The sequence below is a fragment of the Dromiciops gliroides genome, chromosome 5 (genome assembly GCF_019393635.1).
Source record: "Dromiciops gliroides isolate mDroGli1 chromosome 5, mDroGli1.pri, whole genome shotgun sequence".
NCBI lineage: Eukaryota > Metazoa > Chordata > Mammalia > Microbiotheria > Microbiotheriidae > Dromiciops > Dromiciops gliroides.
Genome location: NC_057865.1, coordinates 219757929 through 219830017, shown reverse-complemented (window position 1 = coordinate 219830017; position 72089 = coordinate 219757929). Strand labels below are relative to the sequence as shown.

Sequence of the window (72089 nt, the reverse complement as noted above, 5' to 3'; positions counted from 1 at the left end):
TCCTTATCCCCTTCCCTTCCTACTTTCCTGGAGGGTAAGTTAGATTTCTATATCTAATTGAGTGTGGATGTTATTTTAAAAATATTTCCATTTATTTTATTTTTCCAGTTACATGTAAAGGTAGTTTTCAACATTCATTTTCAGATTTAGAGTTCCAAATTTTTCTTCCTCCCTCCCTTTCCTCTCCTCTCCACAAGACAGCAACCAATCTGACATAGGTTGTGTATGTACAATCTACAAGTGCCCTTTTTTTTTTTTTTTAGTCTGTGTTCAGTCAATATCAGTTCTTTCTCTGGGAGTGGATAGCATGCTTCATCATTAGTCCCTTGAGACTGTCTTGGATCATTGAATTGCTGAGAGTAGTCAAGTCATTCGCAATTGCTCATAGAACAATACTGCTGTCACTGTGCACATGTCCTCCCAGTTCTGCGCACTTCACTATATATCAGTTCATATGAGTCTCTACAGGTTTCTCTAAAATCATCCTGCCTGTCACTTCTCACAACACAATAACACTCCATTACAATCATATACCACAGCTTCTTCAGTCATTCCCCAATTGATGGACATTCCTTTGATTTCCAGTTCTTAGCCACCACAAAGAGTTGCTATAAATATTTTTTGTACAATTTTTCTCCCTTTTCTCTTTTTCACAACTATTATTGTTAACTGTTTCCCTCCATCCTATTTCCTTCCCCATGATATTTACTCTATTATCTTTTTCACCCCATCCCTCTTCAAAAGGGATTTGCTTCTGTCTGTCCCCTCCCCCAATCTGCCTTCCCTTCTTTTGACCCTCCCTCTTTATCCCCTCCCCCTCCTATTTTCCTTTAGGGTTAGATAGATTACGCCACCCAACTGAGTGTGTATGTTATAGTCTCTTTGAGCCAATTCTGATGGGAGTAAGGTTCACTCACTCCCCCCTCTTTCTCCCTCTTCCCCTCCATTATAAAAGCTTTTCCTTGCTTCTTTTATGTGAGACAATTTACCCCATTGCACCTCTCCCTTTCTTCCACTGTATCCTTCTCACTCCTTAATTTTATTATTTTTAGACATCATCCCTTCATAGTTAACCAAAACCTGTTCCCTCTGTCTATATTTGCTCCATCTAACTGTCAAAATAATGAGAATGTTCTTCTGAGTTACAAGTATCATCTTTTAATGTAAAAATGTAAACAGCTTAACCTTTTAAAATCCCTTATGATTTCCCCCCCTTGTTTGCCTTTTTATGTTTCTCTTGAGTCTTGTATTTGAAAGCCAAATTTTCTATTCAGCTCACGTCTTTTCATCAAGAATGCCTGAAGGTCTTCTCTTTCATTGAATGCTCATTTTCCTCCTGAAAGATTATATTCAGTTTTGCTGGGTAGGTGATTCCTGGTTGTAGTCCCAGTTCCTTTGCCCTCTGAAATATCATATTCTAAGCCCTCTGATCCTTTAAGGTAGAAGCTGCTAAATCTTGTGTTATCCTGATTGTGGCTCAACATTACTTGATTTTTTTTCCCTGGATGCTTGCAATATTTTCTCCTTGACCTGGGAGCTCTGAAGTTTGGCTATATTAATATTCCTGGGAGTTTTCATTTCTGGATCCCTTTCAGGAGGTGGATTCTTTCAATTTCTATTTTACCTTCTGGTTCTAGAATATCAGAATAGTTTTTCTTGATAATTTGATGGAAAATGATGTCTAGGCTCTTTTTCTGATCATGGCTTTTAGGTAGTCCAATAATTTTCAAATGATCTCTCCTGGATCTATTTTCCAGGTCAGTTGTTTTTCCAATGAGATATTTCACATTGTCTTCTATTTTTTTTTCATTCTTTTGGTTTTGTTTTATTGATTCTTCATTTCTCATATAAGAAAAGAGTTTTCTCAATGTGTGACAATGTATAAAAAAATCTAGATAGCCATTTGTATATGTGCTATTTTTTCTTATTTGGATGATAGCAGTGAGATTGAAAAACAAGTGTGACATTTAAAATCTAATGTGTGGTCACCACCTTTTTTTTCTGTCCCCAGTGTTGGGGGGGAAACTAGCTAGGTTTTACTTATAAGTTAGAAGCATCACCACCAATTTTTGGCATTAAACATTTATTAACAAGTAAAGAGAGAACATGTGGAAAGTTAAGAAAGAAACCTATCTACTCTAGGGTTCAGACTGGCCTTCTTCTTCTCCTCTTTTTGCCACCAACATGAGGTTCGGGAATGAAAGAGCAAGTGAAAGCCCGCCACACTTCCTACTTCCTGCCTCCCTGTGGGACAGGAAGAGGGGCGGTCCTCACACAGCTCCAAGCTAATTGGCTGGTAGCATTCAAGTCCATTGATTGACATAACTTAAAGGCTGTCTATACTGATTTGACCTCAGAAAGGTCACCTCATGCTTTCTCAGCAAGGGGCCCTGGTAATTATATTCTCATACAAGGGAGGATGAAGCTCAGAAAGAAACTGATTTAAAGGCTTAGGTTTTTTTTTTTGTTTGTTTTGTTGTTGTTGTTTGCAGGGCAACAGGGGTTACATGACTTGCCCAGGGTCACACAGCTAGTAAGTGTCAAGTGTCTGAGGCTGGATTTGAATTCAGGTCTTCCTGAATCCAGGGCCAGTGCATATCCACTGCACCACCTAGCTGCCTCTTAAAGACTTAGGGTTTTAGGAATATAGTTGTATTTTGTCAGTATATACTGGTTGAGAGGTTGAGCAGAATATTTAATTGAGAAAATAGTGAATTAGAAGAAGAAAGAGAAAATTATTTGGGAGTTAGAAGGAAAAAGAGAGACACGAATTGATAAAACGCTCCAGGTTGCAATTGGGCAAATTTTGTATTATATTTCTCTGAGTAAACAAAAATTAAAACAAAAAACAAAAGAAAACTAATGGTTGGGCCATTTTGGGAGACTCAAGCACAGGAAATTTAAAACAAAGCTTCATCTTTAAGGAAGAACTAGCTGAAAGAAAGTCATGCTCTACCAAAAATGGCAAGGGGAGTGAGTTCTCTATATATATACCCTCAGAAGCCCTCTGGCTCATTGCATGGTTGACAACTCAGTGTGCTTAGCTAGCTAGCACCAGCAGCTGCTTACATAGTTATTTATTCTGGGCCCCTGAGGACTTGAATGAACTCTTGTTGAAGTATGGACACTTACTAAAAGTAGTGTAGGACAAGACTTAATCAGAAGACACCTTATTGTGAAGCAAGGACCAACCTCCCAATATCTAAGTCCTAGAGACACTGTCCCTCTAATACTTTTGTCTCCTGAGTCTTGGTGTCTCTCATAGATGTCATTCTTATCTAGAGCAGACCTTCTACTGAATAACAACAATAAAGCAGCTCACCCTTTAAGGTTTACAAAATACTTTCTGCAATCATTCTGTTAGGTAGGTAAAGAGGGAAATAGAAGTTGGAATGGAACTAGAAGGAGTGGGCATTAACTTCCCCAAGAGAAGGCTATAGCAAGTTGGGGCATATTCAACATGTAGGGACCATGAAGAATAGGGACAAGGCAGTTTCTCAAGTTGCTTATTTGTCCTGAGGTGGCTGGATTGTAGCAAACCTTGGCAATGGAAACAACGTTTCCACTTTGGAGTAAGGGTAAGAATGAAAATACAAATGGAGTCCCAAGATGCCTTGGGCTAATATTGTGCCTGGAACTCTTGTGTATGCTACAGAGGATGAGAGGCTTCTTAGTTCTCCCTGGTCTCTCTGTTAATTCATTTCTGGAAAAAAAAAAAAAAGAGACTGTTTCCATCAACTTATGACTTGTGTTCAGTCCCCAGGGTGCTAGTCCCACCCCTTCTCTGGTGACTCCATCCATTTTCCAGTTTGTCAATAAACTTTCAATCTTCCCTACCTAGTGGAGCATGCCCTCTGCTGGTAGAGAACCTCCTCTACACTCATTAACTATATAACTATAATGAATAACTGTATGTCATCCATCTCCATGGGCTAGTATTATTTACTCACTATAAAGTAGAATGTAGCTCTCAAAAAGCTTTCATCTAAGGTAGGGGTTCTTAACATTTTCTTACCTCCTTGTATCCATTGGCTTTCAGTAAAACTTCCTATAGCCTTTTTCAGTATGAAAAAAAGTTCTAGAATTTACCATGTATATATACGTGAAAATAAAATTGATTACTTTTTCATAAAGAAAAGCCTTTATTAAAGAACCACATTTTTTGGTATCCTAAAGTTGTTTTCTCCAATCTACCACTTTCCCTCACTGACTATTTTTTGGGGGATATTTCAACAGAATTTTTAAAAATTTACCCATTATTCTCCATACTCTGAGAAATTTCTTGTACTCTCAGTAGTATTCATATCCTAGGGTGGGAAACCCCTGTTATAGGGACTTACACATTCTTACCACACATTTATTTATCTTCTTCATAGACTAATAAATGTGTAGAAAGGTTCAAATATTCAATCAACATTCAACAAACATGTATTAAGCTTCCACCATGTATAAAACACTGAGCTAGGGAACCCCAAGTTTAGATAAAATATAATAAGATATAATCCCTGTCCTCATGGAATTTATAGTAGGTGAATAAGAAGGAAAGGAATATAATATAGTGGAAAGAATGGTAGATTTGGCATCAGAGACCTCAGTGCAAATTGTGATTCTGCTGTCTATAAAAAGTGGTTCCATTTCCTCTCCTCTCATTCATTTCTCAACCTGCCCCTGGCAATCTGATTTCTGACTTTGTCACACAACTTAAATTGGTTTGTACAAAACTGCCAGTCTCTTAGTTGGCAAACCCAATGGCGTTTCCTTAGCCCTTCATACTTCCTGACTTTGTAGCATTTGATACTTGGCCTGGATCATCTCTCCTTTCTGGGTTTTCCCTACATTGATCTCTTACCATTCTCCTCCTAGACATTGACTAGACATTCTTTCTCAATCTCCTTTGTCAAATCATTCTTCTTTCTCATTATGGGTTATACCAGAAGAGGAGTATATAAATACAGAGATGGGGATGGGAGGAATGGACATATCATGAACCTCCTAGTTATCTGAACTGGACAAAAGAAGGTTGAACACATACACAAACTTTGCTGTAGAAATGTCATTTAAGTCTTTTCAGTCATGTCCCCTTCATGACCTCATTTGGGGTTTCCTTAGTAAAGATACTGTGGTATCTTTGTGGTTTGTCATTTTTCTTTTCTAGCTAACTTTTTAGATGAGGAAACTGAGGCAAACAGGGGTAAGTGACTTGGCCAGGGTCACAAAGTCTGAAGCTGGATTTGAACTTAGGTCTTTATGACTTCTGGCCTGGCATTATCTTCATTGTGTCACCTTGATGCTATAGAAATACATTAAAGTAATTAAGAAAAGAGCTAGTAACAGAAAAAGGAGAATAGAGAATTTACAAGCAAAACAAACTTCAACTATTTGAGATGCTGATCATAAAGATTGAATTAATTTTCTTTTAAAAATTTTACTATTTATTTATTTTTAAGCATTCTTTTCTTTTTAAAGGTTGAGTTCCAAATTCTCTCCCTCCCTCACATTCCTTTCCCCATTTATTGAGAAGGCAAACAAAATGATATCAATTATAGATGTGAAATCATGCAAAACATATTTCCATATTAGCCATATTTTTTAAAAGCAAGAAAAACAGAGAAAGTGAGAAAATATTACTTCAATTTGCATTTAGATCCTCTCTCCAGAGGTGGATAGCAATTTTTCATCATGAGGATTCATTGGAATTGTCTTGGGTCATTGTATTGATCAGAGTAGCCAATATTTTCACAGTTTATCATTATTACACAATTTCTATTACTCTGGTTCTTCTCACTTCACTTTGTATCAGTTCATATAGGTCTTGCTGCCATGTTTTTCTGAAACTATTCCCTTTGTTTGTTTTTTCTTACAGCACAATAGTACTTTTTCACAATCATATGCCACAATTTGTTCAGTCATTCTCCAGTTGATGAGCAACCCCTTGATTTCCAATTGTTTGCCACCACAAAAGAGCTGCTATAAATATTTTTGTTCATATAAGTCCTTCTCCTTCTCCTTTTTCTTTGATTTCTTAGGGATATAAAACCAGTAGTGGTATTATTGGATCAAAGGGTATACATAATTTTTAACCCTTTGGGCATAATTCCAAACTATTCGCCAGAATGGTTGGATCAGTTCACTATACTACCAGTTCATTAGTATATCTATTTTCTCCTCATCCCCTCTTGCATTTGTCATTTCTCATAAGTGTAAGGTGGTATCTCAGAATTGCTTTTAATTTGTATTTATCCAATCAATTGTGATTTAGAATATTTTTTCATAAGACTATAGATAGCTTTGATTTCTTTTTTCTTTGAAAACTGCCTATTCATATCTCTTGATTGTTTATCAATACGATAATAGTTCTTATTATTATAAGATCTGATAAGTCCTATGCTCAATATACATTTAAGAAATGAGGACTTTATCAGAGAAACTTGCAGCAAAATTTTTTTATATTGATTTAATTTCTATAGTACCTTTTAAGCATAATGTAGTTTCCCTGATTATATCTTTTAATTAGGTCAGTTTCTGCTTTTGCTTTTGCTTTGTCTGAGATCATGATTGCTACACCTGACTTTTTTACTTCAGCTGAAGCATGTTAGATTCTGTTCCAGTCTCTTATTTTAACTCTCTCTGTGTTTTTCTGTTTCAATTATGTTTTTTGTAAACAATGGATTATGGTTTCTAATCTATTCTGATATTGTTTTTGTTTCATGGGTAAGCTCATCCCATTCCCATTCACTGTTATAATTACTGTGTATTTCCCTCCAACCCATTTTATTCAGTTTCTTTTTCCCTCTTCTGTTTATTATGTCCCTTCTCAAAAGTTTATTTTGCTTCTTTAATCCTTTAATCCATTCTCCCTTTTATCACCCCCCTGCCCTTTTTCTTATCCCTTCCCTTCCTGTTTCTCTATTAGGTAAGATAGATTTCTATATACAACTGACCTTGTATATATATTCTTCACTCTTTGATCCAATTCCAATGAGAGTGAGATTCAAATATTGCTTGCCTCCCCTTCCTCCATTGTAAAAGTTTCCCCCTCCATTGTAAAAGTTTCTCTTTCTATTGTAAAAGTTCTTCCTTGTGCATCTTTTTTATGTGAGAAACTTTCCTCCATTTTACCTCTCCCTTCTTCTCCCCATGCGTCCCTCTTTCTCCTGACTTCATTTTTTTGAGATCATTCCAACATAATCAACTCATATGCATGCCCTTTGTCTATGTAAACTCCTTTTATTTGCCTCACTAATGATAAAGTTCTTGGGAATTATATGAATCATCTTCCCATATAGAAATGTAAAGTTTAATTTTATTCAGTTTCATAATTACTCTTTCATGTTTACCTTTTTAGGCTTCTCTTGAGTCTTGTGTTTGAATGTCAAATTTTCTATTCAGCCCTGGAATTCCATTCATGAGGCATGCTTGAAAGTCCCCTATTTCATTAAATATCCATTTCTACCCTGAAGGATTATAATCAGTTTTTCTGGGTAAGTGATTCTTGGTTGTAACCCTAGCTCCTTTGCCTTCTAGAACATCACATTCTAAGTCCTCTGCCTCTTTAATTTGGAAGCTGCTAAATCTTGTGTCATCCTGACCATGGTTCCACAATATTTTAGTTATTTTTTGTGGCTGCTTGCAATATTTTCTCCTTGACCTAGGAGTTCTGGAATTTGGCTATAATATTCCTGGAAGCTTTCATTTTGAGATGTCTCAGGAGGTGATGGGTGGATTCTTTCCATTTCTATTTTACCCTCTGGATACTGGGGCAGTTTTTCTTGATAATTTCTTGAAATATGATGCATAGGCTCTTTGTTGATCATGGCTTTCAGATAATCTGATAATTATTAAATTACTTCTCCTCAATCTATTTTCAATTGCTTTTCAAATGAGATATTTCATATTTTCTTCAATTTTTTTACTTTGGTTTTTTATTACTTTTTTTTTTACCATGCAATAGGGGTTAAGTGACTTGCCCAGGGTCACACAGCTAGTAAGTGTCAAGTGTCTGAGGCCAGATTTGAACTCAGATACTCCTGAATCCAGGGCCAGTGCCTTATCCACTGTGCCACCTAGCTGCCCTGACTTTGTTTTTTTTATAGTTTCTTGATGTCTAATAGAATCATTAGCTTCCATTTTTCCAATTCTTAAAAATTTTTTCCCTTCCTTCCTTCTCCCACCCCTTTGAGAAGGCCATGAATTCGATATAGGTCATACCAGGAGTTATTTTCTTTAGCTAATTTTTGTATCTCCTTTACCACCTGGCCATTCTGTTTTTTAAGGTGTTGAATTCTTTAGTATTTTTTTTTGCTTCTCCTATTTTTAACTAAGTTGTTAATTCTCTTTTCATATATTTTTTTTGCATTACTCTCATTTCTTTCTCTAATTTTCCCACTACCACTCATATCTTCCTTTATCTCTTCTATGAATTCTTATTGGGATTGGGTTCAGTTATCATTTTTCCCTTTGAGACTTTGCTTCTATCTGTTTTCTGATTGTTTTCTTCTGAGTTTGTGTCTTGGTCTTCCCTGCCAACATAGTAGCTTTTTATGGTCAAGTTCTCTTTTAGTTGTTTATTCATTTTTCTAGCCTATTTCTTAACTTTGAACTTTTTGTTAGAGTTGGACTCTGCTCACCTAGGAGTGAGGAAGCACCTTTCAAAACTTCTGGGTTTTTCATGCTGCTATTTTCAGAGACAGTTTGGGGAGTTTGCAAATTTTTGGTGCTTCCAAGGTGGTATGATCCTGGGATAGATGTTCTCCTGGTCTACACTCTGGCTGTTACTTAGAAAGGGCCCTAGTCTCCTGCAGCCACAGGTTCTACCACACCACTTTGCCCTGGAATTGTGACTATGTCTCTTGCTTCCTTGAAAAGTACTAGTGATGGGGCAGCTAGGTGGTGCAGTGGATAAAGCACCTGCCCTGGATTCAGGAGGACCTGAGTTCAAATTCAGCCTCAGACACTTGACACTTACTAGCTGTGTGACCCTGGGCAAGTCACTTAACCCCCATTGCCTGAACAAAAATAAATAAATAAAAGGGAAAGGGAGGAGTATTTAAAAAAAAAAAGAAAAGTACTAGTGTTCCTTTTTGCCTTGAAACTGTGACCAGGGCCCCTATTCCTTTGTGACAACTCCCCTAGAGTGAGCTCTAGGTATATGAGAGAAACATGTTGTTACTAGTTCTTACTATGCTATTACACTAAATGACTTTTCTTTTAACTAATTGTGTCAACTAGCTGACTATTAAAGATATGTGTACCGATGGAGGCTTTCAGTTATATTTTAGGAGTTTGTACCCATTAAGTACCCTGAACCTGGGGTAGTTGTCCTTTGTGGGGATCTAATCTCTATAAATTGGGGAGAGCACCTATTCCTAGAGGGAGCATTATACAGTTTGATATTATTCTCCTCTGTTTTTCTTTGTCTGTAGAAATATTTGTTATTTTAAATAATAAAAGAGAGAAATGATAGGTAGATAGATTATAGATAAATAGATTTATTTATTTATCCATCCATCCATTTATTTATTTGGTGAGGCAATTGGGGTTAAGTGACTTGCCCAGTGTCACACAGCTAGTTAAGTGTCAAGGGTCTGAGGTCAGATTTGAACTCAGGTTCTCCTGAATCCAGGGCCAGTGCTCTATCCACTGTGCCACCTAGCTGCCCTAAAAATAGATTTATTAAAAGAGTCAAACTTTAAAAAATTTCCATTCTGGATGTCTCTCATTCATTACATATAGCAAGTTTTGTGTTAGAAAGGGCTCTGGGTTTGTAATCAAAAGATCCTTGTTGGAGTCCCAGCTTACTAGTGGAGCCACAGTGTCCTCATCTGTTAAATGAGTATAACAAGAGTTATTGTGAGGGAAATGTTTTGTAAGTTTTTGAGTAGTATAGATACATGGGCCATTATTATTATTATCATTATTGCATTCAGTTTCTCCTGTTGTCAGCAAAGATTATTTCCTGGTCCCACCCCTGGTGAAGCTGGCTGAGCAGTTGGCAAGTTAGAGAAGATAATGAACATGTCATGGAAGTCAGGAAAGTAGGAAATAAATGGTGAGAAAGTAAGTCATCAGTTTCTTCAATTACTATTTGAGTGTCCCCATTCACACTGTGTTAATTGCCAGGGTGTGCTTGAGATGATAGAAACTCCTCTGGTTTCTTCCTGGGGGAGGGCCTCATTTTGGACTGAAATACTTTTCCCCTCCATTTGCCTGATGATGGATAGGAATGGTAACTATAGTAATGAGATCCAGCTCCCAGGGTAGGTGGTTTTGGCAGGCATTTAGGTGCTACCATGCTAGCACCTGCAAAGTGTCATGTGCCTCCTGAGAACTGAGGAGCCTTGCACGTGGCCTGGGGTGGGGGAAACAGAAGTCACCCAACGATGGAAAGTTAGCCAACTCTCAATTATCCAGAGATACATAAGTTCCTAGATTATCCAGTCTCAAAACTAGAGGGAAAGAATAAAACTGGATGATTTAAATGAAGTTTTTAGATTACCTGTCAGTTTCCATTATGCATGTCATGATCCATTTCCCATAATTTTAGCTAATGAAGTGTTGATGGCAGTATTTATTAAGCCAATAATTCATTATGATCAGAGGCCTTTGCCATGGCTAAAAATCTGTTTTCTATATAAGGCAAAATTTGAAGCCATGTTTCATTCATTTATTTGTTCAAACAATTGATCATCAAGCATTTAAAAATTATTATTTAAATTTTTTTCCTATTTATTTATTTAGACTTTTCCCACTTTACATGTAAAAACAAATTGTAACATCAGTTTTTAAAATCTTGTGTTCCAAATTCTCTTGATCATCAAGCATTTAACAACAACAACTAGCATTTTAAGGTTGGCAAATTACTATAAATATTATCCCACTTGCGGGCAGCTAGGTGGCACAGTAGATAGAGCACTGGCCCTAGATTCAGGAGGATCTGAGTTCAAATCTGACCTCAGACACTTGACACTTACTAGTTGTGTGACCCTGGGCAAACCACTTAACCCCCATTGCCCTGCCCCCCCCCCCCAATATCCCACTTGATCCTTGGAAAAAACTCTGCATGGCAGGTGCTATTATAATTCCCATTTTACAGTAGAGGAAAATGAGGCAGAGATTTAGTGACTTGATTAGGGTCACACAACTAGCTATTACAACTAGCTCATACAACTAAGCTGGTTTTGAACTTAGGTCTTTCTGACGCCAGGCCCAGCACTCTATACACTGTACTACCTGGCTGTAGCAGAAGCAGCAGTTGGTATGTGATTGTTCCCACAATTGGCTATGTTGAAAGCTACCCCTCACTGACCAGAGAGCTGGGTACATAAGAAAGATTTATGCTGAGATTGACAAAATGATGGTCATATTCACTGGCCTACCAAAAATATTGAGTGCAGATTATATTGGGCTATTCCAACTCTGCCAACTCTGTTTCACTTGTTCTTTAATGTTCACCTTATAGATGATAAAATATATCATTATTCCTTTAGATTTATGGTTGGTTGTGAAGCAGATATGTATAAAGTCAGATAATGCAACATAACTTTCTGACCAAGAGACAAATAAGAGTTTCATCCCAATTCTACTAGTCTACCCCGAGGCTTCATGATGCTTTGGAAGGACTCAGAGATGGACAAGCTGGTTATGCATCAGTTAAAGACTCCCACACCATGTGCTTCAGAGGTTCCTTTAAAAGATATATTTGATCCTACCCGTTGCCCCCTGATTGAGGATGCCCATATGATAATGGGACAGGAAGAGGGAAATCAAATGGTTCTAATCAGACAGTACAGACAACTATGTTGGGGGAAATTATATCTAATAGTAAATCATAGATCATAGATTTAGAGCTGAAAGGGACCCTTTAAGGTCATTGAGTCTAGCCATCATTTTACAAATGAAAAAACTGAAACTTAAATGACTTATCCAGGGTCACACAGCTAGTAAGTGTCTGAAGAAGGATTTTTATCCAGGTCTTCTTGACTGAGTTGAGTTCTATTCACTAAAACATGCTGCCTCACTTATATCAAAGACCCCACCTGCCATACCTGTAAAACCCTCTGACTAGACAAAATAAATTAACACTCTTTTGGGTCACATTATAAAATGGCTTGTCAAACATAGCTACATGGGGCAGTTGGGTGGCTCAGTGAATAGAGCACCGGCCCTGGAGTTGGGAGGACCTGAGTTTAAATCCGGACTCAGACACTTAACACTTACTAGCTGTGTGACCCTGGGCATGTCACTTAACCCCAACTGCCCAGCAAAAAAAAAAACAACACACCAAACCAAAACCCCCCCAACAAAACATGGCTACATGAAAGTCAAAATCTTTTATCTCAAAAAGGATGACAGGTAGAAAACTTTGCATCTGTTCTCAATTCATTCCCAGCTTTAACTCTGGATGAAAATCGAGAGTATTATAATTATGAGTTTATGAGGGTGAAAAAGATTGGATTCAATGAGGTTTATAATCATCTAGATGACAGTCATGGTTATGAACTTAAAAACAAGAGAACTGACATGCAACAAAATTTTCATCGAATCCAAACATTAAAGGGAACTTGACCTATCAGTTTTTTGGTGATTTTCTTTGGTGACTAAGGCTGTTTGTGCCTTTGATAATAAAAAAGTGTCCCCTATGGGCTCACTCTTCCAATTCTTATTCTTGGTGGTGGGTCAAGTCCCCAGAGGGCAGCTATCTACTTCTTCCCTCAGTGTCCTAGGTCTAGGTTACTACTCTGAAGAATTTGGATTTCTAGCAATGTTGCTCAAAAACCCCCACTGGTGTGTTCCCCAATGATTATCAGACATAGTATTTATTAAGCAATGATGGCAAAATAGTTATTATAAAAACATTCCCGCAAAAGCTTAGAGTGCACTCTTTTTTTGGACACAAGGGGTCCCAAACTTAAGCAAATATATGTGGCTAAGGGATAAATTCTCACCTCCTGGTGACTAAAAGTCCTTTTCTCTCTTCATAGAGTCCTTATAAAATTCTCCTTAGGTATAACTCCCTGATGGGATCCAAGAGTTTAGGACCTTGTAGACTCATAAAGTTGCCTTTACTTGAAGCTTTTTTCCATATTGTCACTTCCTCAACTAAGTTTAAGGGGGTTCTGCTTTGAATTGAGCTGCCTCCATTGGAGGCATGAACTTTTCTATAAATTTGGTGGGGGAGCTGAGGGGAAGAGTGAACACAAACTTTGCCTATGATGATTATCATGACCATAGCTTTCATTTCTGTAAGTGCTTTTCAGATTTTCAAAGTGTCTCAATAAAAACCTTGTGATGTAGGTTTTTTCTCTGATCTACAGATGAAGAAACTTAGGCTCAGAGAAATGATTTGCCCCAGTTCTCATCCAGCTTATGAGTAGTGGAGCTGGAATACAAACCCAGGTCTCTTGACTTTAAACCTGGCCCTAGTTCCATTTGGTTCTAGGTAGACAAATCACAACATTCAGGCCTAAGAATCTCAACAGTGTGAGCTCCAAAAAGCCTTTTGAGTCTAAAGTGAGCAGGATAAACTTGGTTCTGAATAATTCCCATAAGGGCCAGCTCTGGGTTTACTGGGAATAGGTACAGGGGAAGACACTGTGCTAATTAAGCATGCAAAAATGAAACTACCCAGATACAGTGCTGACTTTTTGAGGGGTTTCTCTCTAAAACAGGCACAGAGACACAGACATGTATGCTAAAGTACCCAGAGAAGAAGCTACAAGCATGCAAATGCCACGTGAATGAGGTATCTCTTTTATATCTAGGTCACCAGTAAGTGCAATTTGAGGAGATCGAGCAGAGAAGCCACTGTGGAATTCCCCTCCCAGATAGGGTGAGGCCAGGGAAAACTACTGCTTACCCACATTCCATCTGGGAAAGTGTTGTAGGATTTGGGGCTCTCTTGGAAAAATGCCTTAGTCTTAGGCAAGGGGGGTTGAAAGGAAAAATGAGCCAAGTGGGGAAAATGTCATACCAAGCACTGGGTTTTAAGCCTTTAGGAGAATCTGGTTTAGCTAGATATACTTGAGAGAGTATAGAGTTCTGGATCTGGAGCCAGAGGTCCTGGTTGAGAATCCTAACTCTGCTCCTAGCTGTGTGATCTTCGGCAAGACCACCAATGTCCCTGGGCCTCAGTTTTCTTATCTGTAAAATGAGAGGATTGAGTGAGTTGGCCAATGAGGTCGCTTGTTGCCTTTAGATCTAGGACCCTATGATACAAATGAGCAGATATGCAGTGACTCTTTTTAACTTTGGGTTATTCATTCATAAAATTGAAAGCAGAGCAGGTAAGTTCAAAGGCAAGTTGTATTTCTGAACTCTAAAGGCTGCATCAAGTATCAACTCTGGAATATGTGGGACTGAGGGATAGGGGGGATGGTGAGTTATGAAAAGTCACAGTTCTTCTAAATCTCCTGGGAAGACAAACTTTCCTAACTTTTAAAAGGGCTGATAATGAAAAGTGACAAAGGAGAGTTGATTTTCACTGCCCGTTTTGTGGAGGAGGAATGCATAATGAATAGGAAAAATTCAAAAACAAGGAGCAGTCAGTCAATCAGTCAGTAAGCCTTTATTAAGCACCGACTACATGCCAGGCACTGTGCTAAGTTCTAGGAGCTCTAAAAAGTGGGAAGGAAAGGCAGAACAGAGAGTTTAGATAATCCATAAATTGAACCTGCTCGCAGTAAATTCAGAGTTGCCCTTTATGGTTCATTCAGAATCAAGTCAAACCTATTTACCTCTTACTGGAAAGAAGAAGGAAACCCAAGAATCAATTCTACTTCGAAGAAACCAAGTTTTTGTCAATCTACCCGTCAGGCAGGGAGTATTGGTGGGTACTTTAAACATGATGTTTTAAAACACCAAAGGATACATATAGATGGTCCCTGTCCTTAGAGAACCTGTAGTTTGTTAGGAGAAACATGACAAAGATGCCTTCAATAAGCATAATCCAAAGACAGGTCATGCCTACTTTTCACTACAATGTCTTCTTGCCAACCACGGGGTGTATTTTCCTATAATTTTTTTTATGAGATATATGTCATTAAAACCAAGATATAGTAATGATAACCCTCTATAAATGTTTAGAATAGTAAAAATTGTGCCCCAAGTTATAGACTTTTAGACCTGGGAAGGACCTTAAGAAGTCATCTACTCTAAAAAGCCCTTAGTTCATAGAAGGAAATGGAAACTCAGAGAAGGGTGACTTTACTGAAGGAACACAGCCAATGAATGAAACAAAACTACAAAAGAGCCTTATTTCTGACTCCAAGTTCAGGGTTCTTTTTGCCACATTTTATGGAATTCCTTATATAAAAATAGTATGAATAAAATGGGCAAAAATGTACTGTTCCCTCTTAGCTTCTTAGCTCTGTGTGACCTCTGGAAAGTTGTCTTCCTCTCTGGGTCTCAGTGTCTTTATATGTAATATTTGAGGGTTGGCTTCCAAGATCTCTTCCAGATCTAAATCCTATGGGATGATTTCAAGGGTTGATTCTTGCTTTAATGCCTAGTAAGTCCTATGAAGTAAACAAAACAAGAAAGAAATCAGAAATGAGCTTAGTCTTCTATCACGGGAAGCTGTTCGAATGAGCTGTCATGATCCCCAACAAAATCAGATCTGGAATATAACTGCATCATATTTTTTCACCCCAGCTAGGATTGTAGATTACCTGTGACAGCCATGTACATCTGGAAGGTTCAATAGTTAATGAACTTAAGGGCACACTTCTCCTCTGATTTTTTGTATCTGAGGAATATGAGGTCCAGAGAAGGGAGTTGACTTGGCCAAGGTAAAGGTGATAAATCCTCTGAATGAACATTTTACATATAAGGTATTTTATTTTTTTCTGTTACATGTAAAGATAGTTCTCAACTTTTGTTTATACAAACTTTACAATTTCAAATTTTCCTCCCTTCCTCCCTTCCCTCCCCACTTCCCTAGACAGCAGGTAATCTGATATAGGTTGTATCTATATATCTATATACCTATACATATAGATATGGATATATCTATATACACACACACATATATATACACATAATAACATTAATCCTATTTCTGCATTAGTCCTGTTATAAGAGAAAAAATTGAATGAACATTTTAAGTCAAGTCAAGAAGCCTTTATAAAATACCTACTATATGACAGTAACTCTGCTAAGTGTTTGGAGATATAAAGAAAAGCAAAAAGAGTTCCCTCAAGGAACTCACATTCTAATGGGAGAGGCAAAGACAACATGCCAACAACTACATACAAACAAGATATATACAAGATCAATTGGAGATAATCAACAGAGGGAAGACACTAACGTTAAGGGGGGACCATGAAAAGTTTCTTAAAGAAAGTTTTGATCCAAAGATTGCTGTAACGCATCTCTTTGTAGACTGACTCCCTGTGCCTTAAACATTTATATTCTATTCAAATACCTTATTCTAAAGTTCAGTCATTTTCTGTTACATATTCTTTTTAAAACTACTTTGCCTAAGCTTTGCCTAAAATATGTGCCTGATACATGAAAGGTGTATGTGCCTTTCTGATGCAGAAGAATGTCTTTATTACTCGTTGATGACTTGAAGATGGCTTTCTTCATTCGCTGCATTAAAAACAAGTGATGTATTTAAGACTTCTATAGTACTTACAGGTTATGGTTTCAGGGATTATCAGGACATTGTGTTCAGAGGAAAAAAACCCTCTTATGGTGTTAATACCATATTAAATTATATGCTTTAAAAAATTAAATTTACTTTTTGAAATAAATTATTTTTCAGTTTTGCATGGGAAAAAAGCAGAAGAGGCTTGGAGTTGTGATTTAGAAATGAGTCAGGGACTTGGTTTAAATCCTGAGTAAGCCATTTAAAAAAAATAGCTAGAGGGAGTCATTGAGTAAGTGGTTCCTGCCCAGGAACCTGAAAGAGTCATGTTCTTATCTAACCCCACAAGGAGATGAAGTTGTCATTTAATACATTCCCAATCATGTTAATGTATTTTGATTAAATGGATCCAGGCTAATGGACAAGCTAATGGACGAGGAACAACAATTCAAGATGGCCCTGGTAACCTACACTGGAACTTGCTTTTAAACTCTTGTGGCAACTAGTGATAATTACGATATTTTAACTGGTAGTCAGGGATCTTAGGTGTGTAATAGATAGCACCACCAATCTGCTCTATGTAGTTATGAACTTTACTGGAGAAGAGAAACTTGTGCTCCTTTGTTGGGGGGCAGAGCAGGGAAGAAGGGGAAACAGGGAAACAGCGTATACTGTTGTGGATTCAACAAGGCCTCATGGCAAAGGATTACATGCAAAGAAGAGTTGGATAAAATCTAGTCTAGTCAACCAGGTGGTGTTTGCTTTACAGAGTATTTCCGTTACATTGGGATCAAATACTGGGCATATTCCCCAGGCCAGGGTGATACATGCAGTCTGTGAACAACATAAAAGCTTCTAGGCTGGGTGTACTTTCAATGCCCAGGGTCAATAGGCTCATAATCATTTTTGTAAACTGAACTTATTTCTGGACATAACTATCATTTCTCTTAATTCTTAATTCTGCCAGTAGCAGAAACTTAGAAGTGAAGGGCTTATACAACAAAATACTTAACTTTCATCTCAAGGAAGGAATAAATCAGATGTCCCTGAGAACAAGAGCAGTTTAACTTAGTCTAACAATATTTCAACAAAATCAACATTTCCTGAGTACCTCCTATATACAATAAATCAATTATGCCAGGTATTGAAGGAGATAGGAAAATAAATAAGAAATATTCTCTTGCCCTCAATAATGCTTATAATCTAATTGGAATAAATGAGATATTGCTCAAATAACTAAGATACAAAATAGTTTTTTTTGTTTGTTTTTGTTTTTTTGTTTTGTGGGGCAATGAGGGTTAAGTGATTTTCCCAGTGTCACACTGCTAGTAAGTGTCAAGTGTCTGAGGCCAAATTTGAACTCAGGTCCTCCTGAATCCAGGGCCGGTGCTTAATCCACTGAGCCGCCTAGCTGCCCCTAAGATACAAAATTGGAATATGAAAAGTACACAGATTGGTAGAAACAAAATTCTATAGAAGTTCAAAGGAGTATTTTAGGCAAATGGAGTTAAGGAAGGTTTCACAAACCTTTATAAGGGAATTAGGGAAGGCCTTGAAGGATAGGTAGGATTTCAACATGCAGAGATTGGGGACAGCTAGAGGACTTAAGAACTGGTGTAAGCAAAGTTAAAGAGGTAAAAAACCCCACAGGGTAAATTTGGGGAACAGTACAATCTGGCAGGATCACAATTGCATAAAAGGGAGAACTGTGAGAGAGAAAGGTAGATTGGACCTAAATTGTCTTGAATGCCAGGCTTAGTGTAAACTCTGCTTGGAAAGCAATGAGAGATCTTTGAATGTTTTTGAGTAGAGGAGTGACATGACTAGGGTTATGTGATCAAGATCACTCTAGTTTTGGTGTCCATTATGGATTGGAGCTGGAAGGGACCGGAGATTAGGAGACCAGTTAATAGGTTATTGCAATAGTCCTGGCAAAAGATAATAAAGGCCTGAAATAGGGTACTGGTGGTGGGAATGGAAAGGAGGTCAAGGATATGAGTGATATTTCAGAGACAAAATCAAGAGAACTTAGCAATTGATATGAAAGGTCAGGGGAAGGGGGTTGAGGGAAAAGGATAGACCAAAGAAGGTTTCAATGTTTTGAACCAGTACAACTGGGAGATGATGATGTCAATAATTTTTTTAAAGTGAGGCAATTGGGGTTAAGTGACTTGCCCAGGGTCACACAGCTAGTAAGGGTCAAGTATCTGAGGTCAGATTTGAACTCAGGTCCTCCTGATTCCAGGGCCAGTGCTCTATCCACTGCGCCACCTAGCTGCTTCCCCAATGATGTCAATAATTAAAAAAACAAAAACAAAGTAATCAGAAAGAAGAGTAGGTTTTGGAGATGATGAGTTCAGTTCTGCAGGTTTTTTGGAGAAATTATGAGTTCAGTTTTGCATATTTTGAGATTAAGGTGCTGGTGAGATATCTTGGTGGCACCCTGGGATATCTAGCCAGGGAGAGGCAATTGAACATATGGGGCTGGAGCTCAGGAGGGATGAAGGATGGAGAGGCTGATTTGATAGTCATTCATCTAGAAGTGATAGTTGATGCTGTTGGAGTGGATTGGATGAAATTGCCAGGGAGAGAATGTATGCAGAGAAAGAGGAGAAAGAAGGAAGCAGAACCTTGGGGACCAGTAGCTTTAAGGGGGTAGGAAAAAGCACATGAAAGGTTAGGCAGGGGGTATCTAGGTAGCATAGTGGATAAAGCACTGGCCTTGGATTCAGGAGGACCTGAGTTCAAATTCTGCCCCAGACACTTGACACTAGCTGTGTGACCCTGGGCAAGTCACTTAACCCTCATTGACCTGGAAAAAAAAAGAAAAAGAAAAGAAAAAGAAAAAGAAAGGTTAGGCAGATCTTTTCCATCCCAGAATGGCAAATAATGAATTGTCATGGTAGAAAACTTAGCTTCTGAGTGGGTCCTCCATGATTGATTGCAAATTCCCAGAACATCAGCTGTGCCCACTTTCAGAATATGGACTACCCACATGTCAGAACAAAAACACATGCCAAAGTCTAAAATGGTAAGATGGATTTCCCCCACCCTCATTGATTAAGGAATATTTATTGCACTGGTTCAGAGTTGAATTTATCTCTCATTTGGCCATTTTTAACCTTAGGGATGAGTAGCATAGTTACTTATGCCCTATAAATGATACCAGGTTATGAGTAATTGAAATGGGCACATGTTTAAGTGTGGAGGCAAGCCTTTAGGATCCTGGGCTTTCTGGAGGAAAGTTAGAGTTGGGAATTAGGGTGAGAAGCATTTTTTCACCTTTGGAGTCCTAGAGTCTGTGTTATTTTGTGCTTGAGCCTATGAAAGCATAAAGGACTTTCATATCTATGGTCTCTTCAATCCCTCTGTGTGCAGTCAGCTGATGCTCCCCATTTGATAGATGAAGAAGAAAATACCCAAAGAGAATGAACCATTTCCCCAAAGTCACATGGTAATCTAAGAGGCAGAGCCAAGACCAGAACCTACATCTACTGATTCCTTGTCATAGCATCATAGAATTTAGAACTGGAAAGAACCATAGAGACTAGTTCAATCCCTCCATTTTAGAGATGAGGAAATGAAGGCCCAGAGATATTGTGTTGGTTAGTAAGTAGTTGAGTCAGTACTTGGACCAGGGCTTCTGGCTCCAGGGTCAATGTCCTCTCCCTCTTGCTCACCCTCTCTTCTCCCTTTCTCTCCCCACCTCTCCTACCTCCCCTCCCTTGCCTTGATTTGCCTTGATTTGCCTTGTCTTCCCTTCACTCCCTTTCTCTTCCCTTTGATTCTCTTCTCTTCCTTTTCCTTTCTCCAATTTACTCCTTTTCACCTTCATTTGTCTTACTTCCTTAAGTGGATTTTACAGACTTAGAGAGATTGTGGTTTAATGAAAAGAATCCTGGGTTTAGAGTCCAAGGTTCTACTACCTAAGTAACCTTGTAACTTAGTAACTTGTAACTTATATCATGTAACCTCTCAGGCTTCTGTATTCTTACCTATAAAATGAAGGGTCTTGACTAGTTGATCTCTAAGATCCTTTCTGGCTATATTTCTAGAATATATGAATTCTTACCTTAGCTTCTGTTCTGATACATTAAAATCATTATAAAGAAGAGATTTTTAAAATTCTAGAAATTATTATTTATCATCATTTTACATAATATATAAATTCCCCAACTACTACTAATAGCTATACTCCACTACATAATATAAGCTGAGTGGTAACTCTCCTTTCCAACTTGACTTCCTGATCATAATGAATTGGGTTCAGAAGGCACATGGCTATAAAAATATGTCAGGCAAGAATGAATTTGAGACCATGAATGTGGGATAGAGAACTTTATCAAGAAAGAAAAGGAAGGGGGCAGCTAGGTGGCGCAGTGGATAAAAGCACCAGCCCTGGATTCAGGAGTACCTGAGTTCAAATCCAGCCTTAGACACTTGACACTTACTAGCTGTGTGACTCTGGGTAAGTCACTTAACCCCCATTGCCCCATAAAAAAAGAGAAGGAAGATCTGGAGTTCGAAGTACGAGGTTGGCATCCCAACTCTGCTACTGCTCTGGGCCTCAGTTTACTTGTCTACAAAAGGACCAAGTAATAAAGGTGGCATAAGACATTTAAGATGTTAACATGGCCTCTGCACAGTCATGGAAAAATCTTGGATAATCAGGGTGTTGTCTAGATACCCGCAGATAATGAGACATTTGGCTTTCGATTGAGTCTCTACTGAGCTCCGTCGCTCAATGATTTTATTAGCGATTGTGTAATTATAGAAGCCTAACAAAGATCGTGGGCTTGCTTCTCTCTGCCTCTAAGCATGTCTTTGTGAATCAGGCCCTTCTGGGAGCTTTAACAATCAGCCCTCCCACCTGTGTCCCTAAGAGTTCCTCACAAGTCAGGTCCTTTGAGAATCTGATACACATAGCTTGAGTTGCCAATGGCACCTGCAAGAATGGATGGTCAATGTATAATCAATATCTGATAGCTTACCACCTCAGGGAGGGGGGAAGAGAGGGAGGAAGGAAGGAGGGATAGAATTTGGAGCTCAAAACTTTAAACAAAAATGTTTATTATTATTTTTTAAAAAGAATGAATGGTCAAAATCAATGAGAGGCAGAAGGCCATGCCATTCTTTGTGAATCATGGGTTTGGAATTGATGGGACTTTAGACATCATATAATCTAGCACCTGCATTTTACAAATGAGAAAACAGAGTCAAAAAAGGGAAGGGACTTACCAGAGATCACACGGGTAGAAAATGGAAAGTCCAAGGTCTAAAACTAGGTCTTCTGTCCCCAGCTTCAATGTTCTTTTCCTTGTACCATGCTGATCCTGCAGCCAAAGATAAACATTTTCTCCCAATCGAGAAATAACATGGAAGAAGGAAATAATTTGATACGAATTTTGATTTGAAAAATCAGCCACATGTGGTGAGTAGAATCTGTATGATTAGACTTTCAGGGGGGCAGCTAGGTGGCACAGTGGATAAGCACCGACCCTGGATTCAGGAGGACCTGAGTTCAAATCTGACCTCAGATACTTGACACTTACTAGCTGTGTGACCCTGGGCAAGTCACTTAATCCTCACTGCTCCACCAAAAAAAATGTTTCAGTATGATATAGATATTTGGCTAACTCTGGGTTTTATGATAAAGAAACTAGGTTTGTGTAAAGTCATCAAAAGAAGTTCTTTGCAAGTTTATACATGGGGGAGGGGAAGGACAAACAGAGAAAGACTCTAGTTTTTCCTTTTATACCCCTTCCCCATGGCTACTGCTTTCTGGGTCATTTCTGCTTGACTATTTTTTTTTCTGGAGAACAATGATTTTCTCAGATTCTTCACTCTAACATTTTTTTAGTCAACCCTTTGTGAAGGTTTGAGTATCTGTCTTTTCTTGAAGCTCAGCAAGGAAAATTATTAGGAAAGCCGATGATAAATTGATGAATGAGAAACATAGCGCTTGCTATGTGCCAAGACCCTGTGCTAAATAAATGCTGGGGATGCAAACACAAAAAGTGAGACAGCCTAAATGGAGAAGGCAATGCATACAAGAAAATTCAGCTGTAGGTCAACTGCAAATCTTGAGAGTCTTATGGATGCAGTGGTAGGGCAGATAGCAAGACCCAGAAGGTCCATAGGTTAAGACCAGGGAATAGTGCTTTAGGACATAGCCTGGGTAGATGGGTCACATTCTTCCATCTAACTGGAGGTAATTAGAACTTGTGACTCTTATCTCATCCAAACCATGTGAACACACTGGATGGGTTCTCCAAGCCCTGGCAAGGGACAGAGATGAAGGAGAACTTATCCCACTTATCACATAGGAAATGGCAGTGTACTGAAGTGAAATGTATGCTGGATTTGGAGCCAGGGGACCTGGGTTAAAATCCTGACTTTTCCTATTTACCACCTGTGTGAAATTGAGCAGTTCCCTCTCAGGGTCCTAATTTGTAAAATGAGGAGATTAGCTAGAGGTTTTTAACTTTTTTAGTGTCCTGAACCTCTTTGACAGTCTAGTGAAGTCTGTGCACCCCTTCTCAGAATAATACTTAATGGGGGAAGCTAGGTCGCACAGTGGATAAAGCAACAGCCCTGAATTCAGGAGGAGCTGAGTTAAAATTTGGCCTCAGACACTTGACACTAGCTGTGTGACCCTGGGCAAGTCACTTAACCCTCATTCTCCCCCCCCCAAGACTCTTTGCAAGGATAATTAAAGCCAAAGGTTTTTGCTTGATTTCTTAGGGAGGGATGAGGAGGGAGGGAGGAAGAAAATTTGGAACACAAAGTTTCAAAAAATCAATGTGAAAATTTTTTTAAACATGTAACTTGGGGAAAATTCTAAACAAATAAATAAATTTAAAGAATAAAACTTTAAAGTGTATAAATTAAAATACACAGGGTTACAAAAGATCCAGTGATATTGGGAAAAAATGTCATGGACCCAAGCCTTGATTGCTAGGAACTGATCCCTAAAGTCCTTTCTAGCTTCCAGTCCCATATATCCTTTCTATTTGCTAACACCTTCCCTGAAGCAAAGAGGACTTTAGGACTGCAAATGGTTTGAGGGGTACACCTGGACTCCCAAACCTTCCATCATTTTTTCTCTTATTCAAAGTCAGCAGCCAGCCCTCACCATTCTGACTGATAGCCAGTCTGTCATGAGAAAGACCCAGAATCGAGGGCAGGATTCTGCAGAAGGTTCTCTCTCCAATTGGGAAACCCAATCCCAGTTAGAGGGAAGCCCACGATTTCCCTTTTCTGATGGTTTCACAAAAAACACCTTGCGTGACAGATGCCCAGATAAACAGGAGAAGTTTGCAATCAAAGCAAGTTTTGGGATCGAGCTGATTAGTTGATTCTTAATGGCTATTAGCCCAGTAATCACTCAGCACACATAGCTTCCAGGCAGACCAAACCCATGCATAAACACAGTGACACCCAAGAGTACAGACGCCTCTTCCTCAGGTATATAAGGGGACCCTGAAGATGAGCCCTCAGTGGAGTTGAGTCTTCAGTCTTAGCTCTCCTCACACATCTGAACTTTCTTTCCTTGTTTGGCCGGTCATCATGAGTCGCCAGTTCTCGTCTAGATCTCGTGGAGGAGGTGGAGGAGGAGGAGGAGGAGGAGGAAGCCGGGGTTTCGGTGGGTCCTGCTCAAGAGGAGGAAGCCGAGGCTTCAGTGCAGGCTCTGCAGTGGTCACCAGTGGGAGCCGAAGATCTGCCAGCAGTTCCTCCTGCCTGCTGCGCCATGGAGGAGGTGCTAGCAGCCAGAGTCTTACCGGCCTCGGAGGGAGCAGAAGCATCTCCACGAGCGTGGCCGGAGGGGGCAGTGGTTTTTATGGTAGAGGCGGAGGCTTCAGCGGAGGCAGCAGCTTTGGCGGAGGAGGCTTCGGCAGAGGCGGCTTTGGCGGAGGCGGCTTTGGCGGAGGAGGCTTCGGCGGAGGTGGCTTCGGCGGAGGCAGCGGTTTTGGAACCGGAGGTTTTGGAGGAGGCCGCTTTGGGCCAGGTGGTGGTTTTGGTGGCCCCGGTGGCTTTGGTCCTGGAGGATATCCTGGGGGTGGCATCCATGAAGTTACTGTCAACCCCAATCTCCTGGAGCCTCTTAATGTGAAAATTGACCCAGAGTTCCAGAATGTCAAATCAGAGGAACGGGATCAGATCAAGAAACTCAATAACAAATTTGCTACCTTCATCGACAAGGTGAGTCTGGAGACCCTGGGATCCCCTTGGTCCAGGATGTTTTGCTTCCAGTCGATGATTGGGAAGAAGGAACCACTGCTGGTTAATTTCCTCTGGGGATTACCAATGAACTATGATGAATTGGATCCTCTGCAAGATACAAAGGGCCATAAAGAAATAGGATAATACTAACTTGCCTATGATAGCAGGAGGCTCAAGTCAGTCAGCCAAACATTTATTAAGCACCTGCTATGTGCTAGGCATTGTACTAAGCACTAGGGAATACAAAGAAAGGGTGAAGACAGTCCCCCTGTTCTCAAGGGGCTCACAATCTAATGAAGTGAGGCAACATGCAAACACCTGTGTATAGAGGTGCATGTAGGATAAACTGCAGATAAATAATAGAGGAGAAGTAGCATCGAGGGGGTTCAAGAAAAAACTTCCTCTGGATGGCAGAACTCTAGCCAGGCATTAAAAGAATCTAGGACTGGTTTTCTCATTTCAGTCTGACTGAATAAATATTGGTATTTAAATTTGTTAGGAAACAAAGTAACAAAAAAAAACCCTCATCCGTCTCTGAGGGTGGTACAGTAATCTGCTTTTATGCCAAGTTAGAGCTACACTTCAATGGGAACAGAATGGTCCCTCTGTCTTCTGTTCTTTGGACTGGGTCTCTCCTCTTTTGGGAGTAAACCTCCCAAGAAACTGACATGCTTAATCTGAAATAGTGCTTGTTGGTGAATTAAAACTCTGCCTTTGAAAGCAGGTTTCATGTCTTGGTGACCCATAAGATCTTTTTTCTTAATGTCACCTTGGAATTTTATAGGATTTTCTCTCCTTCATAGCAGGTGTAACTAAAACATTAAGTTTTACAAGGCTCTTAAGAGTTTTGAGAAACCCTGCCCTCCAGTGCTCACACATTAAGCCATTTTAGGCATAATGCCAGTAGATTCTGGTTTTTGGTTTTCCTTGGCATATATGGTTTTCCTTGGCTTTGCCAGGAATTATACTGGGATTAGGGAGGGGTCCTTCTGGAGTCTTGGAGACTGCTTGGTGGAATACAGGAGGGGATCTCTCAGGATGGGAAGGACCAGGGTGATGCACTGGGAAAGAAAGGGCTAGAGGTTTGGGGAAGACGCAGTGTGGTGCTTCAAGGAGGAAGGAGGATATTAGTATATTCTTTGATTGGCAGAATGGGGCATCTGTCCTGGTTGTGAACAGTGGCTTATCCCTGTCTCTGGAGCAACCTATTCCTGGTCTCTAAGTCCTAGAGAAAGGGAAGATGAGCTCATGACTTGCATGGATGATGAAAGTTAAACCTTTGGAATTGGGGAATTACAGGTACGTTTCCTGGAGCAGCAGAACCAGGTGTTGACAACCAAATGGGAGATGCTCCAACAAATCGATGTCAGTACCCGCTCACCCAACCTAGAACCCTTATTTGAGAGGTACATCAGCAACTTGAAGCATAAGGTAGACTCTCTCACAGGCGAGAAAGCAAAGCAAGATTCAGAACTGAACAACATGCAGGATCTTGTTGAGGATTTTAGGAAGAGGTAAGTGTGTGCATGTGTGGGGAAACGCCAATGGGTAGTGAATATTAATAAGCAAACACAATAAATTCTCCAGGAAAACCTTTTTCCCCAAATGAGTTTCTGGGAGGGGGAGTATCTCCTTTGAATTTCCGCAAACTATTCCTAAGGTAACACTTCTAAAATGAAGAGGTTTTGGAAATTGTGTTTTCATTATTCATAATGTTGTTTATAATTATCATATAATATATAGTTATTATTGTTATATTTTAAAGGAAAGTCATTCCCAACTGAGATATCAATTTCAATCAAAGTCTGGTTGGTAATCCTGGGATATGGGACATTTTGGGGGGTGAGCCCACCAAGAAGAAAGCAGGCAAGGCAGTTTGCATTGTGGAGGGAACACCATATTTGGAGTTAAATAACCTAGGTTCAAATCCTCTTAGCTGTAGGACCTTGAACAAAAGTCCCTCTACCTCTCTGGGTCTCAGATTCTTCAACTGTAAGATGAGGATATTGGATTCAGTAACCTCTAAAGTTCCTTCTTGGTGTCAATTCTGTGATGCTGTAAGGCAAGCATTGATCTCTTTTCTCTGGATCCTAACAGGTATGAGGACGAGATCAACAAACGCACTTCCAGTGAGAACGACTTTGTGACAATTAAGAAGGTGAGTGGGGGACGGATAGGGCATGAATTAGGCAAGGCTCAGGACGGGGAAGGACTCAGAGGGAGATGTTTCAGGCTGGGTGCTTTAGAAAATACCTCAAGGGGTTATAAAGATGATTAAGAGAAACCTAAAGGAATTTGGGTATTATTGGGAAGGTGTTGAGGGGTAGACTTGGGGAGGGGGAGAATTGACCATTTTTTTCCCTTGTAAAATAAAAGGATTTATTAGAAGAGAGGAATATATTGCCGAGAGACAGACTCACTATGGAAAATCTGTCTCTTTGGAGTAAGAGAAGACCTGGTCTTTTGTATGTTTACAAAACAAAGAAAGGGGAGGGAATTACAAAGCAAGAGGAAATGCAAAAGGGGCCAGATAACTAGGAGGATGTGCAGCATCCATCCACACATCCTGCATATCATCTTGCAGACCTTGGTATTGCTTTATCAGCACACCAGTTGACCATCTTTTTTGAAGCATTTGGATTTTAGGGGCATACAAAGTAGGCAAGAAAGCCATTTCAACTGACCTTTTGAGACATCAAAGTGTTGTAGTAGATAGTAATGGACTTGGTTTCTGGAAGTTATGAATTTGAGTCCTATCTCGCATTTACTAGCTGTGTGCTCCAGGGCAAATCTCTCAGCCTGTTTCTTCTTCTGTTAAAACAGGGACAATAGTAATTGTTGGATTGTTACACAGGGTTGTTGTGAGAATCAAATGAGATAACACAGGAACAGAGCTTTATAAACCCAAAAGAGTTATATAAATGTTAGCTATAATCATTATCATTATGATTTGATCACTCTTTCAGGATGTGGACAATGCCTACATGAAAAAGGTGGACCTGGATAGCCAGGTGAATGGGTTGAGAGAGTATATTGAGTTCCTGCGGATCTTATATGAAACGGTATGATTTAAAATAAACCCCAAACTAAAAACTTTTCTCTTGGTGCTCATTCCTCTCTGATGATTAAGCAGCTTTCTTTCCAGCTACTTAGAGAGCATTTAAAATTCTGATCAGGAAAGAGAGTTCACTGTCAAACTGACAGTTTACGATGTTGGGGCCATTGAATAAGATTTCCAAGAGGTAAAACTACTAGTGGTAGCTTGTGTGACAGGACAATAACTGTTCTGCAACCTCCTGTAAAGGAGAAAGTACCTTTCAGTACTCATCTCAGAAGATGAGTTCTAGAATAGTCCCACCTTTCCCATAGATTCAGTCATGTGAAATTAAAAAAAAAACCTTCCTATTATTTTATTTTGAAACATTCTTATCTTTTTAAATTGAGTTCCAAATTTTCTCTCTTCTTCCCACTCCTCCCCAACTAAGACAAGCAAAATGATACCAATTATTCTTGTGAAATCATGCAAAATAGATTTCCATATTAGCCATATTGCAAAAAAGGAAAATATAAAATAAAGCAAGGAAATTATATTTCATTTTGCACTATGAATTCATTAGTTCTCTCTAGCCTTTTTTTTTTTGGTCATGAGTCCTTTGGAATTGTCTTGGATTATTGTATTGATCAGAGTAGCCAAGTCTTTCACAGTTGACCATCATTACAACATTGCTCTTATTATACACGATGATCTTTGGGTTCTTCTCACTTCACATTGCATGAGTTCATATAGATCTTGCCATATTTTTCTGAACCCTATGCCTCATAATTTCTCATAGCATAATTATACTTGATCACAATTATATACCACAACTTGTTCAACTATTCCCCAATTGATGAGCATCCTTTCAATTCCCAATTCTTTGCCACCACAAAAAGAGGTACTATAAATATTTTTGTCATATAGATCCTTTTTCTTTTTCTTTGATTTCTTTGGGGTGCAGAGCTAGTAGTGGAATTATAGCCCTTTGGGCATAGTTCCAAATTGTTTTCTAGAATAATTAGACCACTTACAGTTTATTACTGTACCTATTTTCCCTCATCCTTGACAGCTTTTGTCATTTCTTATAGGTGTGAGGTGGTACCTCAGAGTTTCTAAAATTTGCATTTCTCTAATCAATAGTGATTTTTTCATAGGACTATAGATATCTTTAATTTCTTCCTTTGAAGACTGCTTGTTCATCTCTTCTGACCATTTATCAATTGGGGAATGGCTCTTATTTTTTTTATAAACTTAACTCAATTCCCTATATATGTGAGAAATGAAGCCTTTATCAGAGAAACTTACTGTAAAGTTTTTGATATTGCTTTATTGGCTATGATGCTTTTTTATAGCAAAATGTTGTTTCTCTGAATAACTCTTTGAATTAGGTCAATTTTTACTTTTGCTATGTCTGAGATCATGATTGCTATTCCTGTCTTTTTTACTTCAGCTGCAGCATAATAGATTCTGCTCCAGTATTTTATTTTAACTCCATATGTGTCTTTCTGTTTTAAGTGTGTTTTTTTGTGAACAACATTTTGTTGGATTCTGGTTTCTAATCTGTTCTGCTATCTGCTTCCATTTTGTGGGTGAGCTCATCCCATTTACACCCATAGTTGTGATTACTGTGTATTTCCCTCCATCCTATTTTCTCGTATTTCTTTTTCTTTTCTCTTTTTAAAAAATCCCATTCCTCTTCAGAAGTTTGTTTTGCTTCTGACCACTGCCTCCCTTAATCCACCTTCCCTTTTATCATCTCCCTATATCTCTAATCCCCTTCTCCACCTTTTTTCCTTTTGGGTAATATAGATTTCTATATACAGTTGCCTGCCAGCCTCCCTCCATTTCCTCCTCCACTATAAAAGCTCTGCCTTGTGTGCTTCTTTTATGTGAGAAAAATTTCCCCATTCTACTAATCTCTTCTTCCATCTTTCAATGCATTCCTCTTTCTCACCTCTTCATTTATTTTTTGAGATCATCTCAATATGTTCTACTCACATTCATATCCTCTATCTATGTAAACTCCTTCGAAGTGTCCTAATAATGATAAGTTTCTTAGGAGTTACATGTATCATCTTCTCCTAAAGGAATGTAAACAGTGTAACTTTATTGAGTCTCTTATAATTACTTTTTCATGTTTACCTTTTTATGCTTTTTTTGAGCCATGTTTGAATGTCATTTTTTTTTCTTCAGTGTTGCTCTTTTTATCAGGAATGCTTGAAAGTTCTCTATTTCATTAAATATTCATTCCCCCTCCCCCAAGGATTATACTTAGTTTTGCTGGGTAGGTTATTCTTGGTTGTAATACAAGCTCCCTTGCCTTCCATATTATATTTTAAGCCCCCTGCACATTTAATGTGGAGATTGTTAAATCTTTTGTGAACCTGACTGTGGCTCTGTGATAATTTGAATTGTTTCTTTTTGGCTGCTTCTAGCATTTTATCCCTGACCTGGGAGCTCTGGAATTTGGTTGTAATATTCCTGGGAGTTTTCATTTGAGGATCTCTTTCAGGAGGTGATAGGTGGCTTCTTTCAATTTTGATTTTAGCCTCTGGATCTAAGCTATTGGGGCCATTTTCCTTGGTAATTTCTTTAAATAAGACATCTCGGCTCTTTAATTAGGTAATCCAAAAATTCTTAAATTATCTCTCCTCAATCTACTTTCCAGATCAATTGTTTTTCCAATGAGACATTTCAGACTTTCCCCATTTTTTCATCTTTTGACTTTATTTTATTGTTTCTTGATGTCTTGTAGAGTCATTAGCTTCCACTTGTCCAATTCTAGTTTTTAAGGAATTATTTTATTCAATGAACTTTTGCACCTCCTTTTCCATCTGGCCTATTCTTCTTTTTAAGAATTTTTTTCTTAAGTTAATTTCTGTGTCTCTTTTGCCATTAAATCAACTCAGTTTTTTAAGGTATTATTTTCTCGAGTATTTTTTGCGCCTCTTTTACCAAGCTGTTAATTCTCTTTTTGTAATTTTCTTGCATCACTCTCATTTCTTTACCCAATTTCCCCTGTACCACTCATCTATTTCTTTAACTTCCCCAGGAATTCTTATTGGGCTTGGATTCAATTAACATTTTTCTTTGAGGCTTTGCTTATACTTGTTTTGACATTATTGTCTTCTTCTGAGTTTGTGACTTGGTCTTTCCTGCCACCATAGTAGCTTTTTACAATCAAATTCTTGTTTGTTGTTGTTATTGTTGTTTGCTCATTTTCCAAGATTATTCTTTTACTTTGAACTTTATGTTAAAGTTGGACTCTGATAACCTGAGGACAGGTAGGTACTGCCCCAGTTTCAGGGTTTTTTATGCTGCTGTTTTCATAACTAGTTCTTAGGGTCATTAAGTTTCTGGTGCTTCCAAGTTGGTATGATTCTGGGAGAGGTGTGGTCATAGCTTTCTTGGTCTGTGTTCTTATCTTTACCCAGGAGGGCCCCCTGGTCTCCTAGCACTATTCCTTTTAGTCCTGGAACTGTGACCAGGTGCCTTGTTCTCCTGCAACCACAAACTGTAATGCTCCTCTCTTCTTTGGAACTGCAACAAGGACCCCTGTGTCCCTCATGACCAACCACCAGTGTTCCTCACCACCCTGGAACTGTGACCCAGAACTGCATATGGGCAATAGAGTTGCCAATTAATGCTACCTGCACTCAGTGCCAACAAAGGGTCCCCTCCCTGTAACCTCTTTCTGACTAGGTGTCCAACCCCCTTACTGTCTCTGGGCTGAAAGATCTTGAAACTGTTGCTGCCACTATTATGATCACCTCCAAGATCCACTTCTTGTGCAGCTGCTATGCTCCAGGCTGGGCCCCTACCCTGGTGTCACAGACCCTTCCCATTGACCTCCTAAGTTGTCTTAGTCTGGAAGAATGTCTCACTCTGACCTTGTGTTGGTTCTGTCACTCCAAAATTTGATTTGAGGAGGTATTTAAAGTTGTTTGGAGGAGAAAGTGGGAAGAGTTCGATTGAGTTGCTGCCTGTTCTATACCATCTTGGCTCCTTCAGTCATCTGAAATTTAAACAATGCATCAAAGACAACTTTTCCTTGGTGATATGATTCAAAAGACAGGAATCCAAGGAGGGTAGAGCTACCATGAGCTTCAGCCTCTTTGGACTCTGGATGTTCCTGATAAAAGTGATCAGTATGGTTGAATGATGTTTGGGGCTGAGTGGGAAGCTTAATACTGCCAGATGCACAAGAATAAGTAAGCAAAGCCCTAGAATGAGGGTGGGGAGGGACTGACACAGAAGTCAGGGTGTTGTCCCACCCTGCCCAGACCTTTCTGTTCCTGTGACTCCATTTATTTTGCCATATCTCGGAAAATGAGAGTCATGACCAGAAGTCTGCCTATTTCAGGAGCTTTCCCAGATGCAACAATGTGTCACCGATACCAACGTGATCCTTTCCATGGACAACAACCGCAGCCTGGACCTGGAAAGCATCATCAAGGACGTCCAATCCCAGTATGAAGAGATTGCACTGAGGAGTAAGACAGAGGCTGAGGCCCTATATCACAGCAAAGTGAGAACCTCACCAGACCCATTACCACAGATTTTGAATTAGAGCCAGGGAATATATAGGAGTTCATGGGCAATTAGAAGTGATAAGGAATTAACTGTTTAAAGTAGAGGTTCATGGGGCAGCTAGGTGGCACAGTAGATAGAGCACTGGCCCTGGATTCAGAAGGACCTGAGTTCAAATCCGGCCTCAGACACTTAACACTTACTAGCTGTGTGACCCTGGGCAAGTCACTTAACCCCAATTGCCTCACCAAAAAACAAACAAAAAAAACCCCAAATAAAGTAGAGGTTCACAATGTCTATATGCCCCCTTCCCCAAAAGGACCCAAATCTAGATCAGCTATCCAAATTCTCTGGGAGAAATGCAGATGACTTATTGACAGCCTAGCTTACATAGACTGGTAGAGGATAGAAGCTACCCTCTACTGACTTCTTCTGATGTCCTAGAGTTGACCTCTCAAGGAAGAGGACAGTGACTGCTGTGTAGGGAGAGGTGCAGCTATCACTTCCTAGGCCCAGTCACAGGCAACAAACAAAATCCACAGCAAATAAACCTCCTCTCCTCCCCCCTTCTCCCTTTTCTTCTTCTTCTTCTTCTTCTGCAAAACCAGTACGAGGAGCTCCAGATCACTGCAGGGAAACATGGAGAGAGCCTGAAGGAAATCAAGATGGAGATCAGTGAGTTGAACCGTATGATCCAGAGGATTCAGGGAGAAATTGCCCACGTGAAAAAGCAGGTGAGCCAGGACTTGTTTGGTTGGCCTTTCTGACTGGTCTCAGCATTGGTTGGGATGGGGCACTTGATGAGTTCTAAGGGTCTTCTTAGGTGGTGAAGTTGTGTGTATGTGTGTGTGTGACAGAGTGAGACACACAGATAGAGGCAAATAGACACACACACATAGATATACATATATACATATATATGTATGTATGTATGTCATGAAGATCAAATGAGATCATGGGTGTGAAGACCTTGGTTTACAGTGCAATCAGTGCCAGTGCAAGGGAGGATGATTGATGGTGATAACAGTGATGGTGACGATGATGATACATAGCCAGCATTTGGTATCAAAATTTTTGTAGCCCGATTCAGAAAGACAGCAATTACAATGGCACTCCCAACAAGACTCAAATCAGCCTTCCAACCTCTCTGTTTCACATTCACTTTGGCTCTTTCCTTTGGATGTGTAGACTCAAGTGGCTTCCCAACGACACACAGGATCTCTCCTTCACTTCTCTTGTAGTGCCATGCTGTGCAAGACTCCATCGCTGATGCAGAGCAACGTGGGGAGCACGCTCTCAAAGATGCCAGGCACAAGATGGAAGAGCTGGAGGAAGCTCTGCAGCATACTAAAGAGGAACTGGTCCGTCTGCTGCGAGACTACCAGGAGCTAATGAATGTCAAACTGGCTCTGGACATGGAGATCGCCACGTACAGGAAGCTACTGGAGGGAGAAGAGGATCGGTAAGGGAACTGAAAGATGACTCCTGTTGGATGGGAGGAGATGAAGCATGATAAGAGGGTATTGGCTCTCCTGCTTGACCCCCACAGGAATGACTGTTGGGAGAGAAGACTCTTAGAATTTGATCACAATACCTCTTCCCCTCCCCCTTCTCTTCCCTGATAGAATCTCTGGAGAGAATCCCAGTAGCGTGTCCATATGTAAGTAATGAGGGCTCACCCTCTTTTTGAGATTTCTTGGCTGGGGCTATTAGAAGGAGGGGGTATGCAGAGGGAGTCAATATGTTCACTGTGACTTGGTTTCTCTCTACAGCGATAAGCAGCAGCACTGTCTCATCCAGTGTGGCATCCAAGGCTGGCTTCAGAGGTTCCGGAGGAGGAGGAGGACATGGTTCTGGTGGAGGATATGGCTCTGGAGGAGGAGGAGGAGGAGGAGGATATGGCTCTGGAGGCAGAGGCTCTAGCTCTGGAGGAGGAGGAGGAGGAGGAGGATATGGCTCTGGGAGCAGGGGATCTGGTTCTGGAGGAGGATATGGCTCTGGAGGCAGGGGATCTGGTTCTGGAGGAGGATATGGCTCTGGAGGCAGGGGATCTGGTTCTGGAGGAGGATATGGCTCTGGAGGCAGGGGATCTGGTTCTGGAGGAGGATATGGCTCTGGAGGTAGCAGTTCTGGAGGCAGGGGGTCTAGCTCAGGAGGTGGCGGTGGAAGTGGAGGGGGCAGCTATGGCTCTGGAGGTCGAGGTTCCAGTTCTGGGGGTCGAGGCTCAGGCTCAGGAGGTGGAGGCAGTGGCCAGGGAGAAGAGAGCTGTGAATCCGGTGCATCAGTCACATTCAGATAAAGCTCCCTACCCAGAATGTAAAAACAAGCCTTTCTCTGCTCCATTTGTTGACAGTGGTTTCCAAGCATACCACCCAGTCCCATTTCAGGGGGAAAAGAGATGCTCCAACATATTTTCAGAAAGCTCTTGCCCCCACCATCCCTCCAAAAAGGACTCTTCTCCTTTAGGGGGAACTCTCCTAAGGCTTAGGGGGCTGTAGCCTCCTTTGTACTCCCGCCTTGACTCTTTTTCAGTGCCCCCTTCTGATCGATGCTTTAGAATTCCCATTTCCCTGCATGCAGCTAAAAGGAAAGAAAAAAGGCATATTCTTTGTGTATATAATTCCTCCTTCTGAATCTGCTGTCTGAAATATTACTCTGCCCCTACCCATGTCTATAAAATAAACTTCATTTGCAATTCATGCTGTTTGTGTGATGACCTTCTTACATTTGACCTTAACTGGAGGCTATTGGGGTTTGGTTGGAGAAGCCTAAACTGTTCTTCACTCTCATGCGGGATGGGATAAAGGAAAATGGACTTCACTTGGAGCTTTGGTTTTGCATAAGGAAGACAGAACCTTGAAAAAGAAACTACTCAGTCTAGAGTTCCTTCTCATCTTGCTACCTCTTGGCAGTGAAGGAGATTGTGTCCTAGACAAAATGATCTGGAGAAGTTTCAGAACTTCCATCTCTGGGAGTCTTTAAGGACAGGAAAGAATCCCATCCTTTTGGACTAGTCAGAGTTCCAGAGGAAGGTGAATGTGGTGGACTCATCATCTTCCCCTGCTCTCAAATATGTAATGGTTCCCTAATTATCACTCATGTTAAATTCAAACCCTTGGATTTGGACCCCTCATTTCCATCCTCTCCAGTAATCCCTAGTTTAGCATCTCCATTTTCCATCCCTTGGGCTTCAATGTGTCCTGCTCCCAAGTCTTCCCATAAACCTTTCCTCCTTCCCCACCACTTCAACCTCTTCTCTGCTGACTGCATGGCTCTGCCCTCACTTAAATCCAATTCACTTGCAAGTCAAGACATCACCCTCCTGATGTCATTGGTCCTCTTCAAGAATGAAGGACAAAACCCAACAACAATGTTCTGCCCTTGCCCTCCCTTCCAAACCCTACTCAAGATTGCTTGAAGGCTGGCTTCCTATTTAAGCCCACCTAGTCCTAGCTACTCCATTCCATGTACCCTAAGACAAATGGGCTTTACAAGACCATGAATGTAGGATAAGGGGTGTTTAAGCAAGTGACTCTTTTCATGAAATTAATATTCTCCATGGAAAACAAAGGTCTTTTCCTCTGCTTTCGTTACTCTTCCACTTTGGCAAACTGGGCAACCCAAGGAAGACCTTCTTTCTGAAGCTGAATATCTCAGTCTCCAGAATTACCTTCTAGCATTTGAGCCTCTGAATCAAAGTCAATGCTTTGTTTATTGATAACTAATATTTCTTTCCTTCCTTCAATCCTAAACCTCCTTTAACAGGGGACTTTCTGATCAGATCAGTTCCCCATTTCAGAGTGTGGAGACAACCTGGGTTCCTCTTTACAGAGCTTCCATGTGCCTTGAAGGCCTTATGTGGGATTGATCCTTACACCAGGGAGGAGTTAGGGTAGAAGTTATCAAGGCCCAAGGGAGAAAGAGGCGAGGGCAGGTCAGGTTTGCCCAACATGAAAAGTTAATCTAGACTGGATTAGGGTTGATGTCTTCATCTGAGGCCATGGATTCAGTGGAGTCTGAAGGTCTGTGTGTAGGCTGTATTTTTGTATGTTTGCATAAGCTGTATTAAAAGATATACAGAGGGAGCAGCTAGGTGGCACAGTGGATAAAACACTGGCCCTGAATTCAAGAGGACCTGAGTTCAAATTCGGCCTCAGACTCTTGACACTTACTAGTTGTGTGACCTTGGGCAAGTCACTTAACCCTCACTGCCCCACCAAAAAAAAATACACAGACAGAGATAGGAGTTATTGTTTAAATACTCCCAGAGCAACCAAAATTACTCCATATAGCTTCCCTAGTTCCAGATCCCTCCCTAATTCTGGGGAAGTGGTGACTGACTCTGAGAGTTTGCTCTACACAAGGGAGGAAAGAAGCAAACATTTATTAAACACCTACTATGTTCCAGGCAATGTGCTAAGTGCTTTGAAAGTTTGGAAGAGTCACCAGAGTTCTAATGATGGGAGGTCATGGAAGTAGCCACAGCCCAGCTGGGTAAGGTACCATAGCAGCCCCAAGCACCTCCACAGGGCTGTGTTAGTCCCCCAAATGGGAGATCCATTAATCATGGCTCCAAGGCTCTGCCCTAGGCCTTCTTTTCTTCTTCCTCTATATTATTTTGCTTTGTAATTTCATCCATTTTCATGGATTTAATTATCATTACTGTTCTGATTATCCTCAGAACTACCTCTCCAGCTCTAGTCTCTCTCCCAGCCTGTCGTCTTGCATCTCTAACTGCCTATTGGACATCTCAAACTGGATGGCCCCTAGACATTTTAAATTTACTATGTCCCAAATTGAACTCATTACCATTCTCTGCAAACACATCCCCTCCAAACTTCCCTATTATTGTTGAACACATCCTCCTCCTCCTAGTCCTCAAGGCTCACATCTTAGGCATCTTCCTCAACTCCTTACTGTCTCTCATCTCCACCCCCCCCCCAAACCTAATCTGTTACCAAACGTCCCCTTCTCTGTACTGCCACTTTCCTGGTGTATATCTTCATTCCCTCATACCCAGACTATTGCAATAGTGTTCAGTACTTCCTCCACTCAGCTGTCAAATTGATCTTCCTAAAGCATAGGTGTTATCTTCCCCTGCCCCCACCCAACTCAATAAACTCCGTTGATTCCCTGTCATTTCCAGGATCAAATAGAAAACCCTCTGCTTGGCATTCAAAGCTCTTCATAACTTGATCCCTCCTGCCTTTCCAGCCTTCTTACACCTTACACCCCCTCCCTTTACTTCCTACCCCTAACCTGGTACCCAGACACTGGATTCCTTAAACAAGATACTGCTTCTTCATGACTCTGGTCATCTTCACTGGCTCTCCCCCATGCCTGGAATTCTCTCCCTCTCCTCTGTCTCCTGGCTTATTAGTTTCCTCCCCCCCCCCCTGCCAGTTAAAATTCCACCTTCTGCTAGTATATTCCTTCTGTTCATTATCTCCTATTCATCCTATCTATGTTTTATTTATATATAATTGTTTATAAGTTGTCTTCCTCCATTAGAATGTGAGCTTCTTGAGAGAAGGACTAATTTTTGTCTTTGTAAACTCAGTGCTTAGCACAGTGCCTGACACATAGTAGGTGCTTAATAAGTGCTTATTAACTGACTGAATGGCTTTTGGTGGCTCTGTCAAGCTTTTGGAGCTCATAAGATCATTCCATTTCCATTATTCCACCTAAGAGTAGGAGAGAATAGACATAACAAGGGATTGAATTAACATTGGGGGGCATGTATTCATGGGCTACAAGGCCTCTGTCCCCACCAGAAAGTTAAAGCATGTCTTCCCTTGATTACCACCAGGAATCATAAGATTTTATCAAACCAGTTAGTGCCTTTTGTATGCACACCTAGGTTTACCAGCTGGTCAAAAGGTTTTTCTGCACTATTTAGTAAGCAGAAAAACAATCACACTGTGATGGAATACCACTGTGTTATAAGAAATGATGAGCTCAATGATCATAGAAAAACATGGATAGACTTGAAATAAATAATGAAGAGCAAAATGAGCAGAACCAAGAGAACGTTGTATACAGTATCAGCAATATATTTTAAGAACAACTTGGAGTAAATAAGTCTATTGACTTACTGTCTATTATCTATGACTATTATAAAAATCCAAATGAACTACAAAGGACATATGAAGGAAGATGCTATCTGCATCCAGAGAGTGATAAAAAGAAACATATATAATGATTTCAAATATGATATGATATGATATATAATTAATATATAATGTAATATGTTATATAATGAAATACAAAACAACACAGCACAACACTACATATATATGTGTATGTGTGTATATATATGTATATTTACATACATACACATATACCCACATACATATTTGTGTCTAATGGTAACCATCTCAGGAGGGGGATAGGAAGAAAAAAAAGAAATTTATGCGCAAACTTTATTTTATATATATATGTATATGTGTGTGTGTATATATATATATATATATATATATATATATATATATATATTTGCAGGGCAATGAGAGTTAAGTGACTTGCCCAGGGTCACACAGCTAATGTCAAGTGTCTGAGGTTGGATTTGAACTCAGGTCCTTCTGAATCCAGGGCCAGTGCTTTATCCACTGAGCCACCTAGCTGCCCCCCTTTATTATATATTTAAAAGGAAGAGCAAATTGTACAACATAGATTTGCAATTTCATCTGCAATCATATTTTTGTTGTACTACTTATGGAAATGGTTGTTTTTTCCATAAATTAAAAACAAAGTAAATTAGATTTTAAAAAGACAAAAAGAAAACAATCACAGAACCCCTAGGCATGCTCTGAAAGGGAGAGCCAGATCCCACCATTTCTAGCCATCATGTATTTACTAAAGCAGTTTTTCCAAGGCTCCATACAGGCTGGCCCTAGGCAGAATCATCTGCTAATGCTTTGAGAACTGGGACCTCATTGGATTGACTTTTGTTACATATACTGTATTTAGTTGTCTTTCCTTTTCTTTTTTCTCTATAGTGTAAATCATTCCATGGATTTTATTTTCTTCGAGTTTTGCTGACTTCACTCGACATCAATTTATGTAAGTTTTTGCACACCATTTCTGAATTCTTCATATACAACAGTGCTAGATTAGGTGTTGGATTTATGCAGATTAAATTTACGTGAGACTAAAATTAGGGGTGTGTGTGTGTGTGTTTGTGTATGATCTGTTTCCTAAGGGTACCCCTCTTCCAGAAACTTCTCTCTGGATATGGTCAATTAATTTCAAGACAAGTAGTTGAAAAATGTGAGGAGCAGAGAGGTCCAGGGAATGTCCTCTCTTGTTGCCTCCCTGGACAAGAGAGGGAGCCATCCTTAAATTGAGATAGTTTGCTACTTTAGGTTTCTGGATTGGGGAACAGTTTGAAAAAGGTCTTAGGCAAAAGGGTGAGGCACTTTCAAGTGCTAACATATATTCTCTAGTTGCATAAATTAGTGGGATAATAAAAATATCCTTGAGGATTCTCCAACTCCTTTTCTGCCTCATTTCCTCACCAAATCATAGAATTTCTTATGTAATTCTCACTTGAAAAAAATTCCTTTTTATTATTCTGAACCTGACAGAATCAACCTTTTCTTTTTAAGAAAAACAACCTGTTCTTTTTTAAGAACAGAAAAAAGGACTTAGATAATGAATCTCCACTAAGTGCAGCTTGATTTTTAGAAAAACAATTCAATAATAACAATAACTACATTACTCCTCTTTAATTTGTCCCCTTAATCCCTTCCACTCCCTCTCGAGTATTTTCAAATTATTCAACGATTCCTTTTTCTTTCTTTTCTTCCTTTTAAAAATTCACCCCATCATGACTCCCTACCTTTCTCTCTAATTTTCTTTCTTCCTCTTCCTCATTCTCCTCCACAAAAGTCCTCCTTAGTAACAAACAAATTCACCCATTGGTTGTGTCTGAAAATGTATGTCTCATCCTGCACCTCTGACCATCACCTCTCTGAGAAAAGGTGGGAAGCATGATGCACCAATAGCCTTCTGGGATCTTGACTGGTTCTTGTGTTGATTCAAAAGTTCTTAAGTTTTTCACAGAAGTTTTCCTTTACAATTTTATGGTCATTAGAGAAATTGTTCTCCTGTTTTTCTTTTATTCAAGTTTTCTTGTACAAAATGACTAATATGGTCATGTTTTACATAATCATACATATATAACCCATATCTGATTGCTTGCTACCTCAGGGAGGGGACAGGGGAGAGAGGGAAGGAGGGATAAAAATTGGATCCTAAAACTACAAATAAAAATGTTTATTACGTTATTTATTTATTTGTGGGGCAATAAGGGTTAAATGACTTGCCCAGGGTCACACAGCTAGTGGGTGTCAAATGTCTGAGGCCGAATTTGAACTCAGGTCCTCCTGAATCCAGGGCCAGTGCTTTATCCACTGCACCACCTTGCTGCCACTGTTTATTACTTTAAAATAAAAAGAAATTGTTCTGGTTTTGCTCATTCCACTTCCTATTAGTTCATACAAGTCCTTACCGATTTTTCTAAATATGTCACATTCATGATTTCTTATGGTAGAATATTTCATTAACATAAGGTCTTAGCAAGAAGGGACCTTTGAATAAAATCCCCTCATTTTACAAACAAGGAAACTGAGGCTAATAGGTTAAATAATTTAAAAAATGAAATCAAATATACAGAGGGATCAATTTAATGTGTACATATATACAGATGCACATGTTCACAATCAGAGCAGGAAAGGAGCAGATAGGGGTGGATCTGGTCTGAGCTTACCAGCTGGGTGGATGAAGGGGTGGTAGTTTCTCAGTTGCTATAAAAAAAGTTTATCTCAAGGCCCCTTACCCAAGCTTCAATATTGGGATTCTCAAAGACTTGAGAGCAAAAAAAAAGAAGAGGCAGCAAGGCCATGCTTTAGCCACAGCTGAAAGACCTCTATAGTGTGTTCTGTCTATGAAATGTAAGGCTGATTTGTAGGATTGGGGAGGCAGCCCAATCAGGATGTCTAGGCTTGGGACACTGGCAAATAAGCACTGACAGGATTCTCAGTCAGGGAGCTTGGGAGCCACTATTCAATCAGATCAAGGAATAAAAACCAAAGATTCTATAAGCAGCATATAACCTTTTATAATAAACTTTACACAAAATAGTGTAGTGAATTTCTCCTCTGCCACATAGTGTTTTATAACTTTACAAAAATAACAATTATTAATGAACACTTAATTGTTTTTTACCTGATATAGCTGATAAGTGTCCCAAGCAGGATTTGAACTCAGGATTTGAGTATAGAGAGTCATGATTTGTTCAGTCATTCTCCCATTTGTGGGTATTCATTTTGTTTCCCTTCCTACAATTCTTAGCACAACAAAAGTGCTACTAGAAATATTTACACACAAATGATCTTTTTGCTTTCTTGAGGCATAAGCCAAGTAGTAATGTCACTGGGTCAAGCAAAGGGTGTGCAGAATTTAGTGACTTTTTGTATGCAAATACAAATTTCTTTTCTATGGTTAGAACAATTCATAGCTTTACCAAAAAAGGAGTTGGTGTGCTTCTCATAATCCCTCCATTTTTCTTTTTTTCCCTCATCTTTGCTAATATATATGGTATGAAATGAAATCTTAAAACTTTTTTAAGGTGCATTTCTCTTATTATTAGTGATTTTGGAGCACTTTCTAATTTGGTTGTTGATAGCTTAGGTTTCTTCCCTTGAGAACTGCCTATTCATATCCTTTGATCATTTATTGGGAAATGGCTTTTGTTCTTATATAATTTTATCAGTGTCATATATATGTATATATGATATTTGATCTTTATCAGACAAAACTTGTTGCAGAGATTTTTTCTCCATTTAACTGCTTCTCTTCTAATTGCATTGCTTTTGTTTGAGTAAAGCCTTTTCAACTTCCTGTAATCAAATTATTCATTTTATCTCCTGTGCTCCTTTCTATCTCTTATTTGTTTAAGAACTTTTCCCTTATTCACAACTATGAAAAGTGTCTCCTTCTCTGGCCTTTTGATTTATTTATGTGACTGTGTATATCTGGGTCATATTTTTATTTTGAGCTTGTTGTGGTATTTGAAGTGATAAACTGCCCTAAATTTGCCAAATAGTGAGTCCTGGCCTCAGTAGCTGAATTCTTTGGGTTAATAGAGCACTATGCTACTAAGGTAGATTGTTTCCAGGTCTTGTGTGCCTATTCTGTTCACTGACCAGTTTTTCTATTTCTATTTAGCACCAGCTAAATAGAGTGCTAGGCCTGGGGTCAGGAAGATCTGAGTTCAAATACAGCCTCAGATACTTATTAAGTGGACAAGTCACTTAACCTCTATCTGTCTCAGTTTCATCATGTGTAAAATGAGCTGGAAAAGGAAATGGCAATACTCCAGTATCTTTGCCAAGAAAACCCCACATGGGGTCACGGAGAGTCAGCAGAACAGAAATGATTCAACAATGACAAACTTAACACAGAACCTGGAACATAGTAGACAATTAATAAATACTTGTTTCCTTCTATCCTTATTGCTTTGTAATATAGTTTGAGATTTGGTACTTATAGGTTCTCTTCTTTCACACTTAAAAAATTGTATGGTCCATTATATTCATTATTGGTTTTCTTGGCATATAATTGAACAAAGTGATTTCTAATAATTTCCTTGATTTCCTCTTCATTCATTGTGGATTCTCCTTTTTCAATTTTGATTGCAGCAATTTAGTTTTCTTCTTCCTCTTTTTGCAAGATCAGTTATTTAGATATTTTATAAATTTTTAAAAGTTTCTTATATCTTTATCAATTTTCTAAATATTCTGTTTTCTTCCTTTATTTTCAGAATTTCTTAAGAATTTTTTGCTGCTTTTCTAATATTTAATTGCATTTCCATTTTATGAATTTCTCTTTTTCTTTTGTTGATGAAAGTGTTTGGAGAGAGAATGTTTTTTCTAAGGGCTGATTTGACTGACTCAAAAGATCTGATATGTTGTAATCTTTAATGAAATGATCTATTCTTTCTATAATTTGTTCTTTGATTCACTAATCTTTAAGATTAAATTATTTCATCTTCAATTAAATTTGAATACTTTCTTAAATAATATACTTTTAATTTTGTTGTGGTTAGTAAAGGATATGTTTAATATTTCTGCCTTTCTGTACTTGTTTCTAATAATTTTGTGACCTAGCACATGACGAAGTTAAAGGTACAACATACAGCTGGAATATATATATATATATATTCCTTTTTACTTCCATTGATTAATATACAGAGATCTAATGTCTAAATTTTCAAATATTCTATCCATTTCCTAAACTCATTTATCATTTTGTAAGATTCATTTAGGTCAGACAGAGGTCAAATCCCCAAATATCATGTTTTTGCTATTTATTTCTCTCTGTACAATTCAATTAACTTTTCCTTCAAGCACTTACATGCTATAGCAATCTAGTGAAGTTTATATAATCCCTCCTCAGAATAATGTTTTGAAATGCATAAAATACAATATATAGAATTACAAAAGAAACCAATTAAATTGAATTGCAGTTGTCAGAGTATGAAAAAACCTCAGATTCTAAGAACTCCTGCTATATACCATTCAATGTGTACATTAAATATTGATAGTATTTTTTATCATTGATGGTGCCTTTAAGTAAAATATAATTTTCCTCTTTTAACCGTGTCTATTTTTACTGTTGCCTTGTCAGAAATTATGATTACTGCCTCTGTTTTTAAAATTTTTTCCTGAGGCATAATAAATTCTGCCCCAACTCCTTATTTTAAGTCTGTGTGAATCTTTATGATTCAGTGCTTAACTATTTGAGCCTTGGAGAGCCTGGATTGCATGTCAGCCCCCTAAGGGAGAGGGGGAGAGCAGGAAGCATTTCATCTAAGGTGATGGCTTCAGGGAAAGAACAAGGATACTGAGACATGGTTGTGAGAGACACAAAGAACACATTGGCATAGTAATAGGGAGAGAATGGAGCCTTCATCATATGCAGAGGGAGGTGTCCTTCTTTGCCACTTGCCAAAACCTCTATGACTAATTGGTTTCAAATTCAATATCATGGCTTCTGTTTCAAAGTGACTTTTCCTGCAAGGTGCCTAGGGAGAGAAGGATAGTGAACTGGAGCACAACCTCTCTCTCTCTCTCTCTCTTTCTGTATGTATGTATGTATGCAAACAAGAGACAGCTATCTTTGCTATTGCCTGTATGTTTGAGCCAGGACCAGAAATGCCATATCATGAGATGACACTGAGCCATCAAAATAAGAAAAGACTATTGATCAAGGCTGAAGAATACTGGACAGATATAATATAGAGTGTCCTCATTTTGCTAATGAGAACAGAAATGATAATGCCATTTTTAGACCTCTATTTTCCTTCTGTCCTTCCCATTCTTCCATTGGGTAGATTAATCTATCTATCCTCCTGCCCTCATCTTTGCTTATTTTAAGAGTTTGTTCACTTTCTAGACTGTACATGAGTTTCCAAAAGCAATGGGCTTCTCTAAGGTATTGTTCCTTATGTGTCTGTTTCCTTGGGGGAAAATAAAAACAGCAGTTCAGGAGCCAATGGCCTCTCTGAGACATTTAGATACATATATACAGAAAATATATTCTTTTTTCCAGTTGCTAGAATTTTAAACAAATGGAGACTAAAGAAAAAAAATCAGGTTTTTGTTAATGTGTTTTTAAATTCCCTAAAAGCAGAGATAAAAGTGAATATCCTGATTCTCTCAGGTACACATGAGCCACTAGCACAGTGGGAGGAGATGGTTTAATAAGTAGAAGTAGGAGTAAGTCAATAACCTCAATCAAATACATTCCTCTATTGCCTTTATTGAGTAGGCCCCATCCTTTTCTTTATTGGAAAGTTTTTTTTTTTAATAGCCAGATGAAAGCTGCTTCGTCACCAACTCCCATCCATTTCTACCAGATCTGTCCTCAGAGGGGGTGGAGAAGCAATATGTTCTCATTGAGGAATAGTGTACAATGTGGTTAAAAAAAAAAAAAAAGAAGGAAAGAAAAGAACAGTGTACTAGGAACAGCAAGATGGCATCATTCTATGCAGCTTTAGAGGAACTTGGTTCCTGACTCTGTCACTAAGTAGCTATATGATTTTATTCAAAGCCAAAATCCTACAACTCCCCTTTTTCACCTCTATGGGAATGCCTAAAAGAAAGAGATGAGGATAACTCTTCCTAAATAAGAGAAGGGAGGAAGGGAAAGAGGGAAGGGGACAGGGGAAGAGAAGGAGGAGAAGGAGAAGGAGAAGGGGGGGGATTGTTTAGTCAAATATCCACATCCCCTACCAGTATTAGACTTGCAAACAATGTATTGTTGGGTTGTGCTTTCTAATCCATTCTGATCAGAACAGTATAAATGCAGATTGTCTCATGAAGAGGCTACTATTTGGAACTTCTTCACTTCCATGACTTCTTCACTCCCTGTCTTTATGAGTGTCAGCACTAGCTCAGAGCTTCCTCTTTTTTCCTGGATTCAACATTCATTGAGAGGCAGTGTAGTGGGGGTTGAAAAAAAAAGAACTCTGAACTGGCAACAGCATTGCAATGTCCTTTGTCAGAGGTAGGTCGTGGGATAGTTAGGAGAACTTAGTTCTAGTCTTGAATCTTGTTATTAAGTAGCTACATGATCTTATTCAAGTTACCTAGAGAATCCCAGAACCTCAAAATTGAATGAGACCTCAGAGGCCATCTAGTCCAACCTGGACCTGAATAAATATCTGCCCCATAACATCTCCAACAAGTGGTCATTGAGCCTTCACTTGAAGATTCTAATAAATCCATTACTTTTTTTTTTTTGCGGGGCATTGGGGGTTAAGTGACTTGCCCAGGGTCACACAGCTAGTAAGTGTCAAGTGTCTGAGGCCGGATTTGAACTCAGGTACTCCTGAATCCAGGGCCAGTGCTTTACCACTGCGCCACCTAGCCACCCCCAATCCATTACCTTTTGAGGCAACCAATTTCACTTGGACAGCTCTAATTGCTGGGAAATGTTTCTTTAGTCAAATGTTGCCTCTCTCCAATTTTCATCATTGCAACTAGATCTGCCTTCTGTAGCCAAGATGGCCCTTTAGATGCTTGGAGATAACTATCCTGTCCACTCCCATTATCCAGTGGCCATGTCATCACACAATAAATGCTCCCTTTTCCACTCTAGAAATACTCTCTTTTTTAAATTGGAAATTGAGGGAATGCTCATCAACTGGTGAATGGCTGAACAAGTTGTGGTATATGAATATAATGGAATACTATCATGCAATAAGAAATGATAGAGACATATTTCAGAAAAATCTGGAAAGACTTGTACAAACTGATGCAAAGTGAAATGAGCAGAACCAGGAAACATTGTACACAGTAAAAGCAGCATTGTGTAATGATCATCTGTGAATGACTTAGCTCTTCTCAGCATCACAATAATCCAAGATAATGTCAAAGAACTCTTGATGGAAAATGCTATCTACACCCAGACAAAGAACTGATATAGTCTGAATGCAGATAGAAGCATACTACTATCACTTTCTTTGTTTTACTTATGGTGTTTGTTTTGGTCTGAGACATATAAAGGAGCAGAAATCAAGACATAAGAAGCAGTCATGTGAACACTTACCTATGTACTGTCTTACATTATTTTACTAGGCACTCTTTTAAAAAAATTGGAATGAGAGCTTGTTATGGATTGATATTGTGTCTTCTCCATCTTCTGAAGCTCCATAAGCTGAGTCTATGGTATCTCATAAAAGAGGTACTTGATCAAATTTTGTGAGTGATTAAAAAACACAGACAATTACCATCCATCCACATTGGGTAAAGCTCAGGAGGAATATAGAAAGGTTAAAGGAAAAAATCCATTTAATTGCATAATTTTTCTTCTTCCCTACTCAGATGTCTAGAGTGGCTCCTTAGTTTCACTCATGCTGCATTTAAACAACTTATCTTGAGTACTCCCTCCATCTGTACCCATCTACTTCATCTCACCCTTCTCATCTCCTGTGACTCCTAGCTCAGATAGTCTGATTTCAGGTCCTCATGTTTTAATATATCCTAAACCCAAATCTTTTCACAAGTCTGTCCTCCCATGCCCCATCTATTTCTACTCATCTATCCCTTTCCTTCTCTCAAACCTTGGCCAATATTTATGTACTTTAAGTGTTTCTTATTTGTATGCTATAAGAGTTTCTTATTCTAACCTCATTTAGAATCCTAGAATTTTGTAGCCAGGAGGAAAGCTGGAGAGCCAACTTTTAGTCCAACTCATCTGAATATGTAATGGTTACACAGACAGAAAGATCAGAATACATGTCATAAGCATTGAATGCCACAAACAAGTTTTTCTACCCATTATAGAGGCATAGCAGCAAAAATATCCTTAGGGCTGGAGGAAGAATTTCCTGTGATTGCTATAGAGTACAAATGGAACCAAGAATTTTCCCTCCCTTCTCTCCACCCCACCCTCCCTTCCTTATACCTTAGCCCGTACAATAATGGAAAAATTCGAACACGACAAGGGCTCCTTGAGAAAACAGTGGTTTGTTGTTGGACAAGGATTCTTTCCAAGGGGCCCATGAATAGTTTTCAGGGGGTCTATGAACTTAGATGGGAAAAACATTACATCCTTATTTTCACTAACTGAAATTTGGCATTTCCTTCAATTATGAATATAGGCAGCCAGCATTATTCAGAGAAAGGGTCCATAGGCTTCACTAGACTGCCAAAGGGTGGCTCCATGATGTCAAGAAGATGAAAAACCCCTGTTCTAGGATGTCCTCTGTATACTATATAACATCTATGAAGCACGAACAGTATTAGCTCAAATGTATGCACACCACCTCTTAAAGAATTCCTTTAACAGGAAAATCAGGCTCATAGGGACCTTAGAGGTCCTTGTAGAGCAATGAAAGACCTTAGAGGTCATTGAGTTCAAGCCTATCATTTTACCAGTGAGGAAACTGAGCCACAGAAAAATTAAGTGACTTACCGAGGTTTTAACAACCAATACATGTCTGACTTCAGGTCTGAATCCATGTCTTATATAAGCGTCAATCAGGATAGGTAAAAAAAGGTTTGCAAAACACTTTACAAATACTATGTCATTTGATCCTCACAACAAACTGGGAGGTAGATACTATTATTATCTTCATTTTAAAGTTGAGGAAACTGAGGCAGACAGAGGTTAAATCACTTGCCAAGGGTCACACAGCTACTATGTGTCTGAATCCATATTTAAACTCAGGTCTTCCTGACACCAGGTCCAGCACTCTATCTACTTCTCCACCTAGCTGCATATGGCCCCAGTAACAAAGCCAACTTTCCATATGTCTATAAAAGAAAGTACTTCCTGAGGTTAATCACTTCTTAGGGGAACTGTGGATAAAAGGCAGTTTAATTTGGAGGTAGAAGAGGGGTATTAGTGAACCTAGGCAGCTAGGTAGCACAGTGGATAGAATGCCAGGTCTAGAGTCAGTAAGACTTATTTTCCTAAATTCAAATCTGGCCTCAGACTAACTGTGTGACCCTGGGCAAGTCAATTATCCCTTCATTTTCCTCATCTGTAAAATTAGCTGGGTATGCCAAGAAAATTCAAAATGGGGTGGTGAAGAGTCAAACATGACTGAAATGACTGAACAACACAAAGTAAACCTAACCTTGAAGAACTCATATAGAACTCCTAACTTGCTTTGATGAGTTACATTTTCCTATGTCAGGTATCATTCATAGAGTCAACTTATATAAGCACACCTCAAAATACATTGTCTTCAGAAGAAGTATGGTACAGTGGAGAGTGCTGGATCTGTAGTTGGAGGTTTGGGGTTCAAATTCTTACTCTGCTGCTTATTCTCAGCAAAACATTGAGCAAGTCATCTTACTCAACTAAACTACTCTGTACCTCACTTTCCTCATCTATAGCAACAGGAGATTGGACTAGGTGACTTCTAGGGTTTCTTTATAGTTTTAAATCCCATGACACAGTGAAGATTTATGGATCACAGGGACTACAGAATGAGAGGACTGAACTCAAAGCATATTTTTGAGTTAATGTAAGCCATCATAGACAGGAATTATTTTCAAAGGCCCCCAAGAGAATTAATTACAATTAGCTCCCCGAGAATCCATTCCTGTGCTAAAGAAATGATGGCAGACATTTTTTGAAAGCTTGAAAGAAGACAAAAAATTGAAATAAATATTGGTTGGTTTTGTGACAAAATAATGTTGGGAAGTTAGGTCTGAAAGTCATAGGCAACATTTAAAAATAATAAATGGACCTCTAAAACTGGAGATTAAGACAAAACCATGTAGTCGAATGAGTTGGGGATCTTGAGTTTGTGACATATGAAAAGCTCTAGTGGTGGTTTCTGGGTAATTAATCATTTTATTAATTATGCTAACTAGTAATTAATAAAAGGAGTCAGTGGCACCCTCAAATACCAAAGAACTCTCATAGAGCCCACTCAACACATATGCCCTTGGAAGAGTGGGTGTTCCTGAGAGTAGCAATCAACTATGATTGGTTAACAATTAATGAGAAAAATGAATATTATAATGAGGTGGATTCATTCTAATGAGAAATTTGGGAACATGACTGATCACTCTTGTTTCCAGACCAACCCAGGCAATCTAGACAAAGGATCTACCCCACCCCCCACCTAAGCCTGAGTAGAACACACTGGGATTTCCCCACTTGGGTGGGCTCTGAACAAAATTGAAGAGAAAGTTTAATCTAATTTCAGTATCAGCAGTGTCCTTCAGAATGAGGAGCTAGGAAGGAAAAAAAAAACCTCTGGATCGCCTCAATAATTGACTTTGTACTAATCATTTCTCTCAAGTTAGAAGTTCTGACTTTAAATCCCGATTCGGCTACTTTCTAGCTACTTGACCTTGGCCTAGTGTTTGGGTCTCAATTTATTCATCTTTAAGATGAGGGGCTTAGATGAGGTGATACACAAAGCTTTAGAATCTTTGAAATGAGCCTCTCAAATAAATGGACAGAGGAAAGAATGATAGTTTTCATCCTGTATATCTTAGTCCCCCGTGTCTAGCCTTCTCCATTCAATTCAAAATCGTCTGGTAGTCTAAAATTTGTCTCCCCCTTTTTCGAGATTTCCCCCAGTGCCCTTTTTAGGTCTCTGCATTAAAGCAATAGTATGTCTGACTAGGGCTTATGGTTAAGAGCTTGTCTTAGAAACCAGAGCTGTAACTGGGAGTTCTGACAGCTGGGGAGAAGAATTATTGGGATTGAAGAATAAAATTCTAAAGTATAACCATGTCTGTGTCTGCAGTTGGACTTGCAGTCAGGAAAGAACTGGGTTATAATACTAATTTAGACACTTGGGTCACCCTTTCCTCACAGAGGACCTCAGTCTAGAGTGTATGGGGTACTAGGGTGGGGATGGACAGTGTGTATAGGAAAGCTGGTTTGGGAAGGGTCTTAGACCTTGGGAAGAAACTTGTTCCATAAGGAGGCTGAGAGAAAAAGCAAGTGGGGTTGAGTCCCTGTCCAAACATCTCCTCCCAAGCCCAGCAAGGAGTTTGGGGTGGGCATCCTGTTTTCTCCTACCACCAAAATCAGGGAATAGTTGTGATTTGTGCATCGTGTGAGGCTTACATGAGATAATATCTGTAAGATGATTTGTAAATTTCGAAGGGTTAGGGACTAGACCTATGATTACAAGGAACTCCCCTGTCAGTTAGAGCCCTTCTTTGCAACAGAATATCCCAGAGGGTGACATTGGGCATGGACTACCCAGTGGAACTAGTAAGAGCAGCAGAAAAGGTATCTGGAAAACAGCTGCAGCAGCAGATGATAAGAGCAGAGTCCAGCCCCTCCCTGCTTCCCTGGAGCACTGACGGAGAAGGCTCCAGTCTGACTACATTTCTTTCCTTTTCCACCTCCATCTAGAGGGAAGAAGGGGTAGGAGGTGGAAAGGGATGGAAAAATCAGACTAGAGCTTGCCACGGAATGTTTGTTGTTGTTGTTGTTTTTTTTTAGTGAGGCAATTGGGGTTAAGTGACTTGCCCAGGGCCACACAGCTAGTAAGTGTTAAGTGTCTGAGACTGGATTTGAACTCAGGTACTCCTGAATCCAGGGCCAGTGCTCAATCCACTGCGCCACCTAGCTGCCCCGTGTTTGTTGTTGTTGAATCTGACTCTGAGATCACATTTGGGATTTTCTTGGCAAAGACACTGGAATGGTTTGCCATTTCCTTCTCTAGCTCATTTTACAAATGAGGAAATCGAGGCAAAGAGGGTGAAGTGACTTGCCCAGGGTCACGCAGCTAGGAATTATCTGAGCCTGGATTCGAATTCATAAAGATGAATCGTCCTGACTCCAGGGCCACACTGCACCATGCAGCTGCCCAGATTAAATAAAGTACATGGTCACTAACTATGATTTGTGTCTGAGCCTATAATTGTACAGTTAAAACTGATAAAGAGTAGAGAAATTAATTCACAGGAAGAAGAAATTTGCTCCAGTTCAGATTGGAGTGGATGAGTAGATTAGAGGGAATTTAGAAATATTGATTAATAATAACAATGGAGCAATTAATAATAATTAACACTAACAGTAACTTCACAATACCATAGATTGCCTTTTTGAACGCAGAGAAATACTTACTAGGGAAATGAATCTGAAAGCAAAGAGGGGAGAGGGGGTCTTGGCTAGTTGTGTCCAGACACACTTTTTGAGCTCTTACTCTTGATACTTAGCTTCATTTGATGCCCTTCCTATATATGCATAAGGTCCTTAACCTATGTGGGAGACACCCCACCCCCACATACATACTAGCAGTATGATCATGGAGAGGTCTCTAAACTTCTGAGTTTTAGTTTCTCCATGTGTGAAAGAGGAAAAAAACTATCCACGGTTCTTATCCAGCAGGACTGTTGTGATGATCAAATGAGATAATGTGCATAAAACACTTTGTGAATTTTAAAGTATTTTACACATGCCAACTGTCATCTCATCATCATCAACATAACTCTTGATCATTCAACAGATTCCTTATATGGTTTTTTGTTTTGTTTTTCTGAGACCAGGTCTCCCTATTTTGCCCAGGCTAAAAATGTATTGGTTACTTACAGGTCTGATCCTGTTGCCCATTCACACAGACACTTGACCTGAGCCATTTCCTGCCTAGACCGCTTTGTTATTTCTAAGGCAACGAGGTAGCCTTGGGTGGTCTATCTATCTCAAGTGTCTCCCTACTCCAATCCATCCTCCTTATAGAAATGGCTTTCCTAAAGCTGTGTGTGTGTGTGTCTTATCCCCCAACTAGAAGATCAGCTTTATAAGGGCCAAGAAGGTCGATTGCTACATTTTCTCTCAGTCTCAGCACCTAGCACTGTGTTATGCACACAGTTGTAGCAGTAAATATCTGATGCATTGAGTCTAATTGCTTAGGTTCTTGAATTCTGTTTTTGAGTTCTAAATCTCAGCTGAGGGTGATATGATTAGAGTGCTTGATTTAGAATCAGGAATCCCCAATTGCCTTTCTTTGTATCCCAAGCACTTGGTACAATGCCGGGCACATAGTAGCACTTAATAAATTCTTGTTCACTGACTGACCTAGGTTCAAATACCATCTTTGACATTCTAACTCTAGGCAAGTCATTTAACATCTCTGGGTCTCAATTTCTTCTTGTGTAAAATGAAGATAATCATAGCTGTAGAACCTGCCTCATAGGGTTATCATGAGGTTTATGTGAGATAATATCTTTAAGATGATTTATCTGTAAGGTGATTTGCAAGTTTTAAAAGGATGAGGGCTGATTTCCTTGTTATAGGGAACTCCCTTGTCAATGAAGGACCTTCTTTGTAACTGAGGGTTGCCTTAGCATGGAAAGATAAAGTAAGTTAACTAGGGTCATACAACTAGTAAGAATCAGAAGTATGATTTGAACTCATGTCTTCCAGGCTTCCAGATAAGCTCTCTCATGGGCAAACCATGGTACCTCTCTTTAAAAATGTCTATAAATGTCTGTTATGATGATTCATCTCATCATCAAGGTTTGTGTGAGAAGTGTTGCTCACATACTAGACTGTTGTTAGTGATTTCGAGTTTCTTTAATAAAAATAACACTGTGGATAAAACACAGGCCCTGGATTCAGGAGGACCTGAGTTCAAACGTGGCCTCAGACACTTAACACTTACTAGCTGTGTGACCCTGGGCAAGTCACTTAACCCTCATTTCCCCGCAAAAAAATCAAAACGAAAACAAAAGCAAAAAACCACACCAAAAAAACCACCTATTGCACCTATCTCAAACCTACCTCTTTTTTTAGGATTGGAAGGGATTTGAAAGATTGTTTTATTCAACCCACTTATTTTACAGAGAAGTAAATGGGATCCCATTTACTTGCCTAAAGGCACACGGGACTCCAAGGCAAGTCTTTCCCACTTGGGCTTAAGCCTTGGTCTTTAGAAGGACCCAAGTCAGAGGTACATGACTTTTCCAACTAGGGATTTGCTTTTTGTTCTTTTCACTCATTGACTAGAAACAAGACAATATAGGGAGAATTGGTTGGATAATTTCACTGATGAAGGTGCCAGTGGGAATACTGAACAATGGAAGTAGGGTGATGAGTCCTTAGAGGTCAAAAAGGCATTTGTCTGTAGATCCAATGGCCCAAGAGGCCTGGAGTTTTGGAGAAACCTGGAGACTTAAAAAGCTGGAATAAGCATTTATATAGCACTTACTATGTGCCAGGAACTATAATACACTTTACAATTATTATATCATTTGATCCTTACAACCACTTGGCAGCTGTGTGCTATTATTACCCCCATTTTACAGTTGGGGAAACTGAGGCAGACAGCGTTTAAATGCTTTGCCCAGGGTCTCAGAGGTAGTGTCTGAGGACGGATTTGAGGTCATGACTGCTTGACTCCATTCTATCCACTGTACAACCAGTTGCCTTTGGAGAACTGGAGACCTGAAGATCTCTAAATCAAGAAACCTGGAGCTCAGGGCAACTGTGGATCTGATGAATAGGAGACCTAGAGACTTAGAGACCTATAGAACTAGATATGTAGAGGCCTGGGGGGTAGGGAGATCTGGGAGAATTAAAGGTTTAGATATTCCAGTTTTCTAGGGAGAGGAAAAAGAAATGTATCTAGTAGCCTTTCATTCTGAGAAATAGCTCTGTTTGGATAAATTTTGTCACACTGTTGATAGGAGAGAAGACAAGGCCAGGATGAAAATGGTGTGTTCCCAAGGGCATTTTCCCACAAGCCACTGGGCATAAATTCCAATGGCCTCAGCAAGGGCTATAGTGCCTGGGGAAAAGGAAAACTCAGGTTCACTAGGAGAGAAGGGGTAATATTTCCTCAAGGGGTAATGAAGCTTTGCCCAGTGGGTTCTGACCATTTTCTGGAGGGCAAGTGCTAAAAGAAAAGCTGTGTTTCTGGAAATTGGGATACCAGCATCCTGGTTCCATAGGGATTTTCCTAGACTGGTTCAGAAGGCTTTCCAATCTTGATCAGTCAGTAAGCATCTCTTAAGTGCCTAGTTTCTTCCAGGCACCATGTTAAGCACTGGGCATACAAAGAAAGAGAAAAGACAATCTCTGCTCTGGAGAAGCCCACAATACAATGATCTGGAAGTTCCCTACAGCTTTGCTCTTTTTCTCCTTCCTTGAGAGTCTAAAGTATGACTATTCTTCAACAATATTGGGTTAGTCTGGCCCCATGGGAAATATCCCTGTTTTGGGGAATCAGGGATAGGGGAAGCGAAACAGGAAGCAACTTTCCATCAATCTGACAAAACTTCACTGAGAGGGGGGTTTCCTCCATCAGTGCCCTGGCTGGGCAGCCGATTGGACATGATCAAAGTCTCTGACTTTCGGGGTCTAAGAAGAAACTGCCTGGGTTTCTAACCCACCCTGATGGAAACTAAAAGTGGTGAGATATTAACAAATGAAAAAAAAGCCTCTTGGAGGGCTCTTGGGAACCATCTCATACCCCTCCTATTGCCTAGGCCAGCAGATAGTCAATAGATAACTGAGCAAAACCTGCTAGCCAAGCAGTTACTATTTGACAAACTGTTCTCTGGATGGATGGCATTAATTTATTTTTGTGTCATTTTTAATTTATCGCTTTAGGGGAGCCAAACCCATACATCTGTATTGCAATTACCTTGGACGGCTGCCAAAGGCAGCAGAAAATAAAAGGGGATCCCACTCTTCTCCCACCAGAAGAGTGCTCAGGAGTCTCCTTGTTCTTCTCTCTTGTTCATCCTCAATCAGTCTCCTTCAGCCATCATGAGCAGTCAAGTTGTCTGGAGATCCCAAACTGGAGGTTATAGCAGTGGATCTGCTGTCTTGCCCGGCAAGAGCCGGAGAGTGGCAGGAAGCTCCTCTGTTGTGAAATTTGGAAGCTGTTCTGGAGGTAGAGGGGCTGCCTCCAGCAGCCGGAGCCTTATCAACCTTGGTGGCCACAAGAGCATCCTGACCAGTGTGGCAGGTGGAGGTCTTGGCCAAGGAAGCCTGGCCTATGGAGGCTACACAGTGGGGGGCTTTGGAAATGGACATTTTGGCGGTGGCAGTTTTGGAGCGGGAGGCTTTGGTCTAGGTGGTTTGGGAGGAGCTAGTCTGGGCGGTGGGTCCTTTGGCCCTAATGTCTGCCCTGGTGGGATCCATGAAGTGGTGACCAACCAGAGCCTCTTGGAGCCTCTGGATGTGAAGATAGACCCAGAAGTCCAACAGGTGAAGACCCAGGAACGGGAGCAGCTCAAGGTCCTTAACAACCAATTTGCTGCCTTCATTGACAAGGTAAGTTCCAACATCTAGCATTCCGAGAGTCAGGAACAAACTGTTTCAAAGATCTACAGAAAAGGAAGTTTTCTAAACTTTCAGGGGTTATCTATCTAGTCTGTTTCACTCTTTCAGCAGGAAAGGGTCTAGGGTGGAGGACAGAAGCTCACTTTATCCACAAGATTCTCCAGAATGAAAGAGTCATTGCCATTGCCCAAGATAACTTATCCTTTGGGATGCAAGGCCTTGCAAATATGGAACCTTAATTCCCTCCTGATTCAGTTTCAAGCTAACGCATCTTTTTGTTTCTCTCTGAGTGATGTCACCCAGAGATGACGAAGATGCTTTCACAGTGGAATCTTTGAGAGTTCCCAGTGGTCTTACTTAGAGACAAGCAAGGGAACTAAAAATAATGGAATATTCTCTGACTCCCATGGGCTTTCATGTGAATTTAGATCTATAAGGTGCATGACAAGCATGCTGCAAGCATGTTGGTCCTTGCAGAGTTGAAGCCAGGGAATTAGAATAAAAGGTAGGGGGCAGCTAGGTGGTGCAGTGGATAGAGCACTGGCCCTGGAGTCAGGAAGACCTGAGTTCAAATCTAGCCTCAGACACTTGACATTTACTAGCTGTGTGACCCTGGGAAAGTCACTTAACCCTCATTGCTCAACCCCAAACCAAAGACCAAACAAACAAACAAACAAAAAAACCAAAGAATAAAAGGTAGGGAAGATAGCAAAGAGGGAAGAAGGGCAATTGGGGTGAGATGGTCAGCTGACTTTAAATTCTATTAGCTGGACTGGCTATTGTGACTGGGTCTAAAAATATCTGGCTTTGGATGTAAAAATAAAAATTTCTATTTGATTGGGAAATCTATTTTTAAATGAACCCTCAAATCCTTAATCCTACTTATCCATGACATCTCCATAGCACTTTAAGATTTACAGTGTTTGCCTATGGTCACATAATTAAGAATAGGGTATGAATCCCAATCTCTTGATTCCAAAGTGAAGGCTCTTTCTTCTATACTAAGCTTTCATAGAAAACCTTTCTTTTCTGGCCTTTTCCCAGTCTTCCTCTTCTGATTTTAGTCAATGAGACTTTAGACTGGATTTCAGATTGCGTGATGTGGGCAGTGATGATGTACGCCTGTAATCCTTGCTACTGCTGGTGGAGGCTGAGGCTGGTAGATCTGTTGAGCTCTTGAGTTCTGAGCTGCAGCAGGGATTAAGCTGATTGGATGTTTTCACTAAATCCTATACAAATATGGTCTTAGGGCAAGGAAAAATGTAGTAGGGCAAAGGCTCAATGCTTATCAGTAGTCATCTTAGGCTATGGTTGGCTGTTGCACTTGCGACCTGGATCAGATATTAGGAAGGATGGAAAGAGGGAAGGAAGGAAGAAAAAAGGAAGAAAGGAAGCAAGAAAGGTCTGAGAAAGATTCCCTCTACTAATTCAGGATGAAACATTTTAGTAAATAGTTCTTCCTGAATTGACATAACCAAAAAGAATCCATCTGTTTTCTGCTGATGAGCAGAACTCAACCAGACTGGTACTCAAGCCCCAGGCCTGTTCTCAGTCTTTCCAGCTTGCTGGTATGGATGGACCAGAGCTTGTGTTCCTTGGAGTAGCATTATTGAATCATACTCTCAGCACTGAAAGAGACCCTGGGGAGTGTAAAGTCATAAAGTCTAAGTCTTATTTTCCTCTACCCCATCCCTCACAAGTGGTCATCTAGGTTTCAAGAAACCTAGGTCCCCTCCACCCCAAGACGATTTATTAGAGGAGGAATTTCAAAGGGTAAGGTCAGTTGGGAAATCCTCACTGGAACAGCGGGAAGGGTGAAGAATGCTGGGGAGCATTTGCTGTTATTACTACAGGGGCCTCTTGAATGGGGAGGGAGAAGTGAGTTGTGCAAGTTCTGGAAGGTTCCCTTTGATTATGGGACGATTAAGACATTTTTTCTTGCAACAAAGGAATGTCATACAACAACTTGAAAAGAAAATTCTGCCTTAGGGGGGTTTAAGGGTGGGGAAAAATCAATGGAGGAATCAGCAACTTCTGTTGAATGCCTATTGTGGGCAGAGCCAGGGACATTAGACGTGCATTTATAAAATGACTTAAGAACACTTATGAACCAACATGCAAATATATGTGAAGGGACATAGTACTAACTGCTAAGGGCAGAGGGGAATGGAGGAGTGTTCCTACCTAGCTCCTGGTGTTAATCAGGGAAGACTGTTTGAGGAGACCTTTGAAGCAAGGTTGAAAGGAGGGACACAGATGGAAAGGCAGTAGAAGAAAGGATCATAGATTGCAGAACTGGAAGCTGGAGAAAACAGAGCTAGAGAGAGGAAGTGAATTGTCCAATGTAACATAGGGTGGTGTGGAAGGGGTAAAGGAAAAAGCATGTGTATCAGGTACTATGCTAAGTGCCTTACAGATATTATCTCTTTACAACATTATTATCTTTACAACAATCCTGTAGGGTAGTTGCTAATACTACCTCCATTTTACAATTGAGGAAACTGAGGCAGACAGAAGTGAAGTGATTTGCTCTGGGCTAGTAAGTGTCTGAGGCTGGATTTGAACTCTGGTCCTTTTGACTCCAGCTCCATTGCTCGATCCCCTGGGCCTCTTTAGCTGCCAAGTGTCTGAGGCTGGATTTGAATTTATTTTTTCCTGACTCCAGGCCCATTGCTCTATCCACTGGGCCACCTTGGTGCTAGGTAGTAAGTAGCTGAGCTGGGACTGAATGTCCTATGGCATGTGCAAGTGTTGAGAGTGAGGGCTGCTACAAACTTGTTGTGTGCTTTGAGCAAATCCTTTCCTCTGTCTGGGTCTTAGGTTCCTCATGCGTAAAATAAAGAGGGCTAGGCTAGGTGATGCCGGATGTCCTTTGCAGTTCTGATAGCTAGAGATGCTGTGATTCTGAGGAGGGCCCTCTGGAATCCCCAGTATCCTCTGCTCTGGGTCAGTCCCGGTTGCCTACAGAACGAATTTGTCTCCCGGATTTCAGGTGCGGTTCCTGGAGCAGCAGAACCAGGTGCTGAAGACCAAATGGGACCTGCTCCAGCAGCTGAATGTCAGTACCCACACAACCAATCTGGACTCCATCTTTGAAGCCTACCTCAGCAGCCTGCGGGCACAGGTGGACAATCTCAAGTCCCAGAAGGGCCAGCAGGACTCAGAGCTGAAGACCACTCAGGACTCAGTGGAAGACTTCAAGAAGAAGTAAGTGGGGCCCACAGAGGAAACGCTACCATCTGCAGGAGGGAAATGCTACCTTACTCGCCCTACTTCTGTGTGCATCTTAAAAACACCCTCATCTCCTCCAGATTCTCACATGTACCCAGGCCCTACCTACAAAGGAAGCCCACCGCTTGTTTTCTATTGACTGCCCCCAGTAAACAGCTGCTCCTGCTGCTCTGACATTGGGAAGAAAAGACATTTCCCTGCAGTGATTATAATAAGGGCCTCAGCACATATCACTAGGGCAGGCAGGCTGGTATAGTAGAAAGGGCCCTGCCTTTGGTGCCTGAAGGCCTGGATTCAGTCTGGGCACTTATTACAAAGTGAAGTTGGGCAAGTCACTAAACCTCTGAGGCTTGGCTTCTTTATCTATGGGGGGGGCAGGGATTGGAATGGGCAACCTTGTAGATGCCTTAAAGCTCTAGATTAGGAATTTATAACTGTTGTATGTGTCTTGGACCCCCTTGACTCTCTGGAGATGTTTCTGCTTCTTCTTAGAATAATGTTTTCAAATTCACAGAATTCCAAAGGAAATGTATTATATTGAAATATAGTTTATCTATCTATCTATCTATCTATCTATCTATCTATCTATCTATCTATCTATCTATCTATCTATCTATCTATCTCTACCTATCTATCTATCACCACCAAGTTCCCAGACTCCAGGTTTGCTGAAGAGACTAAGGTCATCTACGTACAGGGGAATTTGGCAATTGGGATATTCTTGGTGATAATAGGCTTATAGAACTGGTCATCAGGGGACATAGCGGTCACTTACTCATCTTCTCAATTTCACCAGGTACGAAACAGAGATCAATGCCCGTACAAATGCCGAGAATGACTTTGTGGTGCTTAAGAAGGTGAGTATAACTGAATCTTCCACCAGGAGCCAAGGAAGCAGACACCATTTCCCAGATCTTGGGAAACTATAGTTTCTCGCTCACTGGGCCTCAGTTTTTCCATTTGTGAATAATTCTAGTCCCCAGTCTACTTCTTGGGCCTGTGTGATATAGGACTCAGTGAAGTCTATGGTAATCACACTAACGGCAAGGCTAATGTAATTAGTTCTTGGGTTTCGGCATTGAAACTTATTGGCAGTAAATCCTGCAAATCCAACTTCTTGTTGGTATAAAGTTGTTGTGAGAAAAGCATTACATAATGTTGGCTATGATTACTCTACACCTCCTTTGCCCATATTCTTGCCAAATGGTGACTTTCACTGCATGACAGTACAGCCTGCTGGTATAGGAAGGGAAGATATTTTAAAGCAAAACATGGTTTAGTGCTTCTTTTTTAGTGATTCGGCAGCTAAGTGGCATTGGGCCTGGAGTCAGGAGGACTCATCTTCCTGAGTTTAGAAATGGCCTCAGACACTTACTAGCTATATGACCCAGGGCAAGTCACTTAACCCTGTTGGCCTCAGTTTCCCCATCTGTCCAATGAGCTGGAGAAGGAGATGGCAAACCACTCCAGTATCTTTGCCAAGAAAATCTCAAATGGGGTCATGAGGAGTCTGAAATGGCTGAACTGAACTTTTTTTAGTGTTTTAGTTTGTTATTAATTACTTCTTCCTATCAGGAAGGGGGCTAAGTATTTTTGAGGCTGACAATAAGAACAGTTCAGCAGCAGTCTGACAGTTAATATCACCCCATCCTCAGCATGGATCAGGGACAAAAAAAAAGTTAAATGAATGAATGGGATGGGGAACCTGGCTGCCTTTTTTATTCTTATTTTTTATTTTTTTTTAGTGAGGTAATTGGGGTTAAGTGACTTGCCCAGGGTCACACAGCTAGTAAGTGTTAAGTGTCTGAGGCTGGATTTGAACTCAGGTCCTCCTGACTCCAGGGCCAGTGCTCTATCCACTGTGCCACCTAGCTGCCCCTGCCTTTTTGATTTTTGAATTCAGGTATTCTGGGATCCTAAGCTAATTCTATGACTTTTTCTCTTGGTCTTTTCCCAGACCAACAGGCACACCTGTATGCAAAACATATTCAAGGGACATTCAGGAACCAGGAGTCCTCCCTAGCCTGATCTTAATATATTTTCTCTCTTCTTTGTTTCAGGATGTGGATGCTGCCTACACAGTTAAAGTTGACCTCAGCACTAAAGTGGACAGTCTGCAGCAAGAAATTGAATTCTTTACAGTCCTGTATGAGACTGTAAGTTTAGGGGTGACCTCCTTCAATCTAACCATTATGGGAGGCCCGGGGGCTCTTGGAAAACAGAGAGACAATGGAGAAAAACTCTCAGGAGGAAAGCACCTCTGGGTTGGTCTCTAAGTTTGTGAGTGGAGCTGGGGGGAAAGAGATGGTTCTGTGAGCCTCAGAAGAAAGAAGAGACAAAGAAGATGACCTCAGTAACCACCAAAAACCAATCCAAACTATGTCTTACAGGAATTGGCCCAAGTGCACAAAACTGTTAGTGACACCAATGTGGTCCTTTCTATGGATAACAACCGTACCCTGAACCTGGACAGCATCCTGGAGGAGATCCAAGCTCAGTATGAAGATATTGCCCAGAGGAGTAAGACTGAAGCTGATACCTTGTACCAGGCCAAGGTGAGTGAGGGAAACAGACATATAGGGCACAGTCTGGTCTGTAGGGGAACTAACATTTTTTCTTAATCCCTCTCTGGGAAGGAATAAGAGTGGGAGAAGACTCTCTTATCAGAACTCCTGGAAACTTTGTCCAGAGGACCCCAGCATCCTTAGGCTTTGTCTGGTCTTCTTTGGGGAGGTTATTTCATTTGGAAGGCTAGATCATGAAGAGAACTCTCAAGGGGACATGGGTGGATCTATTAGTCTTAAATCAAATGCAACAAATTGATTCTCCATTCTACTATATTGGCTGGACTACCTCCCTGTAGTCGGGGATTCTGACCCAGCCAGCTTCAAATACTGGTTCAGGGATTGGACACTACTCAAGAAGATCTTGTTGCCTAAGTGCACAAAGAGGTAGACTGGCTACCCAAGAAGGGCTGCCATCATCTGGACAATCTCCTTCTGCTTGCTTTTGACTCTGGTCTTTTCCCTTAACTCTAGTACCAAGAACTTCAGATCACTGCAGGGAAACATGGTGAAGATGTCAAAGTACTCAAGACTGAGATCAATGAACTGAACAGAACCATTCAGAGACTACGTGCAGAAATTGATCGTGTCAAGAAACAGGTAGGGGTTTGATCTTCTGTGATCCAAGTCTCCCATGCCTTTGGTTTCCAAATCAGTGAATGAACACCTTCTATCTCCATGTGCTAAACACTGTCCTAGGTGCTGGTCATGAAGGGAAAGAAAAAGGCTGGGGGCAGGGGAGGGGACAGGGTTCTGAAAGAGCTCCAGAATAAGGAGGTGCCTTAGTCTCCGCCCTTGAGAAATTTCTGATATGGGCTCAGTAAAGAAGATGTGAATGAGTCATGAGAATGAATCACAAACCGAAGATAGTATGGCATAAAACAACAACAAAAACCTCCCAAAAGACTAGAGCAGGAGTGAGAGACTAATGGAATGATCAAGCTGGAAGAAAGAGGAAAGAAAGGAAAACTAAAAAAGGAAGGAAAAAGGAAGAGAGGGAGAAAAGAAAGAAGGAAACAAATATTTATTAAGTACCTACCATGTGACAGACACTGTTCTAAGGACTTTACAAATATTTTCTCATTTGATTCTCCCAATGACCCTGGGAGATGGGTGCTTTTATGAGCCCCATTTTACCATTGAGGAAACTGAGGCAGTCAAAAGTTAAAATGAGGGGCAGCTAGGTGGCGCAGTGGATAGAGCACCGGCCCTGGAGTCAGGAGTACCTGAGTTCAAATCCGGCCTCAGACACTTAATACTTACTAGCTGTGTGACCCTGGGAAAGTCACTTAACCCCAATTGCCTCACTAAAAAAACCAAAAAACCAAAACCAAAAAAACCCAAAAACAAACAAAAAAGTTAAAATGACCTTAAAGTTCAACTGGTCCAGGTTCTTAATTTTCCAGAGGAGAGAACTGAGGTCCAGAAAAGTTTAGTGACCTGTTCATGTTTCCATATGTAGTTTGTGTAAGAACCAAGACTAGAGCCTAGTTCTCTTCTAGATCCAGTGGGTTCAGATTCCTGCTTCGATATTGAAAAAATGAGATGACTGTGTGCAAAGCACTTAACCTTTCTTTGCCTCAGTTTCCTCATCTGCCAGATGGGGAGAATACCTAGCATGAACCACCTTGTAAGGAAGGTGCCTTGTAAGCCTTTTACAGATGAGGAAACTGAAGCTAACAGGGTTAAGTGACTTGCCCAGGGTCTGGGACCAGATTTGAACTCATGAAGATGAGTCTTCCTGATTCCAAGCCCAGTGCTCTATTCACTGTGTCCCCACTACCTCAAAAGATCTATCAAATCTCAGCTCTATTACTGAACACCCTTTTGATACTGAGTCAGTCACTTAAATGTGTTGGGGCCTCATTTTCCTCATTGGTCAAAGGAGAGGGCTGGAATAGATAGATGAGAGTCTTCCTGTGATCCTCTTCATTGGAGTGCTTCCTTCTAGGTGAGTTGCTAACATGGCATAGGGTTCATTGACTCACCTCATTCTATCCTCTACAGAATGCCGCAGTGGAACAGGCCATCCTGGAGGCTGAGCAGAAGGGTGAGAAGACTGTCAAAGATGCCCAGGAGAAGGTGGCCCAGCTGGAGGATGCCCTGCAGAAGGCAAAGGAAGAGCTCACTCGGCTGCTTCGGGACTACCAGGAACTGCTGGGGGTCAAGTTGGCCCTAGATGTGGAGATTGCTACCTACAGGAAACTCCTGGAGGGAGAAGAGAGCAGGTGAGCTCAAGAAGACATGCATTGTCCTAACTGTCTTCTTCCTGGGTAGAATTACCATGAAACCTTAGATCTCAGAGCTAAACTGACCTCTGAGGTCATCAAGTTCAATCCCAACCTGGTCAGGTATCCTACTACAACCTTCCTGACAAAGTTTTCAACCTTTGGTTGGAAACATTCAAGGATAAGGAATCCACTACCTATGTATCACCTTATAATTTTAAACAGCTCACACTATTTGGAAGTTTTTGTTTGCTTGTTTTCTTCTCTTGTATGGAACCAAGGTTAACCTCTTGTGAGTATAGCTGTTTACTCTGTGGCCTCAGACATAACCAATACTCTGTGACTCATTGACAATGGATCCTAAAATGCTGCGTTAGTCTAGGACTTATGCTCAATAGAATCCTACCCTTCTAGCTTCTTTTGTTTTGGGGTTTTCTGAATAGAGAGCTCATACCTTTTCTTCCTTATCAAATAAACCCCCTTCAATTTTGTGGTAGGATTTCCTTTCTGTTGAGAAGAAGATAGGGTGAGTCATGTCTTTATTCATTTGGCCTTGCCCATTTGGGGCATAATCAGGTTCTCCTCAGATCTGGGTTTTCAGTATCTTGGGATGACACTAAGAAAGGACAAAGAAAAAGGATAGAGGAGGTAGCGAGGGCTGAGGTAGAATAGAGGTCAAGCTAATATTGAGCTGTAAGTAGTAATTTTGGCCCCTTGGTAGAAACAGTTTGAAAGGCAATGGGACAAGAAGCATTCAAATCAATTTTGTATAATTCATTATATGACAATGATATAAGAAGTAATTAAGACTAATTCAATTGAGCAGAAGGAGGAATCACTATAATGGTGAAGAGGTAGGTATAATTAACAATCTGGTAGCTTCCTATTTTGACTAATTATTCTCACTAATTAAGTGCTTAGCTCTTATTCACTAAAGAAGTGATTCCATGATGCTCAGTGTATTCATGTGTTAACGTTTGTGCCTTCTAGATTTTGGTGCCCTGGAGCTAGTCACTCACTGGAGGTGGTCTAATGACTTGAGGAAGGACAAAGTAGTCATGAAGGACAGGGTGATTGTGGGGGATTAGCAGAAAGTGTCTGGGAAGCAATAGGGTTGGTTGATAATGACTGTTCTTGTAACTCATCACCCTAAACTTAGAACCATGTTGGAATTCTCCAATAGTGTAGGGATTACCAAAACCTGGAATTCTTTTCCAAGCCTAACTTAGAAGGATGACTGATAGTTGTGCTTTTTCTTTCTTCTTCTCTTAGGCTCTCTGGAGACATCACCTGTTCTGTGAACTACTGTAAGTAGCCTGGGTTGGGGAAAGGGGGAAAGATTCTATTGAGCTCCTAACTCTCTTTTCTGTCTGAGATGGGAACTCCCTGTATCTTTGTACTGGGGAAGATCTAGGGAGGGGAAGACAAGGTCCCTATGTTTGGGGAAGTATGAGAGATGTCTTAAAGCCTAAGATGATTTGGTCATGAGTCCTGGTAGGGGAGAGAGGGAGAGAGAGAGACAGAGAGAGACAGAAAGAGAGAGACAGAGAGAGAGATAGAGAGAGACAGAGAGTCAGAGACAGAGACAGAGAGACAGAGAGAGACAGAGAAAGCCATAGAGAGAGACACACACAGAGACAGAGAGACAGTGACACAGAGAGACAGAGAACCAAGGACATGTTTACTCTTAAAAAAATGATTCTTGGTTATGTGTATAGGGTGGATTGATGGGAACCTGGTATAGGGATCTTCAAAGTCTTGAGCTTCTTTTCTATTTCCCCATAGCTGTGGTTACCAGTAGCATCTCATCATCCACTGGGGCAGCATCAACAAGCCTTGGTCATGGGAGCAAGAGCTCTGGAGATGGAAGCAGCAGATACAGCTCAGGAGTTGAATATAGCTCTGGCACCAAGTCTGGTTCTACCCATGCTACTTCTGGATCTACAGGGGCAACCTCTGGATCTGGAACCCAAGAATCTAGTTCTAGGAATACCCAGGGTTATAGCTCAGGGCAGGGAAGTCAGGATGGCTTCTATACCCGAGTGAAGTTCTAAACTCTTGGTAGCCTCAAGCTTGCTTAGATGTGATTTCCCATTCTGGCCTCTGATCCATCCTTGGTCATCCTATGCCATCTATCTGGAGATGGAGGTCTCTTGAATCAAAAGCAGATCTCTTTTCTCTATTCTCCCTTCTCAGTAATATTGGGAAGGCAGAAGGAGGATCCATTTTTAGTGTTTTTTGTTCATCTTTTGTCTCCCTTCCTACTTGGTCCCTCCTATTATTCCTTTTCCACTCCTTGGAATTCCTACCACTCCCCATTCCCTAAAATACTACTGAAAGAAGTTTGTTCTACCCTTCCTCCTTTTCCACCCATTTCTGGTTCTAAATAAGGGACACGGTTATGAGCCAATTAGTGCCAGCCCTTGATTATCTGCCCCAGTGGAGGGGAGATAATCCATAGTATTAGATGCTCCCCCAAAGTATGTCTATTGGAAGTATTATTGTAGGACATTATTATCATTATTTTTGACAGCAGGGTTTGTTTTCCTGCTCTGGCAGATTTTCCACCTCTTAGTAAATTTCAAACAATGGAGAACAGATAAAGTCCAGGAGTATGCCAAAGGGCTGGATGACATTTGTCCAGAATTCAAGCCTTTTCTACAACTTCCCCTCCCCATAATTCTATATTTGAATCATTGAGACTATCTGACCATTTATATCTGCCATTCCCCAAGAGCCCAGTAGGGTGGGTTCTTCTTTGGTTGTTTTATTTTTTGGACACAGTATTACTCGTTGAGGGGTATAATTAGAACTCCATGCAAAGGATTGAAGGTATAATTGCCACCAATTGTACTGTTCAACCCAACAGTGGGCTCCCTGCTAGTTGTCTGTTCTCAGACTGAGGATGAATATTCCTTCTGAGTAATTGGGCTAGGTGAGATGTAAGAATTAAGCTGAGGCTGATACTACTTGTGGATAATACTTTGTTGTCTATGCTTTTGTGTCTTGTTTTAAAGCCTTGGATGCACCCCTCCCCCTCCTCCCTGTCTTACCAATAAACTTCATGGAAAAAAAGTCATGTTGTGTCTAAATATTGGTTATGGATATCAGAAAAATGGACTGCCATTTTCCCTAATCACATAACACGTCTCATTCTATCTGCTCCTCCCACCAAGATGTGAACAATCTGTATTTTATCTATTAACAGAGGACATTATATAAATTAGAGGGAAAATAACATACATATATACATGTATATGCATGTGTATATGTGTATGAATATACATACATACACACATACATACATATATATCTTTATGGTTTTCAAGATACCTTCCTCATAACAACTCTGTGAAGTGGGTGGCGTAAGAATCATTATCCCCGTTTTATAAATCAGAAAACTGAGACTTGTGACTTGTCATGTGACTTGGCCAAAGTTACACATTTAAGAAGTATCAGAACTGGGCCTCCCAATTCTGGGTCCACCTCTCAAGGATGATGTCATTCATTTCTGGTTAATTTTACTAAATGGTTTTGTATAGATGAATGAATATAGGTTTGTCTCATGCCCTGAGAATTTAATCTCCTTGAGGCTCAGGACTAAGTAGACACGACTCAGGAAAGGCTGGAAAGCTATCTGGTAACACAAATCTTCAGCACTTCACCAATAGCCCTATCCTCTTGTCATCAGTGTCAGAGGATGATAAAAGTTTATGGCTAAAAGGGATCTCAGGGAATCAACTAACTCACCCCTGCTGCTTTAAAGAGGAGGAAAATAAGACCCAGAGGAAACAATTGACCTGCCTGGGGTAACACTGGGAGAACCCCTCAAATTCAGCCTTCTGGAGTTACCCCATCCTATTTTTTCATACCTCACTGGTGTGGCAAATGCAGAGGGCTCTCTGTCACCCCTCTGACTGGGTTCCCCCTCCCATACTTGGGCCGTGGTCACTGAAGTAGCAAGAGTTTCCAGAGACAATGCTTGGCCATTCTCCCAGGGTCTGAGGACTCAGCTGTGCTAACCTTGCTCTGTTAAGGCCTAGAACAAGTTCTGACATGTCAAGGCTGAAAGGTTGAAAAATTACTCTTATTCTCTTAGAATTATTATTGCAGAGACTTTACTTGATTTCTTTGTGTTTTTTTACTTTAAATACTGAGCTATCGTGAATAATAAATCACACACAGTTATTCACCTATTAGGTGATGCTGATGTGCCAATTATTTATCGTCTCTAATCCTCAACTCCCATTGTGGAACCTGTGATCCCGACACACTGGGTCACCTCCCAATATGTCACCTTGTTGTCATGTCTGTGATTGATTTGATGCTGAGTTCTTGCTTAGGAATATAGTTCCCGATTATTGTCCAACTCAATTCAACATTTGCTAAAGTCTTGCAGTGTCCCAGGAATATTGCATACACATGTATATAGCTTGTAAGTGTCTGAGGTGGGATTTGATCTCAGTTCTTTTTCAGTCAATAAACAGTTGTGAAGCATCTACTATGTGGTGGATACTGTGCCAAGTACTAAAGAGACAAAGAAATCGAAAAGACAGTCCTTGTTCTCAAGGAACTGGCAGTCTAATGACATCTTGTGTGCTATCCATTGCACCACCTTGCTGCTTCTTGTAGTCACTCTAAATCCTACTTGAGCAATAATCCCTTCTGCAACATTCCTGACAGGACAATGGTTATTCAGACTCTTTTTGAAGACTGTCTGTGATGGGGAACTCACCACCTCCTGAAGCAGCCTATTCCACTTTCCGGACAGCTCTAACTATTAAGAAGTTTCGCCTCATTTAAAGAAGAAAGGTTACTCTTTACAGCCTTTACCCTTTGCTCTTAGTTCTTAGGAGGCAATAATGATAAGTGTGACCCCTCTTTCTCGTGATGGGTGTTCAAATTCTAGAAGCTATTTAGCAGGTCACTTTCTCCCCAATTAACTCTTTTCAGGCTAAGCATCCCAAGTTCTTTTTTAAAGTTTGTTTTTAGGGGGTGAGGCAATTGGGGTTAAATGACTTGCCCAGGGTCACACAGCTAGTAAATGTCAAGGGTCTGAGGTTGGATTTGAACTCAGGTCCTCCTGAATCCAGGGCCAGTGCTCTATCCACTGCGCCACCTAGCTGCCCCAGCATCCAAAGTTCTTATAAATGATTCCCTTGCAGCATGGATTCTATTACCCTTATCATCCCGTTTATCCTCCACTATATATGTTCTAGCTTATCAAGGACTTTCCTAAAAAGTGAGAGCAGAAATGAACATCACACTGTTGACTTATACTGCCCTTGTAGGGCACAAAGACAGACAGACAGACACACACACACACATAACATATGTGCCTTGATTCATATATCTATATGTCTATGTCTATGTCTGTCTATATCTATCAATATCTATATCTGGTCTTATATGATACTTGTTGACTGACTGACTAATGGACTCTTGTGTAGTTATGTTTCCTCTGTCCTGCACTGAAGCTGGTTTTTTAAAACTCCACTGTAGAACTTATGTATTTATGCTGATTGAAGTTTATTTCTCAGTTGTAAATAACCCCCTGATTAGGTTTTGTCTATAATTCCATTTTTTCCCTTTTATTTATTCCCTTTTCTTTTTATGAGGCAATTGGGGTTAAGTGACTTGCCCAGGGTCACACAGCTAGTAATTGTCAAGTGTCTAAGGTTGGATTTGAACTCAGGTCTTCCTGAATGCAGGGCTGGTGCTTTATCCACTGAGCCACCTAGCTGCCTCTGCCCATAATTCTAGCTATAAAGATAGTTTGTCAACTAGCAGGCTGAATCTGTCATTCACTATGTCTCTCAGCCTTGTGCTATTTCCTCATGTTATATGTGGTGATACTTCATTGGTGGGAGGCTTCTTAACAGGACCAATCACAGACCCTGAAACCTGGGTAAACTCCTCAGAATTGCAAACTCTTTGCCCTCTGTATCAAGGTAGGCTGATAGAATGACTAGATGATGGACTGACAAGCTGTTGCTACCTGGGGGTGGTGTGAGCAACCTTTTAAAAATGCATTTTAAGTTCAGCTATTTGGGAACATTTTTTAGCCCACTGTCAATAGTCCTGGGACACAGAAGAAGGAATGATTAGAAAGGGTCTTTTATAGGCTTATTGACTTTTAGAGTTAGATGGGACCCTCTAGATCAACCCTTCCATTTTATAGATGAAAAGTCTAATGCCCATGAAGGTAAAGTGACCACACATTGTAGCTGTGTATTTAGTTCTGAGTGAGAAAAAAAGGCCAAAAGCCCAAATCATGAAGTCTGTCTCTACCACCAATGCTCCTCTGACTCTCCTAGAGGCAGTTCTGGAAACTGCACCCAAAGACACTACTGAAGAAACAGAAAACATTGTCACCACAGTCATTGACACTGTCAGATGGCTTAAAGTCATCAATACCATTGGAAATAACACTAATGAAAACGCATTGTCATCTGCCTTGACATTGGCACTATATCCTAAGCACCTTTGGTCAGGGGTGTGCTGGAGCCAGCTCAAACTAGCTAGTGAAAGCTGATTGTTAAATTTTCAGTATGAGCACTTATTTATACCTACGAAATGGGCAAATGCTATAAATTGAGACTTGATTTATTGTTTTTATTGTCTAAAGAAAATGATGCCCTTTGACCCAGCAATTCCACTTTTAGGTCTTTTGCCCAAAGAAATCATGGAAGGGGGAAAGGGACCCACATGTACAAAAATATTTATAGCTGCTCTTTACGTGGTAGCAAGGAATTGGAAGTTGAGGGGGTGCCCATCAATTGGGGAATGGCTGGACAAGTTGTGGTATATGAATACAATGGAATACTATTGTGCTGTAAGAAATGATGAGCAGGAAGAATTCAGAGAAACCTGGAGGGTCTTACTTGAGCTGATGATGAGTGAGATGAGCAGAACCAGAAGAACATTGTACACAGTATCATCAACATTGAGTGTTGACCTACTGTGATGGACTATATTCTTCTCACCAATGCAATGGTACAGAAGAGTTCCAGGGAACTCATGATAGAAGAGGATCTCCAAATCCAAGAAAGAAAAAAGAAAGAAAGAACTGTGGAGTATAGATGCTGATTGAACAATATTATTTCTTTTGTTTTGGGTGCTGTTTTTTTTTCTATTTTGAGGTTTTGCATCACTGCTCTGATTTTTTCTCTTGTAACAGGATTAATGCAGAAATAGGATTAATGTTATTATGTGTATATATATGTGTGTGTATATATCTATATCCATATGTATATGTATAGAGATATATAGACATAACCTATATCAGATTACCTGCTGTCTAGGGGAGGGGGGGAGGGAGGGGAGGGAGAGAGAAAACTCTGAAATTGTAAAGCTTGTATAAACAAAAGTTGAGAACTATCTTTACATGTAACGGAAAAAATAAAATACCTTATACATTAAAAAAAAAAGAAAATGATGGAGAAAATAATAATGCAGATTAAACTTGAAAGTATGGCATGGATACATTCCTGATCTCCTTCCCCCTTACATCTGGTTGTTAAATATTTCTCAGCACACTCTTGCTTCTGGGCCTTTCCATATGCTGCCTTGGGCATTAGAAGATGTGGGTTCAAGTCCTGGCTCCAGTACTTACTAGCTCTATAGAAATAGCTTAACATCTCTTCATCTTTAAAAGGGAAGGTATTAGATTAGATGATTTCTAAGGCGCCTTCTATCTCTGGCCTTCTGTTATTATATGACTTAACCATTCCTTCTTCCTTATTCCCATTTTGTCCCTTGCCACACTGACTGGCCTTCTCTTCACTTACTAATTCCACGTTACCATACAAGAAGGCCCAGTTCTTGACCGCATGTGGGGAAAGAGTATCCCCAAGCCAGTAGAAATTGATATTGTGGATAAGCAAAGCCTTAAGTATGGAGGGGAA

General features: G+C 40.3%; 2 protein-coding genes across 2 annotated transcripts; both read left to right on the top strand.

Moving 5' to 3' along the window:
• Positions 1–24154: 24154 nt before the first annotated feature.
• LOC122728341 (keratin, type II cytoskeletal 2 epidermal-like) lies at positions 24155–35038 on the top strand. The gene is made up of 9 exons (XM_043966863.1): positions 24155–24787; positions 26108–26322; positions 26906–26966; positions 27775–27870; positions 32209–32373; positions 32984–33109; positions 33617–33837; positions 34001–34035; positions 34148–35038. Exons 1-9 carry the CDS (start codon positions 24155–24157, stop codon positions 34672–34674), a joined length of 2079 nt encoding a protein of 692 aa, XP_043822798.1. The 3' UTR covers positions 34675–35038.
• A 20602-nt stretch (positions 35039–55640) lies between these two features.
• LOC122728402 (keratin, type II cytoskeletal 1-like) lies at positions 55641–66236 on the top strand. Its single transcript, XM_043967005.1, has 9 exons — positions 55641–56150; positions 59152–59366; positions 60187–60247; positions 61451–61546; positions 61781–61945; positions 62429–62554; positions 63962–64182; positions 65455–65489; positions 65968–66236. The coding sequence occupies exons 1-9, from the start codon at positions 55641–55643 to the stop codon at positions 66234–66236; spliced, it is 1698 nt and encodes a 565-aa protein (XP_043822940.1).
• The last annotated feature ends 5853 nt before the right edge of the window (positions 66237–72089 follow it).

Excerpts from the sequence above, each read along its gene's own strand:
- LOC122728341 (XM_043966863.1), top strand. The coding sequence starts at position 24,155 with ATGAGTCGCCAGTTCTCGTCTAGATCTCGTGGAGGAGGTGGAGGAGGA. Across the intron at positions 26,323-26,905 it reads GTTGAGGATTTTAGGAAGAG|GTATGAGGACGAGATCAACA; the intron begins GTAAGTGTGTGC and ends GGATCCTAACAG. Across the intron at positions 33,838-34,000 it reads CTGGAGGGAGAAGAGGATCG|AATCTCTGGAGAGAATCCCA; the intron begins GTAAGGGAACTG and ends CTTCCCTGATAG.
- LOC122728402 (XM_043967005.1), top strand. The coding sequence starts at position 55,641 with ATGAGCAGTCAAGTTGTCTGGAGATCCCAAACTGGAGGTTATAGCAGT. Across the intron at positions 61,946-62,428 it reads ATACCTTGTACCAGGCCAAG|TACCAAGAACTTCAGATCAC; the intron begins GTGAGTGAGGGA and ends CCTTAACTCTAG. Across the intron at positions 65,490-65,967 it reads CACCTGTTCTGTGAACTACT|CTGTGGTTACCAGTAGCATC; the intron begins GTAAGTAGCCTG and ends ATTTCCCCATAG.